This window comes from Phacochoerus africanus, chromosome 2 (assembly GCF_016906955.1).
Source record: "Phacochoerus africanus isolate WHEZ1 chromosome 2, ROS_Pafr_v1, whole genome shotgun sequence".
Classification (NCBI taxonomy): Eukaryota; Metazoa; Chordata; class Mammalia; order Artiodactyla; family Suidae; genus Phacochoerus; species Phacochoerus africanus.
Window position 1 is genome coordinate 98,808,367 of NC_062545.1, and position 72,089 is coordinate 98,880,455.

Genomic DNA, 72,089 nt, shown 5'->3' on the forward strand with positions numbered 1-72,089 from the left:
AAAGTTTCAGAAGTAACTTAGGTCATTGTATAACAGTTGCTCATGTGTCTTCTTGATGGATGTCAGCAATTCAGTTAATTCATTGAAGAAAAAAACGGAATGTGAATGTTTACTTTCATTAAATCTGTGCTCAGTGATTTTACATTAAAGAACATATATGTCTTACACACAAAATGAGATTGTTAACATTGACAGGTCTATACTAAGGTACAAAAACAAGTGCTTGACTTGGAAATTTAACTTTATTTACAAGTGTTCTCCTATAAACAAAGATGCCATTCCACCCCCCTTTAAAATATTATAACTGATAATTTCCAGAAAAAAACCATTTATATAGTTTTAATCTTTCTGCACAAAGCAGAATTATGGGATAAGAAAATACGGGATGGTCAAAGACATAAAAACAAAATAGTAACCAATTTATCCGCCATGAATGCTCTATTGACTGACAGAATGAAGAATTACAAATCACGTCCCTTAATGTGCTACTTCAAGAAACAGAAATGTAATTTGGGGAGGTAAATGCTTCACGATAAAGTCTTCTTATACAGTACAGTTTAAGGGTGATTATTTAGGACTGCTCCTGCAGGCTTTTATGCTGATTGTAAAAAATAACCCATCATTGTTTAAAAGGGCATAGACTTTTCTACACAGATATCTTTACCAATGGATATATGTAGATACTATTCTGGTCTCATCATTCAGGCCAATTAATAAAATAACAAATGCGTGAACAAACTTAAAAACACAATCATCCGTGTGACTATCTGACTTACAAAATTAGAATTCTCCCTGAAATCAGAGAGTATTACTCCTCAATAGTTAGCAAAAATTTGTTTTTTTATATGAGACAGTATACAGACAAAATATTTAACCAAAGAGCTCAAAATAAAATCACTTTATATGTAGTAATAACTTTTTAAAAAATGTTTAAATTTTGTCCAGAAGGATAATCATTCTCACATCATAACTAAGTCACAAGGAACTTCAAAACTTTGAAAAAAAAAATTCATCCCTGAGAAGTGAAAGAGAAAAATCTCCAATAACACATAAGTGACAGTCCTGTACCCATTAAACAATCTTTACCATAGCATGAACTTTTATTAAAAGTTAGCAATCAAATGTATTCCAATCCTGCATAGTTACTGCCTCTGATGATCTGACCTTTTTGTAATGAAACCATAAGTGCAATATTTTAAAAAATCAGATAAATAGGGACTCTGGTTTTACTCTCAGGTTTACACTTTGTCAAGTCCAAGGAGAGCCAGCTAAGATATGTATATTCCAATAAAGACTGAAGTAGTAACTTCTGCTGGCAGCTCTTCCTCTGAGTCTCCATTTCCTCTGTGGATCTTCACCCAAATAGTAAAAGCAATACAATTGCAATTGAGTTTACTATTATCAATGGCACTGCAAAGAAAAAAAAAAGTTTTTATTATAAAGAAAATATCAGGAAAAAGCTAAGTCATGGTTACTAGCATCCAGGAAGGATGGAAATATTTAACAATACGTCATCATGATCACATTGCAAATCCTTACAACGTTCAAACATGCACTGGATCATATAAAACTTATGTGAAAGAGGGCCATGTGACTGGGGATAAAGGGTCACACTGGTACAACGACATCAATACAAAATCATCTGTGCAAAGTGCTGGTGCAGCTCTGGGGACGCAGAAGCACACTGGACCCACATGGCTCCCAGTGACACTTGACATTAGACATACAATTCAAAGAATGGAGTTCCTGTCATGGTGCAGCCGAAACAAATCCAACTAGGAACCATGATATTGCAGTTTGATCCCTGGCCTCGATCAGTGGGTTAAGGATTTGGCGTTGCTGTGGCTGTGGCATACACCAGCAGCTGTAGCTCCGATTAGACCCCTAGTCTGGGAACCTCCATATGCCACAAGTGTGGCCTTAAAATGACAAAAGGCAAAAACAAACAAACAAAAAAGATCCTCTAGGGAGTCTCCATTGTGGAGTAGCAGAAACAAATCCAACTAGTATCCATCAGGATGCGGACTCGATCCCTGGCCTTGTTCAGTGGGTTAAGGATCCGGCATTGCCCTGAGCTGTAGCGCAGGATGGCAGCTGTAGCTCCGATTCAATCCCTAGTCTAGGAACATCAATATGCTCCAGGTGCAGCCCTAAAAAGGAAAGAAAAAAAAAAAAAAGATTCTCTAGCTTCATCACTAAATTAAGAATGAACTTATTGTCATTCTATCCAAAGATGTGATTAAAGCAATTTACAAAGAAGAAGAGAGACAGGGATAGAAAGAGACCTTAATTTTAATGATTTTAAATGAAAGGTTTTGAACTTTTCTTTCCTGAGTTGCTCTAAAATATTTTCTAGTAAAATAGCAGATATGGAACCTGTATTTTTCACCTAAAAGTCTTTCAGGACTCTAGCAACAGAGTTTCCAAAACCACCATGGTTTTTCAATTCTGAGAGGTAACATACAAGCAGATTACATCACTGAGTGTTCTGTTTGCATCAACCAGTTTAGACAGAAGAAATAAGAGGCAAGCTAGGAAAGAAACCAGTAACCTTTTTTTGTGTGTGTCTTTTTGCCATTTCTTGGGCCGCTCCCGTGGCATATGGAGGTTCCCAAGCTAGGGGTCAAATCAGAGCTATAGCTGCTGGCCTACACCAGAGCCGCAGCAACGCGGAATCCTAGCTGCATCTGCAACCTACACCACAGCTCACGGCAACGCCGGATCCGGATCCTTAACCCACTGAGCAAAGCCAGGGATCCAACCCGCAACCTCATGATTCCTAGTCGGATTCGTTAACCACTGAGCCATGACAGGAACTCCGAAACCAGTAACTTTTAAACAGTAAAGCCAAGTTGAGAAAAGTTCCCACTACAAAAATGGTATGTGATAGTATTCACACTTGCAAGCTTTGCTGCTTAAATCAAACCACAAAATTAAAACATAAGAGTGTTCCACTAGTTTTTCTTCTTACCTCTCATCACGGTTCTTACAGATCGAATCAGGTTCATTAGTTGAGATTTAATTCCTGGCTCTTCTCCGAATCCACCAATTCCCTGGTCTGTTCCCCAGCCAACTGTATAACATAAAGATGATTAGCTGTGTTAAAATGTATTATGCGCTCACCTTGCTCCCTCATTAGGTACCTTCTAAAAAATGATTTTTGAGCCTTTGTTAGAGATACAAAATATAAAGTCATATGACTTTAAAACCTTAGAGTGTATTTCTTACTTTTGATAAGCAACGCCAACTCATTTAATTTCCATTTTGAAGTTACGAAATCAACTACAGTCTAATAAATTATTTCATGGCATTGAATTTGGTAAAGATGAGTGTTGTGACACCCTGATTGTTTTCTTTCTCCTTTTTTTAAACTAACAAAACATTTTTCAGGTGAGAACTGAAAGCCAAAGCATACTGTCAAATTGAATAATTAACTCAATTCAGAAGTTATAAAACCCCACGTAAATTATCACTATAGAAGCGTTCCAGCTGAGCTTCACCACCTGTATCACCTGCGAAAATGTTTTTTTTTTTAATAATTTTTTTTATTTTCCAACTGTACAGCAAGGGGGTCAGGTTATCCTTACATGTATACATTACAATTACATTTTTTCCCCCACCCTTTCTTCTGTTGCAACATGAGTATCTAGACAAAGTTCTCAATGCTATTCAGCAGGATCTCCTTGTAAATCTATTCTAAGTTGTGTCTGATAAGCCCAAGCTCCCGATCCCTCCCACTCCCTCCCCCTCCCATCAGGCAGCTCTTCTCCAAGTCCATGATTTTCTTTTCTGAGGAGATGTTCATTTGTGCTGGATATTAGATTCCAGTTATAAGTGACATCATATGGTATTTGTCTTTGTCTTTCTGGCTCATTTCACTCAGTATGAGATTCTCTAGCTCCATCCATGTTGCTGCAAATGGCATTATGTCATTCTTTTTTATGGCTGAGTAGTATTCCATTGTGTATATATACCACCTCTTCCGAATCCAATCCTCTGTCGATGGACATTTGGGTTGTTTCCATGTCTTGGCTATTGTGAATAGTGCTGCAATGAACATGCGGGTGCACGTGTCTCTTTTAAGTAGAGTTTTGTCCGGACAGATGCCCAAGTGTGGGATTGCGGGGTCATATGGAAGTTCTATGTATAGATTTCTAAGGTATCTCCAAACGGTTCTCCATAGTGGCTGTACCAGTTTACATTCCCACCAAGAGTGTAGGAGGGTTCCCTTTTCTCCACAGCCCCTCCAGCACTTGTTATTTGTGGATTTATTAATGATGGCCATTCTGACTGGTGTGAGGTGATATCTCATGGTAGTTTTGATTTGCATTTCTCTTATAACCAGCGATGTTGAGCATTTTTTCATGTGTTTGTTGGCCATCTGTATATCTTCTTTGGAGAAATGTCTATTCAGGTCTTTTGCCCATTTTTCCATTGATTGATTGGCTTTTTTGCTGTTGGGTTGTATAAGTTGTTTATATATTCTAGAGATTAAGCCCTTGTCAGTTGCATCATTTGAAACTGTTTTCTCCCATTCTGTAAGTTGTCTTTTTGTTTTCTCTTGGGTTTCCTTTGCTGTGCAAAAGCTTTTCAGTTTGATGAGGTCCCATGGGTTTATTCACCTGGGAAAATGTTAACGTAAACCTGGTCACAGCTGGGTTAGGCCTTTACTGTCTGCTCTAACCTGCCAGCAGAGGCACATCCCTTTTTTTTTTTTTTTTAAATTTTAAGGCCAGGGGCGCACCTGAAGCACATGGAGATTCCCAGGCTAGGGGTCGAATCAGAGCTACAGCTGCCAGCCTATACCACAGCCACAGCTACCCCAGATCTGAACCTTGTCTGCGACCTACACCACAGCTCATGGCAACACCAGATCCCTAACCCACTGAGTGAGGCCAGGGATTGAACCTGCAACCTCATGATTCCTAGTTGTATTCTTTTCTGCAGAGCCACGATGGGAACTCCAAGGCACATCTTTTTAACTTGAACATTCCTCTCCATTTGTCAATGCTGATGTAAGGAATTTAGCTTATTATCCTACTCCACTTATTTTTTGTAAATGAGTCTTTTACCCTCTTCCATGTCATTTTCCTGACAGTATAAATCGTTACTTCTTCACTTTTATCTGCTAGTTCTTTTTTTATTGCCTTATACCTTCTTCTGGAGGCTCACATGTCCTCATTTCTGCAGTGTCCTTCTCTTGTCCTCATTTCAGGTCCACTTTTCTTATATCTATTTTTTTTTTAAATCTCATATGACTACAGGGCTTAATTAATTCCTGACATGCTAACTCTCAAAACTGCAGAGAAAAAGTCTTTATTTTATACATAAAAGAACCAAGAATCAGGTATCAGGATTTCTCTTTGCTTAACCAACTTCTACTTGGCTGCTTACTTTTTTTTTTTTTGTCACAGCAACACTGAGATATGTTGTGGTATAAAACCAATTTAAAATTCAACTTCATGGAGTTCCCGTCCTGGCGTAGTGGAAAAGAATCCGACTGGGAACCATGAGGTTGTGGTTCGATCCCTGGCCTCGCTCAGTGGGTTAAGGGTCTGGCGTTGCCATGAGCTGTGGCGTAGTCGCAGACACGGCTTGGATCTGGCGTTGCTGTGGCAGTGGTGTAGGCTGGTGGCTACAGCTCCGATTAGACCCCTAGGCTTGGGAACCTCCATATGCTGCTGGTGCGGCCCTATAAAGACAAAAAGACAAAAAAAAAAATTCAAGTTCACAACAGAGCTGATGTGCTTGACTCTTTTCATCCTTCAAGGCCCAGCTCACCTACGCTTTCAGCCTTCCCAGTCCACAGGGGTGTCACTCTTTTCTCAACTTCTGCAGCACAACCTCCATCACAGCGGTTACTATCACAGACTCTATTATCTCTTGCCAGACTCTTTGAACAGATGTCTGTGCAATCTCATCTTGACCTCTTTCTCCCTTACAGGGTAGATCTTTCTAGCTCACAACATGGGATGATTTCCACTCCCTACTGAGGGAAATTAAAAACTCCTTGAATGTTAGCCTTATAACACAACCCTCCAGGTATTCCTATTCATTCTCAATTACCCACTAATTGCTTGCATGTCATAGGCAGCTTCTGAATCTAGGTCTGACTTCAATGTCAAGGCCTTTTCTAATCCCCTCCCATGTCATAAGAAATCTTTCTCTTTGTTCCTCAAATAGTTAACTACTGAGTAAATTATATTATAAATTTATGGCATACAGGAACTGAATTTTAGTCTTGTCTTTACTTTTCCCCTCCCCTCCACCCCAGAGCAAGTACTCAGTAAATGTTTGTGGAATTAAACTGAATTTTAGCAGACCGAGTTAATCTTGGATAAGGACGATAAGGTAAATTCTAGGGTCACAGGTAAAATTTCCAAAGAATCATGTTTCTTCTATAATTTTTTTTTATTGCTTTGCTGTTTAGGGCTGCACCTGCAGCATATGGAAGTTCCCAGGCTAGGGGTCAAATAGGAGCTATAGCTGCCGGCCTACACCACAGCAATGCGGGATCCAAGCCTCGTCTGTGACCTACACCACAGCTCACAGCAACGCCAGATCCCCGACCCACTGTGTGAGGCTGGGGATTAAACCTGAAACCTTACGGATACCAGTCAGGTTTGTTTCCACTGCACCACAACAGGGAACTCCTTTAAGACATATGAATTATAACATGAACCAATCATTCAACAGTAGCTCTGGGGAAGGGGTGAAGAACTCCTTCAATATAAAATGTATACAGCTATCCAAGCTAAAAGCAATCTCAGGGGCTATTGCTGCCATTTGCTTCCTACTTCTGGATCTACCTCTCCCCCCAGCAAGAAAATACACTTATGCTGCTTCTCCAAAATTTAGTTCTACTATATTACAAGTTCTACTCTAATTTCTTCCTTTGTTCTTTTCTTTCTTCCTTTTGTCTTTTTAGGGTTGCATATGGAGGTTCTCAGGCTAGGGGTCCAATCAGAGCTGTAGCTGCTGGCCTACACCACAGCCAAAGCAATGCTGGATCCCAGCAGTCTGCAACTGACACCACAGCTTATGGCAATGTCAGATCCTTAATCCACTGAGTGAAGCCAGGGATCGAACCCGCATCCTCATGGATGCTAGTCGGGTTTGTTAACTGCTGAGCCACGACAGGAACTCCAATTCTACTCTAATTTCTTTTTTCCACATATCTGTCTCACTCTTCCAGGTAACTTGATCAGCATTCTCTACAACCTGGCAGTCTTTTTCTAATCTAAATTCAAAGGTGTAATGCCAACCTTAAACTACTTATAATGTGGTAAAAACAATTTCATAATGGCATCTCTAGACAGACATAAAACAGAAAATGACCTCCACCACCAGCTGTATCATTTTCCAAACCAGTTCATATAAACCTACTTAACAGCTCTGCATAATAAAAAAGAAACCTTGTTCTGGTTAAACATAATGATTAAGGATGGAAAAAGATTTCCCTCTTTTTGGAGTTCCTGACTAGGTTTGAAAATTGAATTGATAAAGGCAGGAAAAAGCAAATTTTATTAAGTCTTTACATGTACCTAGCAGACTTCACAAGAAAATGAAGGCCCTGGAGTGCCCGCTGTGGCACAGAGGAAAGAATCAAACTAGGAACCATGAGGTTGTGGGTTTAATCCCTGGCCTTGCTCAGTGGGTTGAGGATCCAGCGTTGCTGTGAGCTGTGGCATAGGCCGGGAGCTGTAGCTCTAATTGTACCCCTAGCCTGGGAACGTCCATATGCTGTGGGTGTACCCCTAAAAAGAAAAAGAAAAAAAAAAAAAGGAAAAACAAGAAAGAATTCTCCAGGCTCTTAGAGAAGTCAATCTGGATGATAAAAAAACACATGGATGAGTGACTTAGCGGAGAAAGCTGAAACCTAAACCCCTAAACAAAAAACTGAAGAGAATGATGCTGAGGACCCTGGAAAGTTAACTTAAAAATGCCAGTGAGGGTGACACAGTGGAAACACAGGAAGACTAACTGAAAGTCTCAGCTCTCAGTGCTCCTCTGGCCCCTCCCTACATAAAAATCATAGGCAAGTGTCCCTCTGTTATCCTTTCGTTAGACAGGAGGTCTACTCTCAGCAGAGACTGAACCATGGAAATGCTGGGCCTGGGGACAGGCTGGAGAGTGGACTGAAGGGAAAGTCTGCAAACCTAAGTGTCAGATTCTTGCCCACATTCCCTGCTTGTGAATACCTGGAGACACATATTAATCAAACTGGCCAAAATTAAACACAAAGAGAAAATATTGAAAGCAGGTAGGGAAAAGAAACAATAACATACAAGGGAACCCCGATAAGCAATAATGTTATCGGCAGATTTTTCAGCAGAAATGCTGCAGGCCAAAAGGGAGTGGCATGATATACTTAACGTGATGAAAAGAAAAAACCTCCAAAGATTACTTTACCCAGCAAGGCTCTCATTCAGATTTGAAGGAGAAATCAAAAGCTTCACAGATAAGCAAAAGCAAAGAAAATTCAGCAACACTAAACCAGCTTCACAACAAATACTAAAGGAAATTCTCCAGGAAAAAAAGAAAAGACAGCAACATGAAACAAAAGTACCGACAAATGACAAGGCTCACCAGTAAAGATATATATAACAGTAAAGATACGAAATCACCCCACACACAATTATGCCACCAAAATCAGAAATCGTGAAGAGAGGAGGGTACAAATGCAGGACAATGGAGATGCACTTGCAATTAAGAGACCAACAACATCAAACAATCTCATATATAATATATATATATATATATATATACCCTTACATCGAAACTTCAGAATAGCCACAAACCAAAAATCTACAATTGATACACAAACAAATAAGAAAAACCAACTCAAATACAACACTAAAGATAGTCATCAAACCAGACAGGAGAGAACAAGAGGAGAAGGAAGAAAAAAAGAGCAACAAAAACAAATCCAAAGCAATTAATAAAATGGCAATAAGAACATACATATCAATAATTACCTTAAATGCCAATGGAATAAATGCCCCAACCAAAAGACACAAACTGGCTGAATGGATACAAAAACAAGATCCGTATATATGCTGTCTTCAGGAGACCCACTTCACTTCTAGGGACACGTACAAATTGAAAGTGAGAGGATGGAAGAAAATATTCCATGCAAACGGGGATCAAAAGAAAGCTGAAGTAGCAATACTCATAACATACAAAATAGACTTTAAAATGAAGAATATTTTAAGGAACAAGGAAAGTCACTACATAATGATCAAAGGATCAATCCAAGAAGAAGATATAACAATTTTAAATACCTACCCACCAGCATAGGTTCACCACAATATGTAAGGCAACTGCTAACATCCTTAAAAGGACAAATCAACAATAACACAGTAATAATGGGGGACTTTTACACCCCACTTACAGCAATGGACAAATCATCCAGACAGAAATTCAATAAGGAAACACAGGCCCTGAATGAAGCATTAGACCAGATGGACTTAATAAATACTTACAGGACATTCCATCCCAAAGCAACAGAATACACATTCTTCTCAGGTGCACATGGAACATTCACTAAGATTGATCACATCTTGGGCTACAAATCAAACCTCGGTAACTTTAAGAAAATTGAAATCATATCAAGCATCTTCTCCAACCACAACACTATACAACTGGAAATCAACAACAAGAAAAAAACTGCAAAAAACACAAACACGTGGAGACAAAACAACATGCTACTAAACAACCAATGGATCACTGAAGAAATCAAAGAAGAAATTAAAAAATACCTAGAAGCAAATGACAACAAAGATACGACACTCCAAAACCTATGGGATGCAACAAAAGCTGTTCTAAGAGGAAAGTTTATAGCAATACAAGCCCACCTCAGGAAACAAGAAAAAGCTCAAATAAACTAGCCAACTTTACATCTAAAGCAGCTCGAGAGAGAACAGACAAGACCTAAAGTTAGTAGAAGGAAAGAAATCATAAAGATCAGAGCAGAAATCAACAAAATAGAAATGAAGAAAACCATAGAAAAGATCAACAAAATTGATAAACCCTTAGCCAGACTTATCAAAAAAAAAGAGAAGATCAAATCAATAAAATTAGAAATGAAAAAGGAGAAGTAACAACGAACATCACAGAAATACAAAGGATCATAAGAGACTACTATATGCAACTATATGCCAATAAAATGGAAAACCTAGAAGAAATGGACAAATTCTTAGACAAGCACAATCTTCCAAGACTAAACCAAGATGAAATAGAAAAGATGAATGGACCCATCACAAGAACTGAAATTGAATTGTGATTAAAAAACTTCCAACAGGGGAGTTCCTGTCATGGCGCAGTGGTTAACGAATCCGACTAGGAACCATGAGGTTACGGGTTCGGTCCCTGCCCTTGCTCAGTGGGTTAACGATCCGGCGTTGCCGTGAGCTGTGGTGTAGGTTGCAGACGCAGCTCGGATCCTGCGTTGCTGTGGCTCTGGCGTAGGCCGGTGGCTACACCTCCGATTCAACCCCTAGCCTGGGAACCTCCATATGCCGTGGGAGCGGCCCAAGAAATAGCAACAACAACAACAACAACAAAGACAAAAGACAAAAGACAAAAGACAAAAAAAAAAAAACTTCCAACAAACACAAGTCCAGGACCAGATGGCGAATTCTATCAAACATTTAGAGAAGAGCTAACATCTCTCCTTCTAAAACTATTTCAAAAAATTGCAGAGGAAGGGATACTCCCAAACTCATTCTATGAGGCCACCATCACCCTGATACCAAAACCAAGGATACCACAAAAAAGAAAACTACAGGCTAATCTCACTGATGAACATCGATGCAAAAATCCTCAACAAAATACTAGTAAACTGCATCCAAAAATACATTAAAAAGATTGTACATCATGAACGAGTGGGATTTATCCCATAGATGCAAGGGTTCTTCAATGACCTGCAAATCAATCAGTGTGATACACCACATTAACAAACTGAAGACTAAAAACCATATGATCCTCTCAATAGACTGGAAAAAGCCTTTGACGAAATCCAACACCCATTTATTTATTTTTCTTTTTATTGTCAATACTCTGATAGGTGGATCTGAGAAGATGTTGCTGTCGTTTATGTCAGAGAGTGTTTGGCCTATGTTTTCCTCTAGGAGTTTGATGGTGTCTGGTCTTATATCTAGGTCTTTAATCCATTTTGAGTTGATTTTTGTGTATGGTGTTAGGGAGTGTTCTAATTTCATTCCTTTCCATGTGGCTGTCCAGTTTTCCCAGCACCATTTATTGAACAAGCTGTCCTTTCTCCATTGTATATTCTTGCCTCCTTTGTCATAGATTAGTTGGCTGTAGGTGCGTGGGTTTAATTCTGGGCTTTCAATCCTGTTCCACTGATCTATATTTCTGTCTTTGTGCCAGTACCATGCGGTTTTGATGACTGTTGCTTTGCAGTATAGTCTAAAGTCCAGGAGCCTGATTCCTCCAGCTCCATTTTTCTTTTTCAGGATGTCTCTGGCTATTCTAGGTCTTTTGTGCTTCCAAACAAACTTTAAAATATTTTGTTCGAGTTCGGTGAAAAATGTCCTTGGTAATTTGATCGGGATTGCACTGAATCTATATTGCCTTAGGTAGTATAGTCATTTTGATAATATTAACTCCTCCAATCCAGGAGCATGGTATATCTTTCCATCTATTTGTGTCATCTTTGATTTCTTTCATCAGTGGCTTGTAGTTTTCAGAGTACAGGTCTTTTGTCTCTCTAGGTAGGTTTACTCCTAGGGATTTTATTCTTTTGGATGCGATGGTAAGCGGGATTGCTTCCCTAATTTCTCTTTCTGCTCTTTCATTGTTAGTGTATAGAAACACTGTCGATTTCTGTGTATTGATTTTGTATCCTGCGACTTTGCCAAATTCGTGGATGAGCTCTAACAGTTTTCTGGTAGAGTCTTTAGGATTCTCTAGGTATAGTATCATGTCATCTGCAAATAGGGATAGTTTTACTTCTTCCTTTCCCATTTGGATTCCTTTTATTTCTTTTACTTCTCTGATTGCTGTGGCTAGGACTTCCAGAACTATGTTGAAGAGCAGTGGCGAGAGCAGACATCCTTGTCTTTTTCCTCATCTCAGTGGGAATTCTTTGAGCTTTTCACCATTGAGAATGATGTTCGCTGTGGGTTTTTGTATATGGCCTTTATCGTGTTGAGGTAGGTTCCTGTTATGCCTACTTTCTGAAGGGTTTTTATCAGAAATGGGTGTTGGATTTTGTCAAAGGCTTTTTCCGTGTCTATTGAGAGGATCATATGGTTTGTATTCTTCAGTTTGTTAATGTGGTGTATCACACTGATGGATTTGTGGATACTGAAGAACCCTTGCATCCCTGGGATAAATCCCACTTGATCATGAAGTACAATCCTTTTACTGTATTGTTGGATGTGGTTTGCTAGTATTTTGTTGAGGATTTTTGCATCGATGTTCATCAGTGAAATTGGCCTATAGTTTTCTTTTTTTATGAGTCTTTGTCTGGTTTTGGTACCAGGGTGATGGTGGCCTCATAGAATAAGTTTGGGAGTATCCCCTCCTCTGTGATTTTTTGAAATAGTTTCAGAAGGAGAGGTGTTAGCTCTTCTCTAAATGTTTGATAGAATTCGCCTGTGAAGCCGTCTGGTCCTGGACTTGTGTTTGTTGGAAGTTTTTTAATCACAGTTTCAATTTCAGTTCTTGTGATGGGTCCATTCACCTTTTCTATTTCATCTTGGTTTAGTCTTGGAAGATTGTATTGTCTAAGAATTTGTCCATTTCTTCTAGGTTTTCCATTTTATTGGCATATAGTTGCATATAGTAGTCTCTTATGATCCTTTGTATTTCTGTGATGTCCGTTCCAACACCCATTTCTGATAAAAACGCTTCAGAACGTGGGCACAGAAGGAACCTACCTCAACATAATAAAGGCCGTATATGACAAACCCACAGCGAACATCATTCTCAATGGTGAAAAGCTCAAAGAATTCCCACTGAGATGAGGAAAAAGACAAGGATGCCGCTACTATTCAACATATTTTGGAAGTCCTAGCCACAGCAATAAAAGGAATCCAAATGGGAAAGGAAGAAGTAAAACTATCCCTATTTGCAGATGACATGATACTATACCTAGAGAATCCTAAAGACTCTACCAGAAAACTGTTAGAGCTCATCCACGAATTTGGCAAAGTCGCAGGATACAAAATCAATACACAGAAATCGACAGTGTTTCTATACACTAACAATGAAAGAGCAGAAAGAGAAATTAGGGAAGCAATCCCGCTTACCATCGCATCCAAAAGAATAAAATCCCTAGGAGTAAACCTACCTAGAGAGACAAAAGACCTGTACTCTGAAAACTACAAGCCACTGATGAAAGAAATCAAAGATGACACAAATAGATGGAAAGATATACCATGCTCCTGGATTGGAGGAGTTAATATTATCAAAATGACTATACTACCTAAGGCAATATAGATTCAGTGCAATCCCGATCAAATTACCAAGGACATTTTTCACCGAACTCGAACAAAGTATTTTTTTTTTGTCTTTTTGTCTTTTTAGGGCCACACCCACGGCATATGGAGGTTCCCAGGCTAGGGGTCTAATCAGAGCTGTAGCCGCTGGCCTACACCACAGCCACAGCAACGCAGGATCTGAGCCAAGTCTGCAACCTACACCACAGCTCATGGCAACGCCGGATCCTTAACCCACTGAGCAAGGCCAGGGATCGAACCCGCAACCTCATGGTTCCTAGTCAGATCCGTTAACCACAGCGCCATGATGGGAACTCCTCGAACAAAATATTTTAAAGTTTGTTTAGAAGCACAAAAGGCCTAGAATAGCCAAAGACATCCTGAAAAATAAATAAATAAATAAATAAATGGAGCTGGAGGAATCAGGCTCCTGGACTTCAGACTATACCACAAAGCAACAGTCATCAAAACCGCATGGTACTGGCACAAAGACAGAAATATAGATCAGTGGAACAGGATTGAAAGCCCAGAATTAAACCCACGCACCTACAGCCAACTAATCTATGACAAAGGAGGCAAGAATATACAATGGAGAAAGGACAGCTTGTTCAATAAATGGTGCTGGGAAAACTGGACAGCCACATGGAAAGGAATGAAATTAGAACACTCCCTAACACCATACACAAAAATCAACTCAAAATGGATTAAAGACCTAGATATAAGACCAGACACCATCAAACTCCTAGAGGAAAACATAGGCCAAACACTCTCTGACATAAACGACAGCAACATCTCAGATCCACCTCTTAGAGGAATGACAGTAAAAACAAAGATAAACAAATAGAACTTAATCAAACTTAAAAGTTTCTGCACAGCAAAGGAAACCCTAAACAAAATGAAAAGACTACTCACAGAATGGGAGAAAATCTTTGCAAGTGAATCGACTGACAAGGGATTAATCTCCAAAATTTATAAACACCTCCTACCGCTCAATACCAAAAAAAAAAAACCAAAAAACAAACAAACAACACATCAAAAAAATGGGCAGAAGATCTAAACAGAAAATTCTCCAAAGACATGCAGATGGCCAAAAAACACATGAAAAGATGTTCAACATCACTCATTATTAGAGAAATGCAAATTAAAACCACTATGAAGTACCACCTTACACCAGCCAGAATGGCCATCATCCAAAAGTCTACAAACAATAAGTGCTGGAGAGGGTGTGGAGAAAAAGGAACCTTAGTACACTGTTGGTGGGATTGTACATTGGTGCAACCACTGTGGAAAACAGTATGGAGATGCCTCAGAAAACTAAAAATAGAACTACCATTTGATCCAGCAATTCCAACTCCTGGGCATCTATCCAGAGAAAACCATGACTCATAAAAACGCATGTACTCCAATGTTCATTGCAGCACTACCTGCAATAGCCAAGATATGGAAACAACCTAAATGTCAATCGACAGAGGAGTGGATCAAGAAGATGTGGTACATATACACAATGGAATATTACTCAGCCATTCAAAGGAACGAAATACCGGCATTTTTAGCAACATGGATGGACCTAGAAATTATCATGCTAAGTGAAGTCAGTCAGACAATGAGACACTAACATCAAATGCTATCACTGACATGTGGAATCTGAAAAAAGAAGACAATGAACTTCTTTGCAGAACAGATAATGACTCACAGACTTTGAAAAACTTATGGTTTCCAAAGGAGACAGTTTGGGGGGGGGGGGTGGGAGGATGCACTGGGGGTGTGGGATGGAAATCCTATAAAATTGGATTGTGATGATCATTGTACAACTATTGTAATAAATTCATTGAGTAATAAAAAAAATGTTAAAAGGGAACTCTTGTTCTTGCTATATTAGCATAAAAAGAGCTCAAAAAAAAAAGGCTGACAGTAAGTTGAAGACACATATCAGACAAGGCAAAATTAAAGAAAAAATAAAGTTAGAGTATCCATCTATTAAAAGAACTATAGCTCCACGGAGTTCCTATTGTGGTTCCACAGGTTAAGAACCCAATATAGTATCTGTAAAGATGTGGATTCAATCCCTGGCTTCACTCAGTGGGTTAAAGATGCAGTGTCGCTACAAGCTGTGGTGTAGGTCCCAGATGCAGCTTGGATACAGTGTTGCTGTGGTGTAGGCCAGCAGCTGCAGCTCCCATTTGACCCCCAGCCTGGGAACTTCTATATGCCACAGATGCGGCTGTAAAAAGAAAAACAAAACAAAACTGTAGGTCCAGAAAAAGAGAAGAAAAAACAGAATTATCAAAAAAATGTTAAGACACTGGGAACTATATCTAGTTACTTATGATGAAGCATGATGGAGGATTATGTGAGAAAACGAATGTATACATATTATGTGTGACCCATATATACATATATATATGGGTCACTTTGCTGTACAGTAGAAAATGACAGAACACTGTAAACCAATTATAATGGAAAAAATAAAAATCATTAAAAAAAAAAAAAGAAAGGTTAAGAGATGATACGCCCAAACTGAGGGACATGAGCCTTCTGGCCAAAAGCACAGCCCAATGAATGAAAAGAAACCCACATATTGTTACCTTACTATAAAATTTCAGATCTCTAACAATAAAGAAAATACCCTAAAGGCTTTCAGAGAGACAACTTAGGTTACTTATAAAGAATCAGGAAACAGAATGGCATTAGACTTCTGAACATCAACAATGGACATGAGAAAATTAATATGATAAAATAAGGAATAATGCCTTCACAACTCTGAAGAAAAATTAGTTCCAATCTAGAATTCTATACCGGAACCACAAATCAACTGGAAGAATAAAATTATGTTTTTTGTTTTTAACTGTTCAGCTATAATACTCATAGTCCTAGTAATGGAAATATGGAATACAGATATCACCAATAACTGGTTGGAGTTGGGAGAGATGAAGAAGGGAAACAAGTGTATACTTGTGCTTACACAAGCATGAGTGTGCTGCTGATGGTATAATTGTGCAAAGCCCCTCCAGAGTAGTTACGTTAATGACTCCAAACTTGGAAGAGTTGAAAATCATTGCTTTTGAAGAATGGGGGAGGCTGAGGCTAGATGGAGCAGGAGGCTCCTATCTTTCTTTATAAACTGAAGAGGTTTGTGCCTTTAAGAACCACACACATACACGCTTTGATAAAAAGAAAAATGACATTTAAAAAGAAACCCCGTAGAGATGCTCTCCTGTTGGAGAAACCCCTCTGGAATGAGGCCTTCCTTTCCAGAGCGTGAATATCTTGAGAGCAGGGAGACGTTCCATAAGGGGAGGGGCTATTTTTTTTCTTTTTAAAGCCACACCCGCAGCATGTGGAGGTTCCCAGGCTAGGGGTCTAATTGGAGCTACAGCTGCCGGCCTACACCACAGCCAGAGCAACGCAGGATCTGAGCCAAGTCTGCAACCTACACCACAGGTCATGGCAATGCCGGATCCTTGACCCACTGAGAGAGGCCCGCATCCTCATGGATTCTAGTCAGATTTGTTTCCGCTGTACCATGATGGGAACTCCTTGGCCACAATTTCGTAAATGGTCAGAGGACGCAAGTACTTTGTGGACCCTGCACTCAATTTTTATTAGAAACCTTAATTTCCAACAATCTTTTTTTAGACCTGTTCCAAAAAGATGCTTAAATGTTTTCACATAATGAGAGGAGTGACTCCCAGGAAAAAAAAAAAATCTTCCAACTGCTCTTCAACAAAACAGGATAAAACTCCACAATATTGAGAGTACCATAATTTAAGCATCAGCATTGCAGTAGTCTTTTAAGAAAAGTAAGTTACTATCGGCTCTTTTAGCCTATTCTTATGCCACAAGAATGAAAAAGAAAACTGAATTTTGGGTAGAAAGAGTAAATCATTTGCCTAGATATTCCAGAGACAAATACAAAAGTGACAAGGAAAAGACCAGTTGCCAGGGATTATCTTTTACTCTAACAAATGGTTTTCTCTTCAACTGCTTAGGGAGTCTCAGTTGTTTTTTCTAATGAACCTGGCCAAAGCTGTAAAGAGCTTTTTTCTTTTTTAAAGGAGCAGCTTTCTTGTCCATAGGGGTCTAGCAGAGAACAAATGATAAAGACTAGTCAGCAGAAGTTGCTGCCATAATTGCAGGAATGAACTTAAATAGAAAAAGTTACTCACTGAAAATACCACACATATTCTTCTGCAGCCCAGACTTCAAAAAATCACATGAGGAGTTTCTATTATGGCTCAATGGGTTAAGAATCCAACATAGTGTCCATGAAGATGTGGGTTCAATCCCTGACCTCATTCAGTGGGTTAAGGATCTGTCGGTGCAAGAAGCTGCAGCGTAGGTTGAAGATGCAGCTCCAATACAGTGTGGCTGTGGTGCAGACCTCAGCTGTAGCTCTGATTCGATCCCTAGTCTGGGAACTTCCACATGCTCCAGGTGCAGGAGTAAAAAAGAGAAGAAGGAAGGAAAGAAGGAAAGAAGGAAGGAAGGAAGGAAGGAAGGAAGGAAGGAAGGAAGGAAGGAAGGAAGGAAGGAAAGGAAGGAAGGAAGGAAGGAAGGAAGGAAGGAAGGAAGAAAGAAAGAACTCTGCTAAGTAAGTTTTAAAAAAATTACCTTGATCAAAAAGATCAAGGCTGGGAGCTCCCATTGTGGCTCAGCCGAAACGAATCCGACTAGGAACCATGAGGTTGTGGGTTCAATCCCTGGCCTTGCTCAGTGGGTTAAGGATCTGGCATTGCTGTGAGCTGTGGTGCAGGTCGCAGACTTGGCTCAGATCCTGCATTGCTGTGGCTGTGGTGTAGGCCAGCAGCTGTAGCTCGATTGGATCCCTAGCCTGGGAACCTCCACATGCCTTGGGTTTGGCCCTAAAAAGCAAAAAAAGGGGGGGCAGACTGAAAGCAAGCAGGACCCCATGGGGCCCTCCCGGGTACAAAAGCCTTTCCAGGTACCCCTTTCCGTGTTTCATATTTGGAGGGAAGAGACTTTCAGCCTCCTAGGCCTTCCCTGGGTTCCAAAAGGCAGGTTCAGGTACTAATTAGGGAAGTGAGGGATTGCAGAAACAAGACAAAGGCAGCAGACAAAGTACAGAGATGGGGCAGGGTCTTGGTTCCTCCTCAAGGAAGTACGTGCCGATCTGATACAGATCTCTGAGTTCTTCTATAGGAACTAAGACTCCTACCTGGGTGGATGATGGTAACTTCAGGCTAAGCATAACGATGTGGACCCGAAACTGGTTGGAACCAGAAGGGTGCCTGGAACACCACCCTGTTACACAGTATTATAATGTCCATTATATCTCAAAGCTGGGGGGAGGGGGGGAAGAATGATGTCTCACATTTTAAAAAATTAATTTATTTTTGTCTTTTGTCTTTTTAGGGCCACACCTCCAGCATATAGAGGTTCCCAGGCTAGGTTCGAATCAGAGCTGTAGCTGCCATCCACAGCCACAGCAATAAGGGAAACCGAGCCGCATCTGCGACCTATACCACAGCTCGTGGCAATGCCGGATCCTAAACCCACTGAGCAAGGTCAGATTGGAACCCGCGTCCTCATGGATACTAGTCAGGTTCATTAACCACTGAGCCATGAAGGGAACTCCTTCACATTTATAAATACCCACATAAGAGACTCAATTTCACCCTCTGGCCCACAAAAACCCTTTCTGAAAAAGCTGACTTTCTTCCAGCTTTATTTTACCTTTCTCATTTAGATCTACATGCTCTTACAACTGACTTTTGGGCTTAGCATGAGGCAGAGGGTCAAGACTCATTTCTTTCTTTTTAGATACCCAGCTAACCCAGAATCATTTACTGAAGGACCATCATTTCCATCACACTCTGCTGTGTACCTTTAGCATAAATTGTGTATATAAATGTGTCTGTGTTTGGATTCTCCACTCTACACCATTGTTGTACTGTCCTACAATGTTTTAGTAAATTTCTTTCTGCTTAATCAGCTAGAATCAGACTCTGTTGCCTGCAACCAAGAACCCTGACAGGAATGAATAATTTCAGGACCTGATCCTTGAACCTCTGAGAAACAGCCTTCATTCCAATGGTTTCAAATTACCAGCCGACACGGAAAATCCCCATGTGTAAATCCCTCCCAGACCTCCCTCTGAGCACCAGACCCGTATATGCAAATACCCATACATCTCCACTTAGAAGTCTTAAATGTACCTAAAAATAGGCTAATTCCTATTCCTATTTCAGAATTTAGCTTTAAATGCTGTTTCCGGAGTTCCGGAACATCATGGAGCAGCAGAAAAGAATCTGTCTAGCAACCACGAGGTTGCAGGTTTGATCCCTAGCCCTGCTCAGTGGATTAAGGATCTGGTGTTGCCTTGAGCTGCAGTGTAGGTCGCAGATGCAGCTTGGATCTGATGTTGCTGTGGCTCTGGCAGAGGCTGGCGGCTGTAGCTCCAATTAGACCCCTGGCCTGGGAACCTCCATATGCTGCAGGTGCAGCCCTCAAAAAGAGAAAAGACCGAAAAAAAAAAAAATGCTGTTTCCTTAGGAACTGACACTATACTGATTTAACCAGGAGGGTATATATATATTCCCTTGGTTCTTATACAGTTCTCTTCTTTCGAAGCACTTATCTTAGACTCAACTATTTGTATAATTATTTATCTGTTCTGCCACTAGATTCTAAGATATGAAACAAAGATGCTGTGTCATGCTCATTGTTACATCTTTTCTCCCTAGCTCACAGTGACTGACCTATATAAGGAATGAAAAAAAACTTCCTGCCACCAAACCTAAGAACCTCCTGCTTCTCTAGCTACTCTTTCTCCTTTTTTTTTTAGGACCTCGCCTGCAGCATATGGAAGTTTCCAGGCTAGAGGTCGAATTGGAGCTGCAGCTACCAGCCTACACCAAAGCCACAGAAACACCAGATCTGAGCCACGTTTGTGACCTATACCACAGCTCACAGCAAGGCCGAATCCTTAACCCACTGAGCGAGGCCAGGGACCGAACTCGAAACCTCATGGATACTAGTTGGGTTTGTTACTGCTGAGCCATAAAAGGAACTCCCTTTCCTCCTTTTTCAATGAAGAAAGCATCCCACCTCCTACTTAAAGCCATATCTTCCATCTATGCCTTAGGACCAACCCACTCATCTTCTCAGAATCCTTGAGCTACTGATTATCTTACTTCTCTCCTGTAACTTGTACTTTTCTCTCATTACTACATCCTTTCCATTAGCAATTCTTTTTTTACGAAAGTTTTAAAACATAGCCATCACTCATAATAATTATTTTATTTTATTTTTTTGGTATTTTCTAGGGCCTCATTCGTGGCATAGGGAGGTTTCCAGGCTAGGGGTCGAATCAGAGCTGTAGCTGCTGGCCTACACCACAGCCACAGCAACGCTAGATCCAAGCTGAGTCTGCTGGCCTACACCACAGCTCATGGCAATGCCAGATCCTTAACCCACTGAGCAAGGCAAGGGAAGGAACCTGAAACCTCATGGTTCCTAGTCGGCTCTTTAACCACTAAGCCATGACAGGAACTCCCAATAATTGTTGATTTTTACCTTATGTTCTTCACCATTTTTTTCCTGCTTGACACTTTAAAAACAAATTATTGGCCTAGAATATTTCACTCCTAAATATTTCAGTATGCATCTTTATCACACTAACAAGATATACAGTGATTCCTTAATATCACCTAGTATCTAGTCCATATTCAAATTTATGCAAATGTTCTCCAAATGACTTTTACAGTTGACATGTTTGAATGAGAATTCAATCAAGGTCCTCATGCTACATATGACTATCTCCCTTACATCTCTCTCTTTTTTGTCTTTCTTATATTTTGTACATTTGCCTCAGCGATGACTTTCTCCTGGCACTAGTGTTACGTGTTCGTTATTATTGTGATTAGACCCACTCAACTTATACACCATCTCTATGTACCCTATTTGGAACAATGCTTTTCACATCCACTCTTCTATACTTCCAATCTGTTCTCCACACAGTAGTGGGAAGAATCTTGCAATTAATACAAATCTGGTCATATCACTGCCCTGTTTACCACCTTCCCACACCAGCTCTCACGCCTCACCTCCTGACCCTTCACCTAGTTAGCGTTTACTCATTTATCAGATTTTGGGTTAGACTCACTTCCTCCAAGCTTTCAAAGACTCACAAGTTGGTATCTCCCAGCACTTCTCTTTCGTAACATTCTGCATACTTGTTATTGGTACTTGTTCAGTTTTTACTTAGATGAATTTTATAAGGGCAGGGTAAGTGTTGCAACCTCAGCCCCTAAGATAAGGGCCTGGCACATAGTTTCTGCTCAATAAATCTCTGCCGAAGGAATAAATGAAATGAGTCCATCTTGCTCATGGGTTTTTCAGTGATCTACACTAACATATTTTGGTATGCTCTGACAAATGATGCACATCCTGCAGTATCCTGCCTTGACTGTGCCTCACAGAAAGAACCAGCCTGCTCAAGTGGCTCGGAGGTCGCTGGGTTGCAGTTGCGAGACCCATAACTTCTGTGGTCTTTGTATTCTTAGACGTGGCAATAAGCTGTGACGAATAAACTTTTCCTGGAATGTGGATGGCTAGATGTCGTGATAATCCCAACACTTTCCCTTTCCTCTGTCCCCAAAGCCCAGAAACCTCCAAGACCCTCCATAAATTCTTTCTTCTAATTGCCTATGCTCCATAATGAGCCACGCTCCTCCCTCTTTAACTCGCACCCCTGGTTTCTGACGATTAAAGGCAGCCACGGCGAAGTTTGCTAAGTTTCTAACCTAAACTAGTGGCAGGCAGGGGCGTCCCCGGCTCATTTCCGCATCCTCCCATCCCGACCCCCAGGGTGCGGCACACAGTGGGCGTCTGCGGAACAAGCTTCACCCCGCGGCTGAGTCCAAACCTGGCGAAACAGAAGTGGCTCGGGTTCCGCACCCAACGAAGGGCCCTAAGAGGCGAGCCCTCGGCCGGCCGCCTGTCCCGGCCTAGGTGGGTTCCTCACGCGGCCCGACCAGGGTCCGCGCCCCCGGAGCTCCGCCGCCGCCGCTCGGCCCGGCCCCGCGGCCCCACTCACTGTTCTTGAGGAAGCGCTCCTCGTGCAGCACGGCGATGGCATTGACGCAGAGCAGGGCTGCCTGCAGCAGCGAGTACAGCGTAAAGGCCATAGCCAACCGCCCCAAGGCCCAGCCGATCCCTCTCCCGCCGCAGCAGGGGACGTGGCGCCACCACCGCCGGCACTTCCTACGGCAGCCGGCGAGGCCCGAACCGCGCTCCTGAGAAGCTCCGCCCCCATCCGGCTGGGGCCCGCCCCGCGCTCCCACCCAGGGCCGCCTTGCGGTGCAGACCTGCGCGGTCCACTGCACCAGCTGGGGCAATCCCGAAGCACCGGCTTTGAGGCCAGTCAGCATCGAGGCGCTGAAAATGTAAAATACACAGGAAGAAACGGAGAACGTAAAATCTCCCAGTAATTTAAAACTGCCGATTACATGTTGAAATGATATTTTGACTATATTAGGTCAATAAAGTAAATTACTAACATTAATTTTCGGGGCTTGTTGATACACTTATTGTCTTTGTAAAATAATACACTCAATAAGTTGATATACTTATTGTCTTTGTAAAATCTTCACGGAAAATTGAAGTTTGGTTGAACTCAGCAGCCCGTTCGTGAGCTATAAGGAAGATTGCCCTCTGAGCTACTCGATCTTTTTTCCGGGCAGGCGACCTTTGGGAACAAACAATTCTACCTCTTCTTTTTCACTTCTTTCTTTCTTACTGCTCCTTATACGCTGGATTCTCTCGTATTGCCGCATGAGCTTTCGTAAACATTTTCTCCATGTCTGGAGTTACTTTTGTTCTTTATGTATTGAGAGAACAGTTTCTCCTAAGCATCCTCATCTTCTTCAGTCAGGTAAAGCATGTAATCTACAACGTTCTGCCCCATGATGTGCTTTCGGTGTATCTCAGCCTTGAATTCTTTGCTTTCTGAATCATAACAAGGTTATCATTTGGTACTGTGAAGGATAGACAAGCCTCCATCTATAGCTCAATTCAGGGCCCCAAAAACTTTGTTTCCAGTAGTAGTCCCGGCAAGCCCTGCATCCAAATAACAGGTGAAGTAACCAGGTTGACTATCAATGTTTTCCATATTGTATTCATCTCCAGTCACCTCAACCTGGCCTTCACATATGTGGTCCATACTAAATCTATTAAGAAGCTTGCAGGCCAGCAGCAAGTCAGTACAATATGCTGCAGCATGATTTGTCAGGCCAACCCTCGCACCATAGTTTGGGAGTTGGTGAGTATGAGCTGCACAAACTATCATATCTCCTATACAAGCATAAGCAATCTGACAAATGATATCTCTGTTGGTTACACAAACTAACTCCCGTATTTGGGTGTGTTGTACTTATTTTTTATCTTGGATGACCAATCATTTCCCAGCATAGTAGTCAGTTTTACCCTCTTGTCTTCTTCTAGATTTCACTTGATACCTCTTGATATAGCCCTTATTCTTGACAACTTTTACAAAGCCCATCCTGCAGAACAGAGCTCTGAATCCAAAGCATGCTGCAGAGCAGCAGGCTAGGCCTAGCACCAGTCTCAGGGTGGGGTGGAGTAGGGGGAGGCACTAACAATCATTTTTATGGTTTATTTCTACTTTTTAAAAATTTAATGTGGCTATGAAGACCTTGATCACAACATGTGAATCTTGTCCAATACTTCTTTTGTACAGTGCTGTGCAAGATGCTCCCAAGAGCTGTGTGAGCTATTAATATGTAATTCCTATTTTATAGATGAAGAAAATAAACCTTTTTTTTTTTTTTTTGGTCTTTTTAGGGCTGCACCTGAGGCATATGGAAGTTCCCAGGCTAGGGAATGAATTGGAACTCTATCTGCCAGCCTATACCACAGCCATAGCAACGCTGGATCCTAGCCTCATTTGTGATCTATACCATAGCTCAAGGCAACACCAGATCCTTAACCCAGTGAGTAGTGCCAGGGATTGAACCCACATCCTCATGGGTACTAGTCAGGTTCATTACCACTGAGCCACAACAGGAACTCCAAGAAAATAAATCTTTGATAAATCAATGTTTTAAAAAATTAAACTAAAATAACATGCCTTAAAATTACTCAGTGAGAAACATTCTCCTATTTTTTTTTAATTTAAAGTTTCCAGTCCAGGGATTGAAGCCAAGCCACAGCAATGCAGGGCTGGAGGTCAAACCTGCAGCTTCCCAGCTACAGACAGATTCTTTGCCTGCTGTGCCACAGTGGGAACTCTGCAACATTCTCCTTGATCAAACTCTAGAAGGTCCTCTGAGCTGTCTTCTCCACTAGACCTCAACTTTGGCCTAAAAAACTGAAGATTCTCAATACAAATTATTTCATCTAATCCTTTATCCCCATATTGAAAGACTTAAACACTAATATAATTTCTAACAGCTCAAGTCATACCTAGGATGACCATAGCCCTTCTTAAAGTGCCTGCCTGGCAAAGTTAAGACTCCCAAAAGAATGATGTACTATTTGTTCTAGCTAATACCTGAAAATAGGCCCCTCAACACCTTAAATCTTTAGAGCATTTTGGGGTTTTTTGGGGGGGTCTTTTTATGGCTGCACCTGCAGCATATGGAAGTTCCCAGGCTAGGGATTGAATTGGAGTTGCAGCTGCCAGCCTATGCCACAGCCACAGCAACATCAGATCCGAGCCACTTCTATGACCTACACCACAGCTCACAGCAATGCCAGATCCTTAACCCACTGAGCAAGGTCAGGAATCGAACCCACATCCTCATACTAGTCAGGTTTGTTTCTGCTGAGCCATAATGGGAACTCCAGCATTTACTAAAATGGATTTACAGTTGTGAATCCTTCCTCTGTCCCTTTGAATATCTCCTACAGTTTGGTAGTGTCTTTCTCAAGGACCTGAAATCCATTCCTTTAAAATGTAGTCTTCGGAAAGGCTGGGGCTCCAGTCTCTGTGGGAGGGAAGAATATTAATTTAGATCATTGCCAGCCAACAGACACAGCTGGCTTAATCACTGACCACCCCTTTATGATTTTTTATTTCCCTGATTCTACTGAGCCCCTGCTCAGCTCCCTTTCTATTCCCTCATTCTCCCTTTAAAATGCCCAGGCGCCTCTGTACAGGTCAAAGTTGCAATAGCATATTACTGATTAAAATATGTCTTTACCATACTAACTAATGTCCAGCTTTGTTTCTATTTGACAGCAGCAGTAGGAGACTGAGTCCAATCACGTTAAATTTCAGATTTTATTTTTTATTTTATTTTATTTGCTTTTTAGGGCTGCACCCGCAGTATGTGGAAGTTCCCAGGCTAGGGGATCGAATTGGAGCTACAGCTGCTGCCCACAGCGACAGCCACAGCAATGCTAGATCTGAGCTGTGTCTGTGAACTACACCATGGCTCACGGCAATGCTGGATTGCTGACCCACTAAGCGAGGGCAAGGGATCGAACCCACATCCTCATGGATACTAGTCAGACTCATTTCTGCCGTGATACAAGGGGAAATTCCAAATTTCAGATATTTTAAAAAATTTTATTGGAGTATAGTTGATTTACAATGTCATATTAGTTTCAGGTGTACAGAGAAATGAATCAGTTATTCATATACATATATCCATTCTTTTTTCTCATATAGGTTCTTACAGAACATTGAGTAGACCTCCCTGTGCTATACAGTAGGTTGTTAGTTATCTGCTGTATATACAGTAGTGTGTATGTGTTAATCCCATCCTTCCGTTTTGTCCCGCCCCTCCTCAGTTTCCCCTTTGTTAACTGTAAGTTTGATTTTGAAATCTGTGAGTTTGTTTCTTTTTTTTGTTTTGTTTCTTTTTTTTTCTTTTTAGGCTGCTCCTGTGGCATATGCAAGTTCTCAGGCCCTAGGTTGAATTGGAGCTGCAGCTGCTGCACAGCCATGGCAACGTGGGATCTGAGCCACATTTGCAAGCTGTGCAGCAGTTTGCAGGAATGCCTGATCCTTAATCCACTGAGTAAGGCCAGGGATCGAACCCAAATCCTCATGGATACTAGTTGAGTTCTTAACCCATTGAGTCGCAACGGGAACTGAGCCACAAAGGGAACTCCTATACCCATTTCATTTTTTTTTTTACTTTTTAGGGCGGCGCCCACAGCATATGGAGGTTCCCAGGCTAGGGGTCAAATTGGAGCTGAAGCCACCGGCCTACACCACAGCTCACAGCAACGCTGGATCCTTAACCTACTGAGCAAGGCCAGGGATCAAACCTTCATCCTCATGGATGCTAGTCAGATTCTTTAACCACCGAGCCACAACAGGAACTCCTGTATCTGTATTAGAAATCAGTTCTTTTGTATCATTTTTTTAGACTCCACCTATAAATGATATCTTATGATATTTGAAATTGTAGTTTTTTTGAGAGCAGTTATGAAAAGTAATCATATGCCGAACTTCTCAGGTTCTCCTAAAAAAAAAAAAAACAAAAAAAAAAACAGGGAAAAGAGCACATTAGACCCAGAAAGGACTTTGTTTTTTTTTTTTTGTCTTTTTTTTGTTGTTGTTGTTGCTATTTCTTGGGCCACTCCCGCGGCATATGGAGGTTCCCAGGCTAGGGGTTGAATCGGAGCTGTAGCCACCAGCCTACACCAGAGCCACAGCAACGCGGGATCCGAGCCGCGTCTGCAACCTACACCACAGCTCACGGCAACGCCGGATCGTTAACCCACTGAGCAAGGGCAGGGACCGAACCCGCAACCTCATGGTTCCTAGTCGGATTCGTTAACCACTGCGCCACGACGGGAACTCCCAGAAAGGACTTTGGAAGCCTATGTGTTGCTGCTGCTGGAAGAGCTATGAGCAAAAAAAAAAAAAAAAAAAAAAAAAAAAAAATCAAACTCCTAAGAAGAAATTAAGCTTAAATAGGATAGCTAGTTAGTGCCTACAGGGAAGAAGAGATGTATTTGTATTGTTTCCTACAGATATCCATAAATACTATTTCCAAAATCGGCCCTAAGTGCAAATCAGGCAGAGAGAAACACAGGAAGATAAAGCAAAGGGAATAAAACAAACAACAGGACGCCAACAAATCCTCCAGTTTTTCAGGGCCCACAGAACTGATGATAGAGAAGGAAGGTCATTCTTGTAAGTGGACAGTGACCATTCCAGGATTTCTATGCTAGACTGGGTTGGGGAGGGGGCACCTGGGGGCCTTGTCTGGAAACTTCAGTAGAGCAGTGAATCAATTTTTACCAGATTTATGCCTACAGAAGAGGGGGTCAAGAGGGATGATGGAGATCTTGGGGACAGAGGGAATGGAGGTAGGGGAAAAGCATCGCATAGTCACTCCTTTCTGTCACCCGCCACTGGCTTACAACTCACATGACCCCATTCTTTTTATTGTCGGAAGAATCGGGTTAACCTCTCTGGGCCTCTGTTACATCATCTATAAAATTAGCTGATTATGATCTCTAAGGCTCCTTCAGCCTCCAAATCTTTAGGTCTAGAAAAAGCAGCTTAAAATGTGAGAGTTTACAAGTACTAGTACTATGTTATCTGATTCATTACTTTTCAAAAATCTAGGCTTATGGCCTAAGCTGGTAACAGCAGATTATATCCTTAAAAAGAATTGTTCCTCTGTTCGCCTTACTCGCAAGAAAACTCAAATTCTGGAATTTTATTTTATTTTATTTTTTGTCTTTTTGCCTTTTCCAGGGCTGCTCCTGCAGCATGTGGAGGTTCCTAGGCTAGGGGTCTAATCAGAGCTGTAGACACCAGCCCACGCCAGAGCCACAGCAATGCGGGAACCAAGCTGTGTCTGCTGTGCTCACAGTAACACTGGATCCTTATCCCACTAAGCAAGGCCAGGGATCAAACCTGCAACCTCATGGTTCCTAGTCAGATTCGTTAACCACTGCACCACGACGGGAACTCCATGGAATTTTAAAATATAGTCATTGGATTTCCCATTGTGGTGCAGTGGAAACGAATCAGACTAGGAACCATGAGGTTGTGGGTTCAATCCCTGCCCTCACTCAGTGGGTTAAGGATCTGGCATTGCTATGAGCTGTGGTGTAGGTCTCAGACACAGCTCGGATCTGGCGTTGCTGTGGCTCTGGCATAGGCTGGCAGGAACAGCTCCGATTAGACCCCTAGCCTGGGAACCTCCATATGCTGCAGGTGCGGCCCTAAAAGGACAAAAGACAATAAATAAATAAATAAATAAATAAATAAATAAATAAATTAAATAAAATATAGTCACGAAATAGTTGTCTCAGTTAAAAAAAAAACCAAAACTCTGTCCCCAGGAGTTCCCGTGGTGGTTCAGCGGTAATGAACCCGACTGGTATCCACGAGGATGTGGTTTGATCCCTGACCTTGCACAGTGAGGTAAGGATCCAGTGTTGCTGTGAGCTGTGGTGTAGGTCACAAACGAGGCTCAGATCTGGCATTCTACCAGATCTGATTCTACCCCTAGCCTGGGAAACTCCACATGCTGCAGATGCAACCATAAAAAGAAAAAAAAATTAGGACTTGCTGCTTGGTGCTGCACTTCTAATGTCTGTATCACATGTTTTCATGCATTCATTTTAGATATCCTATTGGACAGTACTGTTGAAGATGAAACTTTAGATACAGATGTCTCCTTAGCATTTTCTTCTTCAAGTTTTGTTTTGCTTTTTTTCTTTTAAGACTGTTATATGGCACACTTTGGCGTCTTAGACCATCCTGCTACAGACTTTCTTTGTAACTAGTAATATGGAGTCTGTGTTCTTATTCCTTGACAAGAATCAAAGAGTGTGTGCCTTCAATAATGTTCCTTTAGGCAAGGGGTAGCAATGGTTAAGATTATGTCTTGGGTAATATGTTTGGCTCCTGATTAGATGTGGGGAGCAGGGTGGATATAGAATTCAAACTTTTGAAGTTAAAGTGACCCAGAATGGACTCAGTCCTTGCATGAATGAACTCAAACTTTGACCCTTCCTTGTATTGATGCCTTTCCTTTCCCATTTTGCTGGTCCTTGACCCTGGGTTCAGCTATGTGACCTGCTTTAGCAAATAGAATGAGAAAAACACTCATGCTGTGCCAGCTCTAAGCCTAGACCTCAAAAGGCCTTATTTATTTCTGCTTTCTCTCTTGTGCTTCTGACATTGCCATGAAACAAATAAATGAACAAACAAAAAAACCCCCATGTTTGATCTTGTCCACTAGTTCTAGGAGGATGAGAGCCCGTTTGGAGCAGAATCAAATTACCCCAGTCAAGCCCAGCCTAGATCAGCCCACCCTCATCCAACCACAGATCCATGAGAATAAATGATTGCTAAATTTGGGTGTTATTCATTCTAGAGTATTTTTGAAGGATCTCTACTCTACTTACTCCCTTGGTGATCTAGTTTATTCTCATTTGCTTTATATATTCTGAAGATGCCTAAATTCATATCTCCTACCCAGAACTCACCCATGAACTCTTGGCTGATATTTCCAGCTGACAACCATTTAGGTGTCTAATAAATACCTCAAACTTATCTTACTCCAAACTGAACTCCAAATTTCTCTCTGAAACTTACTTCTCCTGCATCCCATTTCAGTTAATGGCAACTCCATTCTTCTAGCTCTTTCTCTCACACTTAATATACAATGCATCAGCAAATTCTTTAGACTTGAACTCCAACATACATGCGGAATATCACAATCTGACTTCTTCTCATCTTCTCTACTACTAAACCCAATCAAGTTCACTATCATTTCTTATATAGAGTAGTGCCATATCTCCTAGCAGGCCTCTCTGTTTCCACCTTTGTCTCTCTATAGTTTATTCTCCCCAGAGAAGCCCAAGAACTTCTAAAGCCAGGAAAGGAGTTCCCATCGTGGCTCAGTATGTTAAGAACTTGTCTAGTATCCATGAGGATATGGGTTCAAACCTGACCTCCATCAGTGGTTTAAGGATCCTGCATTGCTGCGAGCTGTGGTATAGGTCACAGATGTGGCTCAGATGCTGCATTCTTTTGGCTGTGGTGTAGGCCAGCAGCTGCAGCTCTGATTTGACCCCTGGCCCGGGAGCTTTCATATGCTGCAGGTGTGGCCCACCAAAAAGAAAAAAAAAAGAAAAGAAAAGAAAAGAAAGCCAAGTAAGAAAAGCATCTTATTCATCGAGAGAATGGGATCATTTTTCCTGCAGAACTTTCCACATTCTGGATTTTGCTAATTGCATCCTCATTGTTCTGGATGACATAAATGCTACGCATAGTACCTGAATCATCTGTGAACAAGGGAAACTCTTGCTGATTGAAGAAAGAGTCATTGTCTAAACAGACTTAAAATCTTTTATTAACTCAATGAAAACTATCAGGTATGCGGTAAAGAAAAAAATGTCAAAGGTCGGATCTCAGAATAATTCCTCAATAAACATGTTGGCTGGGAGCTCCCGTTGTGCCTCAGTGGTTAACAAATCTGACTAGGAACCATGAAGTTGCATTTCGATCCCTGGCCTTGCTCAGTGGGTTGGGGATCCAGCATTGCCTTGAGCTGTGGTGTAGGTCACAGACACGGCTCAGATGCCATGTTGCTGTGGCTGAGGTGTAGGCTGGTGGCTACAGCTCCAATTTGACCCCTAGCCTGGGAACCTCCATATGCTGCAGGTGCGGCCCTAGAAAAAGACAAAAAGACCGAAAAAACAAAACAAAAACATGTTGGCTGCTCTCTTTCCATTCCTTCCCCCCACCCCACCCCCCTCGCCCCCCACTCACGGGATATGGAAGTTCCTGGGCTAGGGATCAAATCCAAGTTGTACTGATCCTTAACCCACTTCCCTAGGCTAGGGATCAACCCCATGCCTCAGCAGTGACTCAAGCCACTGGAGAGACAATGCCAGACCCCTAACCCACTGCGCCATAATGGAAGCTCCCATTCCTATTTTTAAATTTCAGCATATCTATTTCTGCATTCATTAAAAAATTGTTCACTAAGATAAGGATTAGGCAGGTTATTTATTAAATATTTAGACTCACCATCAAGGATAAAAGTGGATTATTGGTTTTTTACATTTTTATCCTAATATATTTTAATGGACATATTTATTTCATTGTCTGTGTCTGAGATATGAATCAATGATGACTGAGGTACATTTGCTTTTTAATCCTGTTATTTACAATGGCCACCTTGAGTTTAAATGGGTTTATGGCAGCATAATTCAACCCAAATGGATTCTATTTGAGGTAACCATTGGACTAAAATAGGAAAATCCCACAAGATCAGCCTCATTCATGTTTATGGATTCATACAAGCTCTTCTTGGTCTGAAACTGAAATGAATCTGTTTGCAAGCTGAAAGCTTGTGCATTATGAAGTGTTTCTGGAAATAGGGCTCTTCGAAATGGAAAGTTTCTTCAAAAAATAAAAATAAGTCACTGTGTCTATTTTTAAAGGGAATTATTCCTGAAATACTACATATAGTTGACTAGTTCTATTTTATTTTGTTTTTTTGACTAGTTCTATTTTAAAAAAACCAAAAAAAAAAAAATCTGAGTAAATTAAAGCAGGAAAAAAAACCTAGAAAAACTACTTGCTCAAATGCCTATCATTCCTTCACTCATTCATTTATTTGTTCCTTCTTTTGCTCAAGGAGAATTTGTTGAACCTCTTTTTTTTTTGTCTTTTTGTCTTTTCTAGGGCTGTACCCGCAGCATATGGAGGTTGCCAGGCTAGAGGTCTAATTGGAGCTGTAGCCGTCGGCCTACACCACAGCCACAGCAATGCTGGATCCCAGCTGCATCTGCGACCTACACTACAGCTCACAGCAACGCTGGATCCTTAACTCACTGAGCAAGGCCAGGGATCAAACCCGCAACCTCATGGTTCCTACTCAGATTCATTAACCACTGCGCCAGGATGGGAACTTCAAATTTACTGAACTTCTAAGATGTGCCTTGCATTGTGCATGGAGTTGGGTAAGATGCAGGAGGCTAAGCACAAATAATAATCAGACATCCTGCTTGGATAAGAATGATCAACTAATGGGAAAAATGAGCCACAGAATACAAGGAGTTACAAAGCAGTAAATGCTCAGTGCTTAAAAAAAGAGAAAATGAGAACAAAAGGTAGTTTGGAACAGTGTTTCCCCAAATTGGCAGATCAGCAGAATCATCTGGGAGCTTTTAAATATATATGCTTTCTTCTAATTCAAGAAGGCATATCAAGCACAGGTATTTCTCTACACTATTTTCTAAGACTCCATTAAATTATAAAGGAATAGGAGTTCCTGGTGGCTCAGTGGCTAATGAACCCTACTAGCATCCATGAGGACTCATGTTTGATCCCTGGCCTCAATCACTCAGTTAAGGATCCCCCATTGCTGGGAGCTGTGGTATAGTTCGCAGACTGCAGCTCAGATCCCACATTGCTGTGGCTGTGGCTTAGGTCAGCAGCTACAGCTCCGTTTGGACCCCTAGACTGGAAACCTCCATATGCCTCAGGTGTGGCCCTAAAAAGACAAAAAAAAAAAAAAAAAAAAAAGTCAAAAGAAATAGGGAGTTCCTGCTGTGACATCTGTAGCCCTAAAAAAAAAAAGCAAAAAAAATTATAAAGGAATACAAAGGTGAAATACATTTCTGCTAGTAAAGATATAGAGGAATATAAGAAATTTCAGCCGTCTCTGGAAGACAAAAAGATAGAAGGAAACATATCAATGAATGACACTCAGCAGATAAAGCTGTAGCACAGGATGAACCATGAAGGGGTTGCATGGAAGTGAAAGTCATTGTCCTGAAGAATTTCACAAAAGCTCCTGATTCAGAGGTTCAACAGATCCAGAAGGAATATCAGGGCCAAAGTAGGTGGATTGATTGATTATGGAATAGTCAACTTTCCCAGACCTGACTCCCAAACTACTTGGACAAGATAGTGAACAGTCTGCATTTGCCCCTGGGCAGGACTGAAAGGACTTTCTTCCTAGGAAATTAAACTATCCGAGGAAAGCTAAGGCTTCTATTGTGGGTATTACTGCTCTAGGGAAGGGCCGTTCTTATTCTGACTTGAGGAGGCTGTTAATTTGATGGCTGATTCCCTGTTAGTTTGGTGTACAGCTAAGCTGCTGATTACATAGTTTTCCAAGTACATAGGGCTTCCAGTTAGATATTTCTCCCCACACCGTTATATAGTCACTCAAGTCCATTGCTACTAATATAAACAGGCAATCAGGACACATGAAGAAAACCAGCAACATGTAAATGAAAGATGAAGATGAAAAATCAGTAAAACTGACTTTAGAATAGGATGGAGATAAATCAGGGGGAAAAAGGCCACTTAGTGATAATGCTTGAAAGGCATTTAAACATAGTTCCCCCTCCTCCAGAAATTTATATGCAAAAGGAACAATCAGAGAGAAAGAATGAAAGTTAAAACATGACAGCCTTCCAAAAAGGTTCATTGGAAGATCACGTTGAAGGAATATTCAAGAATATAGAAAAAAACAGAGACAGAAAATATGAGACAGAAAGATAGAAAACACAGGACAAGTGAGAGTTTCATAAGGACAGAAATACAGGCTAAGAAATAATAGTGAAAATTGAAATTTTCGGAGATGGAAAATTGTATGTGTTCCAACTGAGAAGACTTGCTGGATACTGAGTAGTTTAAATGCTTAAGAAAAAATCTGGGAGTTCCTGTTGTGGCTCAGTGGCAAAGAAACTGACTAGTATCCATGAGGAGGCAGGTTAGATCCCTGGCCTCGCTCAGTGGGTTAAGGATCCGGCGTTGCTGTGAGCTGCTGTGTGGATTGCAGACATAGCTTGGATCTCCTGTTGCTGTGGCTCTGGTGTAGGCTGACAGCTGCAGCTCTAGTTCGACCCCTAGGCTGGAAGCTTCCATATGCTGCAGGTGTGGCCCTAAAAAATAAATAAATAAATAGAAATTAAAAAAAAAATCCATTACCTGGACCCATCATCATGAAATTTCCAAGCTTCTTAAAACCATAAATCTTTTTTTTTTTTGTCTTTTTGCTACTTCTTGGGCCACTCCCGTGGCATATGGAGGTTCCCAGGCTAGGGATTCAATCGGAGCTGCAGCCACTGGCCTACGCCAGAGCCACAGCAACGCGGGATCCGAGCCACGTCTGCAACCCACACCACAGCTCACGGCAACACCGGATCCTTAACCCACTGAGCAAGGGCAGGGACCGAACCCGCAACCTCACGGTTCCTAGTCGGATTCGTTAACCACTGCGCCATGACGGGAACTCCTAAAACTATAAATCTTAAATTTCAAATCCTATTAGAAGGAAGATTCTAAAAGATTCAAGGGAGAGATAATATTATCTGTAAAAAAATAAATGACTAGCACTAAATGTAGGTGACAACCATATGCTTCTTTTAGGTTTTGAAATAAAACAATTTGGGGCCTACTATTCTATAGCCAAACTGTATGTCAATGGTGAGAACAAGATAAATTTTATCAAACTACAATGAGGTATCACCTCACACCGGTCAGAATGGCCATCATCAAAAAGTCTACAAACAATACATGCTGGAAAGGGTGTGGGAAAAAGGCAACCTTTCTACACTGTTGGTACAACCACTATGAAGAACAGTATGGAGTTTCCTTAGATCTTCAGTCTCTTTCCCAACTGAGCTATTGCAGTGATGATTGGAGGTTCCTTAAAAAAACTAAAATCAGAACTACCACACGATACAGCAATCCCACTCCTGGGCATATATCCAGAGAAAACCGTACTTTGAAAAGATACATGTACCCCAATATACATAGAAGCAACCTGAATCTCCATCGGTAGATGAATGGATAAAGAAAATGTGGTACAAACACACACACACACACACACACACACACACACACACACACACACACACACGAATATTACCATTTGCAGCAACATGGATTGACCTAGAGATTATCATACTAAGTGAAGTAAGTCACACAGAGAAGGACAAATATCATATGATATTTCTTATATATGGAATCTATTTTTTAAATGGTATGAATGACCTTATTCACAGAACAGAAACAAACTCACAAATTTCAAAAACAATCTCATGGTTACCAAAGGGAAATGTGGAGGGGAGGGACAAATTAGGAGTTTGGGATTAAAAATACACACACACACACACACACACACACACTCATATATGCTACTATATCTAAAATAACCAACAAGGAGCTATTGTACAGCACAGGGAACTCTACTCAATATTCTGTAATAACCTATATGGGAAAAGAATCTGAAAAAAATGGACATAGGTATATGTAAAATTGAATCATTTTGCTGTATACCTGAAACTAGCACAACATTCTTAAGTCAACTATACTTCAATAAAATTAAAAACATTTTATTTTTATTTTTTGCCTTTTAGGGTCCTACCTGCAGCATATGGAGGTTCCCAGACTAGGGGTCGAATTGGAGCTGTAGCCATTGGACCACATCCACAGCAATGTCAGATCTGAGCTGTTTCTGCAACCTACACCACACCTCACAACACCACCAGATCCTTAACCCACTGAGCGAGGCCAGGGATTGAATCCGCAACTTCATGGTTCCTATTCAGATTCGTTTCCACTGTGCCACGACAGGAACTCCAAAAACATTTTAAAATGATGGCAAAACTAACATTTTTTAAACAAAAATTGTCTTATTTGTTTATTTATTTATCTATTTATTTATTTATTGTCTTTTTAGGGCTGCACACATGGCATGTGGAGGTTCCCAGGCTAGGGGTCCAATCAGATCTATAGCTATGCCATAGCCACAGCAATGCCAGATCTGAGCCACATCTGCAAACTACACCATAGCTCATGGCAAAGTCGAATTCTTAAACCACTGAGCCAGGCCAGGAAATCAAATCCTCATCCTCATGGATGCTAGACATCCACTGAGCCACGATGGGAATTCCACAAAAATTACTTTAAAAGAGATTTTTAAATGTATTAAAGTCTCAGAAGGTTTTTATCTGGTCAGTCAACAAATATGTATTAAGTACCTATTTTTTGGCATTATTTTATTGCATTTTTTTATTAAAAAAAATTTTTTTTGGCCACTCTGTGGCACATGGAGTTCCCGGGCCACGAATCAGAGCTAAGATGCAGTTGTAACCTGAGCTGCAGCTTCGGCAATGCCAGATCCTTAACCCATTATGCCAGGCTGGGGATTGAACCGACGTCCCAGTGCCAGCAAGATGCTGCTGATCCCATTGCACCACAGTGGGAAATCCTGCCATTATTTTAGGCAAGAGACAAACAACATTATAAACATGACAGAGGCCCTGTTCTCCAGAAACTTACATACAGATAAGTTTCTAGAATCAAGTTATTTATTAAGATGTACTCCAGCAATAGGCTAGTAAAAAAAAAAAAAAAAAAAAAAAAGTTGTAATAAATGACCAAGAGAAGTTTCCTTGTGGTCTAGTGGTTAGATTTTGTGCTTTCCCCACTGCAGCTTGCATTCAATTTCTGGTCCAGGAACTGTGATTCTGCATCAAGCTGCTGCATGCTGTGGCCAAAAAGAAAAAAAGAAAGAGGGAAAAGAAAGCAATGACCAGAGTAAACAAAGCAGTCAATGAAAAAAAAAATCTATGATGAGAAGTATGCCATAGTCCTAAAAAGCATTGATTTAAATTAGAACGGGAAGTCAGTGTGCTCCATGAAGAATTTCTTAGAGAAAAGAAAAATTAAAAAATTCCCATGTAGGATTTCCCACTATGGCTCAGCAGGTTAAGGACCCATTGTGGTCTCTGTGAGGCCTTGCTCAGTGGGTTAAGGATCTGGTGTTGCCATAAGCTGCAGCATACATCATAGATGTGGCTCGGATCTGGTGTTGCTATGGTTGTGGGGTAGGCTTCAGCTACAGCTCAGTAAGAAATATAATCAGGACTCAATGAAATAAAATGCAGGCCAATAAACTCAGACACAATAGAAAGTTAAGTTGAATGTGGCCACCTGTGAGGGCAGAAGCTGGGTTCCAACGAGCAAATAAATCTTACAAAGAATTAAGGAAAAGGAATTGGTAGTGACAGGAAGGAAAAAGAGGGCAGCAGCTTGAGGAAAAGGCAGAGTTCATGAACCATGCTAAGGGAGTCCCAATTGTGGCTCAGCAGAAACAAACCTGATTAGTATCCCTGAGAACGTGGGTTTGATCTCTACCCTTGCCCAGTGGGTTAAGGATTGGGCATTGCTGTGAGCTGCGGTGTAGGCTGCAGACTTGGCTTGGATCCCGTGTTGCTGTGGCTGTAGGCCAGCAGCTATAGCTCCTCTTCAACCCCTAGCCTGGGAACTTCCATATACTTTGGTGTGGCCCTAAAAAAAACCAAAACCAACCAAACAAACAAAAAACCCAAACCTGGTTGGTCCATTACTTATTTTTAAATACATGGCACTATACAGACTACCTCCCAAGTCATCTGCCAGTGTTGGTGGAGTCAACCTACTCTGGATCTGGAGCAAAGCTACATAATAGATGGAAGTTTGAGAGTCAAGAAGCATCTGTATGTATAAGCAGAGGACAGAGACTCTGAAGGGAATAAATGAGGGAGAGAGGAGTGGTAATAATGAATGGATCATGGCTTAGGAAGATTAGCTTGGTTGGCCACCTATCAGTATATTGAGTCTTCCCAAGTTATGATCGTTCTCTGCAAACCTGTATGCAAGTTTAGATTGTTTAAAGCATCCAAGTCATCTGCATTAGAAAACACTTAATGGAACAGCTGCATTTATCCAGCCAAGTACAGTGTATTGTAGGATGGGAATAATTTTTTCCTGCCCTAAAGGAGTTTACAGTCTCACTGGGCACACAGAAGATAAAAGAAGTACTAAGAATCCAAAGGCAGTATGTAGGAAAGGCCAAATGATTGGTGCAGAAAACCAACTACCTTTACAGGGGTTAGAGGAAAAAAATCTGAAGGTTTAGAGCCAGAGTCAGGGGTGGGCTTAAGCTGTGGAATCTTGAAGACTGGACAGAGTTTAGACAAGAAGAGAAGAAGGAAGAAAGGCCTTCCAAGTGGAGAAATGGTGAAGGTAAGAAGGTGGGAAATGAGGGCCAAAGTAGGAAAAGAGTCTTGCTATGAGATGGCAAAGGTAGGTTGGCTCCAAATTAAAGGCATACCTCAGAGGTATTGTGCGTTTGGTTCCAGATGACTGCAGTAAAGTGAGTCACAAGGATTTTTTTTTTTTTTTGGTTTCCCAGTGCTCATAAAAGTTATATTTACAGTTTACTATAGTCTATTAAGTATGCAACAGCATTATGTTTAAAAAAATAACATATATTCCTTAATTTCAAAAGGCCTTTTTGGGAGTTCCCATTGTGGAACAGCAGGTTAAAAACCCAATATAGTATCAGTGAGGATGCAGGTTCAATCCTTGGCCTCGCTCAGTTGGTTAAGTATTCGGTGTTGCTGTGGCTGTGGCTGGCAGCTGCAGCTCCAATTTGACCCCTAGCCTGGGAACCTCCATATGCTCCTGGTGCAGCCCTAAAAAAGACAAAAAAAATTTTTTAAGATAAAAAGTGTTGGTATGAAATCTTAGACCATATTTATTTTTCTTAAAAATTTTTTTTTTCCATTTTTGGTGGCCCCATGGCATACGTAGGTCCTAGGCCAGGAATCATATCTCATATGAACGGCAGTTGCCACCTAAGCTGCAGCTGCAGCAATGCAGGATCCATAACCCACTGCGCCTGGCCGGGGGTTGAACCTGTGTCCCCATGCTCTCAAGATGCCTCCAATGCTGTGGTGCCACAGGGGGAACGCCCATATTTATTTTTCTAGTATTAGTTTTTAAGTCTTCATGTATCTGAGAAGAAGAATACCAATTCATTTTGGTTCTGGAGTAGGTACAAGGGTCAATTAGCCTTGACTTACTGAGAGTTAAGAATAAAAATTTCTGTTCCAGAAGATGGAACACCCACCTGTTGTTGCCAAGATTTTTTCTTCTTTGTTACTTCATGTCGAAGGAAAGTTCTTAGGAGTTCTGAGAATTAATTAGTATCTCCCAAGGGATTTTCCAATGTCTATTGTTATTTATGTGGCTTATTAAAGAAAAGAACTAACTTTACAAACACCTTGTTAATCTTTGTTGCATCAACCTCATACACTCAGGAAAGATAGGGAAGTAGGGATAGGGAGTAGGGGAACCAAAGTATACCAGGAAGGATTCCTCCAGATGGTAGAAAGGATTTGGGGACCACGAGGGCTCTGAAAACCTGTTAGAGTGTGGAATATCCTTCCTTTTTCTAAGTAATAGGAAAACCACATGGTTTTCTTCCAACATACTTTCCCTTGAGCAGTGAACACAGAAAACATATTTTCTCTTATGTCTTTACACATAGAGGTAAGTAAAAGTAAGGCTACAATAAAGCAACACAGTGGGTTAAGCACTTGTTTATATGTTTCACTTGTACAGGCTTATTCAAGTCACTTCAAGCAGTGAGAGTACCTGAAGGAAACATATGTATGACTATAATGAGAACGTGTCTGTGCGTCCAGGGGTCACAAGGATGCAGCAGCACAAAATTGCGTTCACAAAGACAGGAATGGTGCTTGGGAAATGACCTATGTATTGGGTTTCCAGCTCAGGAGTGGGTCTGTAAGCTCCCCCCCACCTTTTTTTAACCTTTTTGGACACTCCATGGCATATGGAGTTTCTGGGCCAAGGATCAGATCTGAGCCACAGTTTCGACACAAGCCGCAGCTTGGCAAATGACGGGTCCTTAACCCACTGTGTTGGGCTGGGGCTCAAACCCACGTCCCAGTGCTCCCAAGACACTACAGATCCCGTTGCACCACAGTAAGGAACTTCTACAGCTCCTTTTTGTGCTTAGCTATTATGTTGTGTTAAACGGTAAACTGAGGCACTTTAGGAATATTCTTTTCAAGAGTTTATTTGACCAGACATCGGTTTGAATAGGGCAGTGCCAAACCAAGGTGATTAGAAGCACCTCAGACTGGGGCCAAAGTTTTTACAGAGATGCTGAAGCAGAGCAAAGCAATTAGTTGATTGGCTATAGCTTCAGCAGTGCCTTATTTGGGGAAGCCTAGTGGGCTGTTTTTTGTTTGTTTTTATGGCCGCACCAGTGGCATATGGATGTTCCCTGGCTAGGGGTCAAATGGGAACTATAGCTGCCAGCCTACACCACAGCCACAGCAATGCCAGATCGGAGCTTTGTCTGCAACTTACACCACAGGTCAGGACAACCCTGGATCCTTAACCCAGTGAGTGAGGTCACTGATCGAACCTGAATCCTCATGGATCCTAGTTGGGTTCGTTAACCACTTTGCCATGACTGGAACTCCAAGTGGGCTGTTTGTGATTGGTTGTTTTTAAGTTTCACTCTCTTGGATTCAAATGCACTGACTCTAGCTCAGGTTTGGTTTCCTTACTTAGGCTGCGGCAGGCTGCGGAAGTATCAGAGCCACACCAGTCTATTGGCCTCGTCATTTGATTACCTTGTTGATCTTGGTTTTGGCTGCCTCTGCTTCTACTGCTCCTGTCTCTGACAATCATCTTCTCTCAACTGTTTTTCTTTGCCTTATTGCCTCCAATACCTCACAGCCTTTGCTTCCTCTCAGCTGCTGACTTATTAATTACTCTTACTGCCCCATGACTACTGCTTACTGCCATTTTTCTCACTGTATTTTGGCTTCCGCCTCTTGCCACTAGCCACTCAATATGTCTTCAATTCAGTTTCCCTGAATCCACATGCAGGGCTAGGGTCAAGGGCACAGGTAGAAGTTGAGAGTTGAATTGGAAAAGTCATTCTTTGAAACTGAAGGAGAAAAGGTCAGGGAGATACTTCTGTAGTTGGAGAGCGGAAAGTTGAGAGAGGCCACGTCCAATGACTTACTTAGTGGACTCCTTAATGGAGTTAAGAGCCCTGTCTGCTGAGAGTGAAGGAGTGGGTTTGCATAAGGAGATTATAGAGCAGTGAGGGCTGGACTAACGTTAGAGAGCTGTGGGAGAGGAACTCATCAGAAACAAGTGGAAACCCACTGAGAGGTGGAGTTGAGAGCTGAGATGCTGAGACTAGGCAGGGCAAATCAGCCAAGCCCTGTGGGTTTTGTGATTTCTTCCTGACTGGGTGATTTCTGCCTTGCCCAACTCTTCTAACCCCCCTCCCCCAAATAAGTATGAGGAAGGCAGGTGGGGAGAGCGATCAGGAGATCAACTGCTTGGACTGAGAGAGAAGAAAGCTTAGGAAGAGGCTGAGAACATTGAGAAGTCATTATTATTTTTTATTTATTTATTTTTGTTTTTTTTTTTTGGCTTCCCGATGGCATATGGAGTTCCTGGGCCATGATCTGAGCTGTAGTTGAGACTTAAGCCACAGCTATGGCAACACTGGATACTTAACCCACCATCCCAGGCATGGGATCAAACCTTTGTCCCAGCGCTTGCAAGATGTTGCCGATCCATTGAGCCACAGCGGGAACTCCTGATTTTATTACATTTACTAAGCCATTTTATCTCCCTCACACTCAGCACAAAGAAAACAATATGAAGAAAAATACATTCTCATTATTTACAATGAAAAGAGTCTACTTCATTCTGCAGGCCTGGCATATTGTACAATAGGGAGCACTTTATGGCTCAGGTGGATGAAAGTAGCATTTGTTTTTGACCCACCAGATAGAATCTCATGCATATCTGGTGACTGGACTAACCCCACGGGAGCTGTGATGGATTGAACCATTTCTGTGGTATCCCCAATTGTTACTAAATAAGAAGAGACCCTACACAAGAAAAGGTAACAATCAGTCTGTCTATAAATTCTATCGATAGGCTCTTTCTTTAGTGTAAGATAGAAAAGGGGGCAGTTTCTTGAGCACATGGATAAAAGTATTGCTGTGGTCTAAAAATTGCTGGGTTGATGACTAGTATCCATGAAGATTTGGTTCAATCCCTGGCCTTGTTCAATGGGTTAAGGATCCAGCGTTGCTCTGAGCTGTGGTGTAGACTGCAGACTCAGCTCAGATCCCACATTGCTGTAGCTGTGGTGTAGACCAGCTGCTACAGCTTTGATTCAACCCCTAGCCTGGGAACTTCCATATGCCACATCTGCGGCCCTAAAAAGCAAAATAATAATAATAATAATAATAATTTTTCTGGGTTGAGAGTGTGTCTCTTGTAATGAAGGTAAGATATTCATTGAAACCACTGCCAGATTAAGAAAATTCCACAGCTTGTCTCAATTCTTCAAATAATGGAGAAAATTCCTTTTCTAGGCAATTAGTCCTCTACTGGCATTGTTGCTGCCTATCAAACTCACCAGCCAAAGGTAAATGATTGCATTAAACCACCTGGTGGGTGTTATAGTAACAGATGATACTTTTATTTGTTGAAAGTCCAAGTTTGCTCCCTTTGTCTTTTGCAAGGGCAAAAATAGATAAGAAACCAGATCTCAAAGGATGCTTGGAGCATTATCCTTGGCTACTTGAATGACAGGCACTTCATCTCTATCTGACACAACAATAGTTCTAGCTGCACCAGAGAAACAACTCTGATGCCCAGGTTGTACTCCAGACCAATCAAGTCAGCCTCTGGTGGTAAAACCTTCCCAGGTGATTTCAATGTTCAGTTCCCAGTGGGAACTATTGGGCCAGACATACAACTAGAATGGTTATCATAAGGCTATGAATAAATGTAACCCAAATAAGATATGGTTAAGGTGTGGATTCTTACCATCATCCCAGAAAATTCTCTCTTTTCCTTTCCCAGTTAACTTCTGCCTCCACTCTCCCAAAGGTGATAACTGTTGTGATTTTTTACCCTGTGTGGATGAGTTGAAACTATTCTAAATTGTCAAGTAGTTATAATCAAATTACAGCATATACTCTTATGTAGGACTTTGACTCAGCAAAATGCTTTTGAGATTCATTCATGTTTTTGCACATATCATTAACTAATTTATTTTTCTTTTCTTTCTTTCTTTTTTTCCTTCCTTCCTTCCTTTCTTTCTTTCTTTGTCTTTTTAGGGCTGTACCCGAGGCATATGGAGGTTCCAGATTAGGGATTGAATCAGAGCTACAGCTGTCAGCCTACACCACAGCCACAGCAACTTGGGATCTGAGCCACATCTTTGACCTACACTACAGCTCATGACAACGCTGGATCCTTAACCCACTGAATGAGGCCAGGGATTGAATCTGCATCCTCATGGATACTAGTTGGGTTCATTACCACTGAGCCACAATGGGAACTCCTAATTCATTTCTTTATGTTGCTGGTATTTCATCACATGAGTATACCACAATTTAAAAATCTCTTCTGCTCTGGATGGACACCTGGGCTGTTTCCAGTTCTTGGTTTTTATGAATAAAGCTGCTATGAACACTCTTGTACAAGTCTTTGTGTATGTATATTTTCATTTCTTTTGAATAAATGCCTAAGTGTGGAAAGGCGTGTCATGGGGGTAAATGTATGTTTAGTTTTGTAAGAATTGCCAGACTATTTCCTAAAGAGTTTATACCATTTTATGTTCACATCAACAGTTTATGAGAGTTCCAGTTGCTCCACAGCCTTATCAACATTTGGTGTGGTCGGTGTTTTAAAATTTTAGTCATTCTGGTGGATATGCCATTATACCTCATGATTTTAATTTGAATTTCTTGATGATTAATGGTGTTGATCATCTTTTCATATGTTTATTGATAATTTGTATATCTTCTGTTGTGAAATAGCTGCCCAATTTTTTGCTCATTTAAAAAAAATTGGGTTGCTAATTTTTATGAAGTTGAAGAAGTTCTTTATATAGCCTGGATACAAGTTCTTTGCCAGATACATGTTTATAAATATCTTCTCCCAGTCTGTGACTTGCACATTCATTTTCTTATTAGTGTCATGATGAAAAGTTTTAAATTTTGATGAGGCCCAATTTTTTTGTTGTTTGTTTTTTGATCTTTTGAGTGGTTATTGCTTCATATGTCTAAGAAATCTTTGCCTAGTAGTAATAAAGATATACTCCTATATTTTGCTCCAAAATGTTCATTATTTCAAGTTTTAAATTTAGGTCTATTTGTCTCATATTGAATTTTGTATATGGTGTTTTGTAAATAGGGGTTGAAGTTCATTCTTCTCATATGGATACAGAATTATTCCAGCACAATTTTGCTGAAAAGATTTTTTTCCCATTGTGTTGGCACTTTTGTCAAAAATCAAATGACCATATAAATGTGTTGTATTTCTGCTCTCTATTCAGTTATGCTGATATTTTTGCCAATTCTACCACACATTGTTATGATTTGTATAGCTTTATAGTAAGTTTCGAAATTGGGCAATGTAAATTCCTGAAATCTTGCTCTTTTTCAAAATTGCTTAGGCGTTGTATGTCTTTTGCCTTCGTGTTTAATTATAGGATTATCTCCCAAAAGTTGTTCTTGGAATTGGGTTGACATTGTGTTGAATGTATAAATACTTTTGGGGAGAAATGATATCTTAACAATAATGCATTCTCCAATCCATGTACATAGTATATTTCCAAAGTGTTTTAAGTTTTTAAAATTTCTCTCTGCAATATTTTAAGGTTTTCAGTGTAAAGATTTTACATATCTTTTGATAAGTGTATTCTTATGGTTTTTTAAAATATGAAGTGAAATTTACTTCACATAAAATTGGCCATTTTAAAGTGACATTTTGTGTTGTAAAGAAGTTGAGGAGTTCCCGTCGTGGCGCAGTGGTTAACGAATCCGACTAGAAACCATGAGGTTGCGGGTTCAGTCCCTGCCCTTGCTCAGTGGGTTAACGATCCGGCGTTGCCGTGAGCTGTGGTGTAGGTTGCAGACGCGGCTCGGATCCCGCGTTGCTGTGGCTCTGGCGTAGGCCGGTGGCTACAGCTCCGATTCAACCCCTAGCCTGGGAACCTCCATATGCCGTGGGAGCGGCCCAAGAAATAGCAACAACAACAACAACAACAACAAAAAAGACAAAAGACAAAAAAAAAGAAGTTGACAGAAGACTGTAAACCAACTATAATGGAAAAAAATCATTTAAAAATTTAAAAAATAAAGTGACTTTTGGTAGTATTTAATTCACTCACAATTTCGTGAAACAAACATTTTCTATTTAGCTCCTGAATGCTTTCATCACTCAAAAGAAAATCCTGTACTTATCAAGCAGTTTCTATCAATTTTCCCTTCCCCCTCACTTCTGCAAACTATCAATCCGATTGATTTCTGTCCATAGACAGAATCTATTCTATAGAATGGATTTGCCTATTCTAGGTATTTCATATAAATGGAATCATACATTATGTGACTTTTTATGTCTGGCTTCTTTCACTTTGCAAATCTTTTCAAAGCTCATCTATGTTGTAGCTGTATCAGTGCTTTATTTCTTCTTACAGCCAAATACGATTCCATTGTATGCATATATCATACTTTGTCTATTCATTTGTCTGTCAGTGGACATTTGGGTTGTTTCTGCCTTTGACTATTGTGAATAGTGCTACTATGAATATTCATATGCAAATATTTAAATTCCTGTTTTCAATACCTTTGGGTTTACACTTAAAAGTGGAATTGCTGAGTGAGATGGTAATTCTATGTTTGATTTTTTGAGGAACCACCAAACTGTTTTCCACAGTGACTGCACCATTTTACATCCCCACCAGCAATGGATAAGGGTTCCAACTTCCTCCACGTCTCCACCAACACTGTTATTGTCTTTTTGATAATAGTCATCCAAGTGGGTGTGAAGTGGATTTTGAAGTGAAGTGGGGTCATTGTGGTTTTGATTTGCATTTCGCTAGTGACTCATGATGTCGTGCATCTTTTTGTGTATATATTTGTGTATCTTCTCTGGAGAAATATCTAGTCAAGTTGTTTTCCCATTTCTTTTATTGGATTATTTGAGTTGTAAGAGTGCTTTATATAGTTTGGATAATCCCTTATCAGGTATACGATTTGCAAATATTTTCTCCTGTTCTGTATACTGTCTTTTTACTTTTTTTTTTTTTTTAATGGCCACACCTGCAGCATTTGGAAGTTCCTAGGCTAGGGGTCAAATCAAAGCTGCAGCTGCTGGCTATGTCATAGCCATAGCAAAACCAGAGCCAAGCCATGGCAACACCAGAGCCAAACCACATCTGTGACCTATGCCACAGCTTGTGGCAACGCTGGATCCTTAACGCACTGAGTGAGGCCAGGGATCATACACACATCCTCATGGACGCTATGTTGGGTTCTTAACCTGCTGAGCCGCAATGGGAACTCCTCTTTCTACTTTTTGGATGATATCATCTGTAACACAAAAGTTTGTACTTTTGGTGTAATTTATTTTTTCCTTTTGTCTCTTGTGCTTTTGTTGTTGTATCTAAGGAACCATTCATTGCCTTGCCCAAGATTATAAAAATCTACTTCTGTTTTCATCTATGAATTTTATTGTTTTAGCTCTTTGACAGACCACACTTTAAGCAGTACTGTCTTAGAGTACTTATCTTTCCAGGAATGTATAATACCTTAGTCAAAAGAATCATGCTAATGGTGAAATTTCGGCTTCAAGTGAGGTGGTGAGGAGAAATATTTTTAAGAGAGGGGCTCCTCAAATTATGCGCATTGGAGAACTTCCAGTTCACCCATGTGTACAAGGGGTCTTGACTGGCTCACCTGGCAATGGTGTTTAGTGGTTAAAAGCAGAGGTTCTAGGGGAGTTCCTGTTGTGGCTCAGCGGAAGCAAATCTGACTAGTGTCCATGAGGACTTGGGTTCTATCCCTGGCCTTGCTCAGTGGGTTAAGGATCAGGTGTTGTCATGAGCTGTGGTGTTGCATACTTGGCTTGGATCTGGCATTGCTATGGCTGTGGCATAGGCTGGTCACTACAGCTCCAATTTGACCCCTAGCCTGGGAACCTCCATATGCCTTGGGTGCAGCCCTAAAAAAGGACAAAAAAAAAAAAAAAAGAGTCTCTAAAGTCCTAGTGGCGTAAGTTTCAAATTGATGACTTTCCACTTATTTGCTACATGACTTAACTCCTTCCACTTTCAATTAAATAGTTAAATACTGTAGTCCTTGCCTCATAGGGTTGCTGAGAGAATTAAATGAAATAATGCATTAAGACACTTAGCACAGTGTTTGGCTTATTGTCATCACTCACTGAAAGTTGGCTGCTGTTATTATTATTGGCTGCCAAGTAATTGGGTAATAGTGCCATCTAAGTAGAGATATGAGAAAGCAAATACATATAAAATCACAGTTTCACCAATGACGGTTTAGGACTGAATTCAAACAGTATTTAACCATGGTTTAAAACACACAATTTGGGGGAAATGTTGATTCTTTATAAAGTCAATCTCTAGAGGGCCATAAAAGCTATTTTAATCACTACAACTAATTACAAGGAAGTATAAATCAATAAACTTTGCTAAATGGTTTAAAATATAATAAAGAAAGCCATCATTAACAATCAACCAGGAAGCCACTGTCCTTAAAAGTGCGATGATATAAACATTGGATGAGAAGAACGAATTTTATTACTTGAAAACTCCAGACGTTACCGAAGCTTTCGGGGAAGTTCTTAATTTAGTATAGAGTTGAGAATTTTCAGAATGATGATTTCCTTTAGGTAACTTGAATTTATTACTTTGAAATTTTGTGAAAATTTGTGGAAAGGTAGTCCCAGCTCTTAGTGGTCTTCCAATTCCTACTCAGCTCAAAACCCTCTTTCCATTATACCCCCAAAACTGCAACACTGTTCCAGAACTCTCATCAAGACTGGAGTTAAAATGCACTTAGAAAGCTTTAGCTCTCTTCTAGTCTTCTTTCTTTTTAGGGCTGCATCTGCAGCATATGGAAGTTTCCAGGCTAGGGATTGAATGGGAGCTGCAGCTGCCAGTCTGCACCACAGCCACAGCAACGCTGGATCCAAGCTGCATCTGTGACCTGCATCATAGTTTGCAGCAACACCAGATCCTTAAAACACTGAGTGAGGCCAGGGATCGAACCTGCATCCTCCTGGACATTGTGTCGTTCTTAACCTGCGGAGCCATAATGGGAACTCCAGCTCTTCTAGTTTTATATGGTGGTTTCTGACCCAAGTCTGGGAGTCCCAGGGCTACCACCTGAGCTCCCAAGCTTACCTTTCTGCCCTCTGATTAGGAGAGCCAATGCCCACATGGGGGCCCAAGACAAGTTCCTATCTACCTGTCACATCCTTGAGTTAAGGATTGAGCTTGCTTCTTGCTACACTATTTATTCTCAGTGGTGTGTTTCTTGAGGCTGGAACCTGCCCATGAACACAAAGGGAGCTGGAGGCGCCTGTTATTACAGATGATGACTGACAGCCACTTGCTCCTGCAAGCCTGTGCTGCTGAGCTCTATTCCCTTGTGGGGTCCTGGTTACACACCTGGTCTCAGCTTTGCTTGCCTCTTGGACAGTGAACCTTTCCAACCTAGTTTCTGTTCTACTCTGGGGAACAGATCAAGTTCAGGTCCAGCCCCTTCCCCTATCTTTATCTGTCTATATTGCAATGGAGGGTATCAGAATGGTTATAGACCTGCTCAGTTGTGATGATGGGGCAAAGAAGTTGGGTAGAAAAGAACATGGCAGTAAGAACTGGGTTTGAGGTTTGACTCAGCAACTAAATAGACTTCCTAACCACTGACCTCCTTTAGCTAAATCAAAAGCTAATGAGGACATAAAATGATGTAACCAGTATAAACATGCATTGGAAAGCTGTCACATAAATAGGAAGTTGTGTTTCTGCTGGTCAGTCAGAGCCCCCCAAGAAAGAAAAGAGTTTTGTAGTCAGAGTTAATAGAACATTTAAAATAACAGATATAATCAGCAAGATAGAGCCTTATTTCCTTCCAATATAAAAGAAGTTTGAAAGTGGGCAGTCCAGAGCTGGAATTGTGGCTCTGTTGTTGTTAGGGACCAGGCTTCTATTATCTTCCTGTGCCATGCTAGCATATGGCTTCTATCTTACAAGTCACCAAGGTGACTTCTGAGGCTCCATCCACATTACAGAGATGAGAGAAGAGGGAAAGGGATGGAAAAAGAGAAATACTGCCTAAGTCAAACTCTTTTTTTTTTGTCTTTTGTTGTTGCTGCTATTTCTTGGGCCGCTCCCACGGCATATGGAGGTTCCCAGGCTAGGGGTTGAATCGGAGCTGTAGCCACCGGCCTACGCCAGAGCCACAGCAACGCGGGATCCGAGCCGCGTCTGCAACCTACACCACAGCTCACGGCAATGCCGGATCGTTAACCCACTGAGCAAGGGCAGGGACCGAACCCGCAACCTCATGGTTTCTAGTTGGATTTGTTAACCACTGCGCCACGATGGGAACTCCCCAAACTCTTTTGAAGTGAAGTGACTGTCTTGAAATTTCACCATATTTCTATCTCCATCTTACTGGCCAGAACATAGTCACACCACCGCATCTAAGAGCACGTAAGCCTGGGAAATGTAGTCTTTTATCCAGTCTTCTTAAATGTTGCCACCTAAGAACAGATACTGTTGGAGGGCAACCAGCAATTTGCCACACATAGTCGTTTGAAACCAAAAGAAGTGTCATCATTCTTTGAAAGAGAGTTTCAAGTGGTAACAGTGCAGTAAACTGCTCTTGTGATTGGCTTAAATAAAATAAATGAGGATTTCTTATTGTGGCACAGCGGAAATGAATCCAACTAGGAACCATGAGTGTGCCGGTTCGATCCCTGGCCTCCCTCAGTGGGTTGAGGATCTGGTGTTGCTGTGGCTGTGGCATAGGTTGGCAGCTGTAGCTCCAATTAGACCCCTAGCCTGGGAGTCTCCATATGCCACAGGTGTGGCCCTAAAACAAGCAAAAAAAAAAAAAAAAAAAAAAAAAAGAGAGAGTTTCAAGCGGTTACAGTGCAATGAGCTGCTCTAATGATGGGCTCAAATGAAATAAATGACATTCACTCACTCATTCAGCAAAAAATGTTCTGTCTAGCTACTGCATGCCAGGGACAATCCTTAGCTCCAGGGAGAGAGTAGCGAGTTGAAACAGACACCCCCTGCCCTCATAGAGTTTAGTATATACCATCCACAAAACAGTGTGTAATGGCAAATTGTGGTGTAGTTTGTATGTGGGGAATCTTGTAAGATGCTCACACTTGAACTTTGGGCACTCAATTCAGTAGAGGGAGGCAAAGGAGCTCTCCTCATTGGGCCTGGAACTGGCTGGGAGTATCCGGTTAATGATGTGGTTACACATCCTTAGCATGAGGATGGTGATTCTCTTCCCTGACCTTCCTCATTGCTAACCAAGGTGCTTTAAACTCTTACCCTTAATGGAAGTGATCCTCTCTGCTTGATTATATCTCTTGCCGCTAGGAGAGAATTTTCTATTTTCCAAAAAGCTGAGGCTACACTTGCTGCACAATCTAAGGAAATTGGGATAAGAAGTCCTACTCTCCTTGCCTGTGGCAAATAGATGAGCAATTACTCAGGCATTCGGAGGCTCAAAGGCATCATTCTGAAATGTCTGGTCTATCACAATAGGAGGGGCCTGGATTTCTGCTTTGATTTGCTACTGCCATTTCTGATCTTATAATTTCATATGGAATTAAAATAAAGCATTTTCAAACAAAAATGTTTACGCTTTTGAGCTTGGGATTTGATGAAATCTCCAAATAACCAGAGCAAATTTAAGGATTACAAGCTATAACAAGCACGCATATGAAAGCATGACAAATTAGTGCTAAATATCCAGTATTGATCCCCCCAATATAAAATAGAGCATTTTATTTGCATTGCTCATAGTCTTCATTAGCTAATGTTTGAATTGACCTTGGAATGATAAAATAGCGAAGAAAAGAACGTAGCACTTTTTTTTGCTGTCATTTCATGGAGCCAAGAATGTTATTTGTCCTTCTGAAGAGTGGCTTTATTTTTAGCTCCATGTAGCACTCTAGATGGATGTCCTGTCTGTTTCTACAATGCAGCCCAGATAACCCAATCACATCCAGTTTTAGGAACAAGTTTTTTTTTTTTTTTTTGGTTTTTAGTACATGCAGCATATGAAGTTCCCAGGCTAGGGGTCGAATCGGAGCCACAGCTACAGGCCTACACCATAGCCACAGCAACACCAGTTCTGAGCCGCATCTGTGACCTGCACCAAAGCTCATGGCAACGCCAGATCCTTTAACTTACTTATTGAGGCCAGGGATGGAACTTGCATCCTCATGGATCCTAGTCGGGTTTGTTACCACTGAGCCACAATGGGAACTCCTAGGGACAAATTACTTTTGTTCCAGCTGGGAAGCATCAAGCATTGCTAGACTAGAGAGGAGGTATTCACTTTCCTCAATGAGAAAATATATGAGTTAATGACATTTCCATATTACATGTCAGTTTTCTTTCTGAGGTTTTGGGTTTTGGTGTGTAATTTCATGGGTGTATAGAAGATTGATAGGCTCTACCGCTTGTAAAGAATAGACTCAGTCAGATAAAATACTAAGAGATGGGGAGACTCTAAGGCCATGAGAATAAGGACAATAGGAGCCTCCTCGACCCAGTGAAAAATGCATAGCTGGGCTTCCACAGGGCCTGAAATTTAGGTGGGAAACCAGAAGGCACTCATGTAGTTTCAGCATCCTAGCAGCAGAGGTCAGTGGTCTTCCACACTGAGTTCTGCCATTGACCCAATTCAGAGCTATGTCAGGGCTAACTCCTTTAGGCTCTCAGAGGTACTTGTTAAATTATCTGATTCTAATTTTCCTTTTGTTACAAGATCATTCACAAGACCATTCGCTGATACTTTAGCACTAATAATGCTGAGACATTCAAACTTGCAATTGGAAGGAAAGGAAGGACATTTCAAGCTTGTTTACATGGCCAGCTGGCATAGCTGCAAGACAAAGACCTTAAATTCATCTGCAATTCTTTAGCTATTTTTCCCTCTGGAGATGCTGCTCTTTCTCTAAGAAGCTAGCTGGTCCTTGCGTTTGCATTGGGTTCTGCAGAAAATGACCTCTGCTGTCCTCTGGTGGCCTGTCACAAAGCCAGATTTGCATCCTCCCTAGTAATTTTCCATCACTTCTGGTACTGTTGTCTTAGAGTACAAAGCTAAGGGTGCTGGGCTTCCACACCTACGTGTGATTTAAAGCTTACATAGGAGAAAATGCTCCACTAACTTGACTGACCAGCAACTTCCCCTTTGCCAAGCACAGCTGTCAGTACCAGAAACCTGGGTCTAAAGGGCTGTGTGAGCCCCATGCTCAAGCTCTGTAAAGATCATCTTGAAGAACATTCTTCTCTCTGTGGTCAGTTGTAGCATCTTCACATTATTTTTTGCTAGTGATCACTGGGCACCTGTCCACAGGCTCCAGGACTTGGTTTATACCCCTTCTCTAGCCCAGCTTCCCATCCTTCATGGGCTGAGAAGAAAATCACTAATGAGAGGAGTTCCTGTTGTGGTGCAGCAGAAATGAATCTAAGAACCATGGGGTTTAGGGTTCGATCCTTGGCCTCGCTCAGTGAGTTAAGGATCCAACATTGCCGTGAGCTGTGGTGTAGGTTGCAGATGCGGCTCGGATCCAGTGTTGTTGTGGCTGTGGTGGAGGCCAGCAGCTACAGCTCCAATTGGACCCCTAGCCTGAGAACCTCCATGTGCCATGGGTGCAGTCCTAAGAAGACAAAAGACAAAAAAAAAAAATCACTAATGAGTATCCCTACTTTGATTTCTTTTTTGGGTTTTGTGTGTGTGCGTGTGTGTGTGTGTGCGCGTGCGCGCATGCCCTTTTTAGGGCCACACCGTGGCATGTGGAAGTTCCCAGGCTAGGGGTCTAATAAGAGTTGTGGCCGCCAGCCTACACCACAGTTTGTGGCAATGCCGGATCCTTAGCCCACTGAGCAAGACGAAGGATCAAACCCTCGGTTTCACTACCTCTGAGCCTCAACGGGAACTCCCCTTTATTTTCTTAAGGTGGTGGATAAGGATAAAAAAAAAATCTCAAAGATGAATTGTAAAGCTTTTTTTTTTGGATAGTTCAAGATCATGAAGATAGTGGGGGAAATGTACCAAATACCATGGCAATGCATTTTAAACTTCTTTTGAAATCTGTCGAGGGATACCAGTTAGGATTGGAAACTCCAGGGCAAGAGATCATCCACATGAGTCTTCTGCTTAATGCAGCATTACTTTAGAAATCCTGGCTCCAAAGGATTACCATTTTGACTCTTCTCTCTCGTCTGAAAGGCAGAACTTTTGGCATAAAATGATCTCATGGGCTTCGATTCAACATCACAGTAAGAAGGAAGGCATACTATCCACTCTATCCCCAGTACTGTTAGGAAAGCTTACAGAATTTAGAGCCTTCTCTCACTCATCCAAAGATCCTAACCTAGAAGTTCCCATTGTTGCTCAGCAGGTTAAAAACCTGACTAGTTTCTGGCCTCGCTCAGTGGGTTAAAGATCTGGCATTGCCACGAGCTGTGGTGTAGGTCACAGATGTGGCTCAGATCTGGCATTGCTGAGGCTGCAGCTCTGATTTGACCCTTAGCCTGGGAACTTCCATATGCTATGGGTGCAACCCTGAAAAAGAAAATCAAAAATCCTAGCCTAAAGGGGAGGACTCCAGCTGCTGACAATGGCCATAGGCTAACTTAAGAATCATTTTTGAAGGAATTCCTTTTTCGAAAAATAATTTATTTAAATACTTGAGGCCAAAATAATTCTAAAAGGTATTCATTTCTTTAAGTTGCCTCCCAAGCAAATGTGCATTTAACTCCATGAACACACTATGACTTCATAGTTTTTTTTTTATTATAGACTTTTTTATCCACATGAATGTTAAAGAAACTACAACAGAGTTAAATACCATTTCTGGATAACATGATTATATTCTTAATTACACTCAATAGTAAACTGTAAAATATTTCCAGAGGAATACAATCTTCATTCATACAGCAGGCAAAGTCGCAGAGAGGAAGGGACCACATGTAAGTCTGTCCAGTTTGCTGTGAAAAGCAGGTGTGTTACAGCTAATGCCATCCTCACGGTCGAAGTGTGATCCCCACTCCTAGGACAGGGCTTGTGTTGTCTTTTCTCCAGGAGTCACATCTTCAGATGTAAAACACAGTCTCGGAGAGTGGCTCTCTCCCTGCGGGGGATCCCCTGGAACTGTCTGTGGCTTTCCCACCCCGGTTGGCTAACGGCACTCCCACGCTCTGGGTTCAGTTGGCCTTGAAAAACACAAAGACTCAAACTTTGGTTCCACCAAAAGATGCGACAAGCATTGACTGCTCGGGTTGGCTCCCCCCTCCCCCCACTAATGAATGGCCGCTACAGTCTATTGTACATGGTTGTCCATGCTGCCTTGAGGTCACTTGTCCTTGGGTTCTCCTGAACCTGATTTTTGTATTCGATTCCCCAGCCCTTTCAATTTGCAGTCTCTGTGCGGGTCAGAAGTGCTTAGGCTCTGTCTTACAAGAAAACGAGAGTAAGTGGTTCTGGGCACCTGGGATAAGACCAAAAAAAAAAGCACAGAATGACAACCTTGGTATGATAGAATCAGATAATTGAAAAGCAATTTTTTTTTTAAGGGTCACACCCATGGCATATGGAGGTTCCCAGGCTAGGGGTCAAATTGGAGCTGTAGCTGCCGGCCTACACCACAGCCACAGCCACACCAGATCTTTAACCCACTGATCAAGGCCAGGAATCGAACTCGCAACCTCATGGTTACTAGTTGGGTTTGTTAGCCACTGAGCCACAATGGGAACTCCTTGAAAAGCATTTAAAGTAATATTTAGCATATCCTTAAGATATTTTTAGTATAGTTTGGATAAAATGTTTAAACAGTAAACATGAAAGTATCTTCCTTTTCACATATTGCTCTCTTATTTCCTATTTCACATATTATATATAAATATAACATATTTCACATATTGCTCTCTTAGTTCTTAATATACTTCACATATTATTTTTTAATATATTTCACATATTGCCTGCTCTCTTAGATTGTGCATCTCAGCTGACCTTGACCCAGACTAGAATTATTACATTAGAGTGCACTGGTGTGCTATGCTTTCTTTACAGTAAAGTCATTTTGATGGGTTCCAGAAGCTCCAATTATTGTTGGGCAAACATCAAGCAGCCTGTGGTAAAACGGACAAACAGAATTTCATGTGCTGGTGCCCCGTGGGCTTTGGCTGGATGGTCCAAGTTACAGCTATTTTTCTTGTCTTGGTGTGGGGGCAGCTATAGAAATACGAAGGAAGGTTGGCAACTCAATATCAGTGAAACCACTGGATTGGTTATTAACTGCGCATTTATAACTGATAATAGAAGATGTGAATTAGGCCACCATTTTAGGTCACAAGTCAGAGGAAAGCAGGTGAAGTGTGGGTTGCAGAGCCAGATGGCCTGGTTCAAATCCTGCTATTTGGGTAGTGAGAGCCCAGACAACTTACTCATCTCTGTATTTTTCTTTGCTCAGCTGTAGAATGGTGAGAGGAGCAGTACTCTTCTCAATGGGTTGTTCTGAAGATTAAATAAGATAATTGACATATAGCACTTCACTGTCAATGGACACTCTTGAAAGAAACTGTCCTCTTTTGTCTGATGACAGATGCGAGAAATGGACAATGCCACCCCCCTCTTAATCTTTGATGCTTACAAAAGGAAGACACAGAGTGTTCAATGACAATCCCTGCACACCCTTTTAAGGTCTTTTTCTTGCTATTATTTTCATAGCAATTATCTTAGAAGGGAAATAAAAATAACGGGAGTTTACCAAAGGGCTAGATATTAGCATAGGGAAAAAAAATCATATTATCAGGCTCTCCAGAAGGAAGCAAATTAGCAATTAGTGATGAAGAAAATGCAGGCATAAGGCAAAAAGTAGGTGGGTCACACCTTTGGGGGTTATATATGATTCTGAGCAGATTTTAATAAATTAGCACCTTTATGGGAAAGGAAAGAGAATCTGGCAGAAGAGTGGCATGCAAAAGTGATAGTCAAAATTTTAGAGTTGGCAGAGACTTTGGTCAGGTTTGGCCAGCTGCATTTTATAGACAAGCATGAACCTCATGAAATGATATTCCTTAAGATAACATATGGAGGTAGTGTCAGATTTAAAAGTCAGACTCTCTCAAAGCCAGTCCACTGAACCTAGGAAGATGGAGAAGGGGCTTAGACCTGTATTGAAAATCCTGGCTCTGTCACTTGCCAGCCAAGTGACCTCACTGAACCTCAGTGTTCTTATGTAGCAAATGGGGATAACAGGAGTTCCTGTGGTGCAGTGGAAACGAATCTGACTAGGAAGCATGAGGTTGTGGGTTCAATCCCTGGCCTCGCTCAGTGGGTTAAGGATCCAGTGTTGCTGTGAGCTGTAGCGTAGGTCGAAGACGTGGCTCGGATCTGGGGTTGCTGTGGCTCTCGTGCAGGCTGGCGGTTGTAGCTCCAATTGGACCCCTAGCCTGGGAGGCTCCATGTGCCCCGGGTGCGGCCCTAAAAAGACAAAAGGCAAAAAAAAAAAAAAAGAAAAAAGAAAATGGGGATAACAAAAGAGTTGTAAGGATCAAAAGGGAGAATGTGGCAAAGACCTTAACCTAGTATCTAGCATAGTTAGTGCTCAAGGAATGGTCATTATTGTTATTTACAGCTTGTTCATCAAGTTTCTGTAGGACTATGAAGGCACCATATCTCATGATTTACTTCCCAAAATGATCGAGTTCTTGGTGAAAGACAGGCATTTCAACCAGTTACAGGGATGACATTTGCATAATGTTAAAAGACGCTTGGGAAAAAGAGAATGTAAATAGGCGTTAACATCATAATTTTTTTTTTGGTCTTTTGTCTTTTTAGGGCCGAATCTTCCGCATATGGAGGTTTCCAGGCTAGGGGTCGAATTACAGCTACAGCTGCTGGCCTATACCACAGCCACAGCAACTTGGGATCCAAGCCGCATCTGCGACTTACACCACAGCTCACCGCAAAGCCAGATCCTTAACCCACTAAGCGAGGCCAAGGATTGAACCCGTAACCTCATGATTACTAGTTGGGTTCATTAACCACTGAGCCACAATGGGAACTCCAATGATATTTGGGGTGCAGATTTCACAAAGATTATATTGGAGGGTCTGTGTAGGAACTGGAGTGCAGAAACAACCAAAGGTAAAGAAGACTTTCCGGAGTAATTCTGGTGTTCAAAAGAGTTCCAGATGAGAGAATAATACACACAAGATTTTGAGAGATTTTTCAAATCACTTCCATTGCACTTGTGAGCTCATGATAAAGCGAATGTGCAGAGCAGTACAATGTCTAATCTACAAGGGATTGCTTTAGGAGGTAGTCTGAAAATAAATAAAATAAACTACAGTTTACACAGCTGGTAGCTAAACAAATAGAATTCATTGCCCCAAAGGGGACTATGCCTATGAAAGATTTAGATAAATCCATGGAGGGAGTTCCCATCGTGGCTCAGTGGCTAATGAATCCGACTAGATGAGGTGGCGGGTTCAATTCCTGGCCTTGCCTCAGTGAGTTAAGGATCTGGCATTGCCGTGAGCTGTGGTGTAGGTTGCAGACTCGGCTCAGATCCTGAGCTGCTGTGGCTTTGGTGTAGGCCGGGGACTACAGCTCGGATTAGACCCCCAGCCTGGGAACCTCCATATGCTGCAGGAGCGGCCCAAGAAAAGGCAAAAAGACAAAAAAAATTAAATCCATGGAGAATAGTTTTTTTTTTTTTTTGGTCTTTTTAGTGCTGTACCTGTGGCATGTGGAGATTCCAGGGCTAGGGGTCAAATCAGAGGTGTAGCTGCTGGCCTACACCACAGCCACAGCAACGCAGCATCCAAGCCGCATCTGCAACCTACACCACAGCTCATGGCAACTCCAGATCCTTAACCCACTGAGCGAGGCCAGGGCTGGAACCTGTATCCTCATGGTTACTAGTCAGATTGGCTTCCACTGAGCCATAACAGGAACTCCAAGATCTTGAAGGAGTTATCAAGGGAAAGTTAAGAATATTCAGCATATATGCCTAAATTTTGAGGTTGGTATTGCGAAGAACGACAACTTGGCCCTTCTAATGGAATTGCACAATTAGCGTCCTGGTATGGGTGGACTTTTGATTCAACATGGAATTTCTTGTATCCTAATGTAGGGCAAAAAAGATTCGCAGAGCAGTGATATGTGGCAGTACTTGCTCAGCTTATTAAGTGGATTGCCTGCGGTTTTGAAAAGCTTCCTCCTCTTAATAGTCATATTGGAATCCACTGGGTAGCAAGCACACAGCACACTACCATAAGGGTCACTCTTGCATAAGACATGAATGCATCAGCCCCTAATTTGGAAACCTGTGGTCACTCAGCAAGATAGAATTTGTCTCTCTCCCTTGGCGTAATGATTTTTATTTTGTAATCTCTCTCGGGGTAATTCCTTGCAGGCTTGGCATGTTGAGAATCAAATACTGCCTCTAACAATATGGTTGTGATTCTCTGCTTGGCTGATTTAGCTCAGCATTTAAGTAACCACTAATCTTCTGAAAGCACCAGGGTCTACTTAGAGAAATCCCTGTTGTCTGCAAGGATGGAAACAAAATCAGCATGGAGGAAGCATTAGTTACTAAACACAAATCAATCTTTTTTTTTTTTTTTCCACCTTGCTGTACACTATGTCACCATCAAAGGCGTGGTTTCTGGGCAGTAAGTCTTCATTGCGTTGGTGTAGGAGCAGCTCGTGTCTGACAAGCAGAGATGAGCTGGGGAAGTGGGAGGAGTAAAAAGAGAGTTGATTGAAGCTCCTAAGTATGAATCAAACTATGTTCTAACAGATGAATGACAAACTCGGAGTAAAAGAAGCCAGACCCTTTGAACTAAAGTTCAAAAACGGGCAAACCCAATCTTTTGGGGGGCAGGGGAGGAACTGGGCAGGGGCATAAGGTAGCTATCTGGGTGCTAGAAACCTTAGTTCACTGAGTTTTGATTTGTAGACTTTATACTTATTTAACTTGAAAGATTTATAGGCCTTAATGAATGTGGTGGTTTTTTTTTTTTTTGTCTTTTTAGAGCTGCACCTGCAGCATATGGAGGTTTCTAGGCTAGGGGTATAATCGGAGCTTCACCTGCCGGCCTGCAACCACAGCCACAGAAACACAGGGATCCAAGCGGCATCTGCAACCTATACCACAGTGCCCAGCAACGCCAGATCCTTAACCCACTGAGCAAGGCCAGGGATTGAACCCACAACCTTATGGTTCCTAGTCAGATTCATTTCCACTGCACAATGACAGGAACTCCATGAATATGTGTTATACTTCAATAAAAATGTTATTTAAAAAACCACATTCCATATATACTCTTTGACTTGAAAGAAAATTAGTAGGACACTTTCAAACTTTTATACACATGTATGGGTTTAGCAGCATTCATTTGGATGATTCTTTTTTACATTTTTATTTAATTAAAAAATAATTTTGTTTGGCTGCCCTGTGGCATATGGAGTTCCCAGGCCAGGGATCAGATCCGAACCAAACTTTCAACCTATACCATAGCTCCGGCAATGCTGCCAGATCCTTTAACCCATTGTGCCGGCAGGGGATCCTGGCACTCCAGAGATGCCGTGGATGCTGTTGATCCACAGTGGGAACTCCATGGATGCTTCTTGCTTTGATTACTTTGAGTTAAATTATTAGAGTCTGAATGTTCTAAAAGTATCCATTTCACGATGCTGGTACAAACCTGATCTATAATAATGAGGAGGAAATAGCCCAAAGTCAGCTTCAGACTTAAGAAAAAATACTTGACTTTATAGTATGAAGCCAAACTCACAGGTCCATTTGTGTATGATTTCATGGAGATGAAAAGAGAATGACATTCTCTTGAGCATCTCAAAGCAAAAGGACCTATTATCTGAGCAACTCTGTTGTGAAACTTCTGCTCACAAAAGACCAGAAGTTCATGTACAAGGAGCAAGCAGGCACTGCATTTAAAGCCTGGAGCCCTCGAGTCTCTCCCTGGTTTTGCAACAGAGACATAAAATATCACATTTCTCTTTATTGTACTGTTCCCTCTGGGTAAAATTAAAGAAAAGCATATGAATGAGAGACTGTCTTGGAAAGAGTTTTGAGCTCCTAGTGAAATGCGACATACATGTAATTATATAAGACAAATACTGAAGATTATCACCAATAAAGATGATGGCAAGAAGTAGGACTGTCACATGCACAGCGTAGAAGAGGCTGGTGATACGTAGAAGAGAGGCACAAAGGAAAGAAAAGGAACCATGAACCTGCTTTGTACAGAATTTCTTTTTTGTCAATACATTCGATTGAGTTGGAAAATATGTTCCAGAGGGAGGGAGAAGAATCATTCTGATGGGAACGAATAAAACTGACAAATGACCACAGTCCTAGTTGACCACAAGCACTTAGAAATGGCACTTCTGACACTGGAGCTCTTCCCTGATTTAGCACCTCCAATTTCTAGGTCAACCTAATGCATTGTTACAGACACGACAATGTCCTAGTTTTTCCATTGCTTCAGTTCTAATAGTTATATCTATCTTTTTCCATATAATCAAAACATTGCTTTTGAGATGTTTAGGTTTATTCTGAATATAGTCATTGAATGTTTACTGTCTTCTTTTCCTTAGGAGTCAAGAATGTATCTGTCTTTTAAATTGCTGCCAGGTATGTGACATTGGATCTGGTTTTGGCTATAGAGAAACAAGCATTGTTTTAGAGAAAGAATGAATGACTGCTCCTGCTGCAGAAATTCTCAAACGTCTATATTGCTTGCAATTATTCACAGCACCATCTGTCAGTAACTCTCTGAATGCTGGATTGCAGGAAGACGTTTTGGAAGTAGAGAAGAGACAGAGAAGAGATAGAAGAAGCAGGGCTCCTGAGACTCCAATTTCCTTCAAGGAGGTCAGGAATCAGAGTGCCCAGAGGAGCAAGAAAGCAGAAAACCTCAAAACAAGGAAGATCACATCTGCAAGATGGAATGGAGAAGTTCCTTAGCTTTAGGAATTTTCCACAGAATTTATAAGACACACTTAGCTATTCATTTAGGAAGTCCTATGCCCTCAATGAAGTTCAAAGTATATTGGCTTAAACACAGGATGGAACATCACCAATCCCTTGGGCTATTTAAAGTACATCAGTATGCATCTATTAACTCCAAATTCCCAGTCAAACTATAGCCTTTGGAATGGATAAGCAATGGGATCCTGCTGTGTAGCATTGAGAACTATGTATGGTCACTTGTGATGGAGCATAATAATGTGAGAAAAAAGAATGTATACATGTATGTGTGACTGGGTCACATTGCTGTGCAGCAGAAAATTGACAGAACATTGTAAATCAGCTATAATGGGAAAAATAAAAATCATTATTTAAAAAAATAAGGTACATCAGTAAAGAACACAGCCAAGTAACAATTCAGAGAGTGAAGGCTAATCTCTTTCCTCTGGTGAGCTCACCTTTTAGCTTTTGCTGAGATGGGCACCAAGCTTTTCTTTCCTGATCAAGCTTGCAGCATAGGGGATCTGTAAGACAAAAACAAGCAAAACTATCCAGGTAAGCAGCTACATTTGGAGAGAGATGTGTAATGGAGACTCTTCATCGTGCCTAACAATTTGAATGCCAATGGGTCCGCCCTAAGAGAAAAGTTCTCTATGTGCCAGGCACTATGGGGCTTCTGGGGTATAGCATTTCTAAGGCTTGTTAAAAAGCATATCAGGAGTTCCCACTGTGGTTCAGTGGAAATGAATCTGACTAGTAACCATGAATTGCGGGTTCCATCCCTGGCCTTGTTTAGCAGGTTAAGGATCCAGTGTTGCTGTGAGCTGTGGTGTAGGTTGCAGACATGGCTTGGATCCCGCATTGCTGTGGATGTGGTGTAGGCTGGCAGCTGCAGCTCTGATTAGACCCCTAGCCTGGGAACTTCCATATGCCCTGGATGCAGCCCTAAAAAACAAAACAAAACAAAACAAAAAAGGCATATCAAAAGCAGAACAGGTAATCACCCTAGCTTGCTGCTACAGTTAGCCTCTGAGGTTCCTATGTGATATATCATTTAAGAAATTTAAAAAAAATTGTGTTTAGTAATGTGGTATTCTTATTTTTAATTAGGTATGAAAACTAAGTTATAATATTATAATGTATCTCCAAGGTCACAAAACAAGAATATTATTACAAACTAGTTCAATGTAATTTCTCATTCAATTAGAGAGATAAAATAAGCGATCGTTATAAAATGCAAATTTTTCTCTTCATGACTCAGTGGTTAACAAACCCAACTAGGATCCATGAGGATGTGGGCTCGATCCCTGGCCTTGCTCAGTGGTTTGGGGATCTGGCATTGCTGTGAGCTGTGGTGTAGGACAGCGGCTGCAGCTCTGATTCGACCCCTAGCCTGGGAACTTCCATTTGCCACAGGTGCAAGCCTTAAAAAACAAACAAACAAAAAAAACCAAAAACAAACCCCAAAAAAACACAAATAAGATTAACTAAACACAAACTATTACTCTGGGTAATTTCCTGATAACTACTAAGAAGCATCAGAAATCATTGCAAAGAATGGAAAATATGACCCTTGATAATTCTACCTGGATAAGCTGGAAAAGCACTTTTCAAGACTGGGGCTTTGAATGAAAACCTATCTCATTTGATAGGCTGCTTTTCATTAGAAAATTCAAATGGTTGAAATTGGACTACATATATTATTTAGATTTGCCTCGCCATTAACCCCAGTTATGTTTCTTACCTGCATCATTACAAGGCTACATTTAGGACTCTAATGATATGAATTTATCTTACACTGAAAGAAATATTCAGACTTCTAGAATGCAACATGAACTGTGGCTGATATTACGTAAAAGCAAGGAAGGAAATAAAATTATAATTATTCAATTAGGCAAGATTTTGAACATGGTTATATGTATTCCCCACATTCCCAGCATATTTATGTTTTGCTCTCTTGATCTACCAGTCCATATATACGAACCTTTATTAATGGGAAAGAGCTACAAATCTACAATGATGCTAGTGACTCGGATTAGCTGGCCTATTTTGCCATAATAATTGGTCAGCTGAATCAGTTTTTTTTTTTTTTTTTAAGGGTAGCACCTGTGGCATATGGAAGTTCCCAGGCTAGGGGTTGAATCCGAGCTGCAGCTACTGGCTTATTCCATAGCCACAGCAACGCCAGGTCCAAGCTGCATCTGCGACCTACACCACAGCTCACAGCAATGCTGGATCCTTAACCCACTGAGCGAGGCCAAAGATTGAACCTGCATCCTCACAGGTACTAGTCAGATTCTTAACTGAGCCACAATGGGAACCTGGGACACACAATTTTTTTGATGAAAAAAAGAGAGAAGACTAAAATTGCCACCTGACTATTTTTATATACAATCACAGCACAGATATATATGATAGGGATATATATGATAAAGGCCATAAAAGCAGCATTGAAATTAATGATTCATATAGGACCTTAAAAAGTTCATGGTTTAGGATAAGAGCTGAGATCGGCTAGATAACTATGACAAGAACAGTTGCTCAGGGACCTACTCTAGCTACCTCTTCTTTCCACTCTGGGTTATGCTATACCTGCTGTTAACACAGACATACTTGAATCTTGTTTTCCATGATGGTGTGTGAAAAAATATGCCAAAGCACATGGATCACCTCTTTCTTTGGATGCATGATAAAAGAGAGCCTTGAATAGAATTCTATTATTTAGGCTAACAAGTAGAAACAATGTAGAAACCTTGGGGTATGAGGAATTACCTAATAAAATGTATTTATGCCACTGTCACATTTAGAAAGAGCTCTCAACATCAAGATTCAATGTCACAAAGATTTAGTAAGTGTCTGCTCTGTGTCAAGGTGCTAGAGGAGAAAAGTCCATATTACCACGAGCCATCTCATCAAAGCCAGTAAACTACTCATATAACCCAAACAAAACTGCCCAAAGGGCACTACATTCAGATCTAAGGCTGAATTCCTTTTTCCTTCTCTTTTCTTTTTTTTTCTCAGAAACAACAATGGAGCATTTCATTAAGATAGGAAGCTGGTAAGGAAGATAAAAAAGGACTCTGAAAAAAGGGGACATTTCTGGAGTTCCCATTGTGGCTCAATGGTAATGAACACGACTAGTATTTATGAGGATGAAGGTTCAATCCCTGGCCTTGCTTAGTGGGTTAAGGATCCAGCATTGCCATGAGTTGCAGGGTAGGTCACAGATGTGGCTTGGATCTGGCGTTGCTGTGGCTGTGGTGTAGGCCGGCAACTATAGCTCCAATTTGACTCCTAGCCTGGGAATGGCCATATGCTATGGGTGCAGCCCTAAAAAGACCAAAAAGAAAAAAAAAAAAGGGACATTTCCAAATAAGCACATTTGATCCCCAAGTCTCCAGGCTGAAATTTAAATCTGGGTGAAGAATTATCCCCAATCAAAACATTGATAATAACTCAACAGAGTTTATTCGATTAAAACAAAATTAAACAAAAGCTGAACAACAAAGACAGAAAAAGCAAAAGATTCTGAGCTGAGAATCATTAATTCTCAGTCCTAAATCATGAATGATAAATAAAGAATATGTTAGCGCACACAGCCCAGTTGTTCACGGAGCAGCTATTTCACTGATTAACTATCAGTCTATTTCATTGATTCTAAGATGCACTTTTTTCTCCCCTCACACTTAAACAGTTCTGAAATTGAGTGTACTATAATTGGGATATTTTAGAATAAAAAATTTTTTATTTTTTATTTTTATTTTATTCTAAAATTAAAAAAATCTTTTCTTTCTTTCTTTCTTTTTCTTTCTTTCTTTCTTTTCTTTCTCTCTCTTTCTCTCTCTCTCTATTCCTTTCCCATAGCTACAGCATGAGGAAATTTCCAGGCCCCCATTAAACCAGAGCCACAAAACTGAATCCTTAACCACTAAGCCACCAGGGAACTCCCAGAAGCTTTTATTTTTATGGTATATCAGGGAAAGGGGCCTCTTACAACTGATGGTGCTTTAGGTTCTATACACCCCAACCTGGGGAGCTCAAGATCTTAGAGGCTCCATTTAAGGTAATTATTCCATGTAAACCTCCTACAATAAAACTTATAAAAGCTTTCTTTTCATTTTTACTAGCTTGGAAATCACCAAGATTGACATGGACAAAAACCACTCAGTGTTACTAGATACTTTCTAAATTACCTGTTGTCTCTAGTCTATCCAAAGTATTGAGATTTTACCAAAAAAGATACCTTCAGATTTGTGCCAAGAGAGATTTAGCCTGGGCTCAGACATTAAGGCAGGTCTACATCTCAAAAGGAGAAACAAGTGATGGCATTACCAAGATGCAAGATCAATAACTGGCAAAGGACCACAGTAGTCAAAGTTTGTCTCTTGGAGAATCTTAAGGCTGCTTCCATGGAAGTCTGGACTTACATCAAGTCCTCTGATCTGCAGGGCCCTCTTTTTGTTACACATTTAGACACAAAACCCAGGTCCTCTAGGGGCTCATGGATATTTTTCTAAAAATAAAGTGCTCCACGTTTTTATTTATTTATTTATTTATTTATTTTATTTTTTTAAAAAGATTTTTATGTTTTCTATTATAGTTGATTTACAATGTTCTATCAATTTCTGCTGTACAGCAAAGTGACCCAGTCATACACACATATATATTTTTTCTCACATTATCCTCTATCATGTTCCATCACAAGTAACTATAATTCCCTGTGCTATACAGCAGGTTCTCTATTTATTTATTTTTAAATTATTTTTAAAATGATAATTTATTACTTTATTTTTGGCTGCCCCATGGCATGTGGAGTTACCAGGCCAGGGATCAGATCTGAGCCGCAGTTGTGGCCGAAACTGCAACTGTGGCAATGCCAGATTCTTAACCTACTGTGCCAGGCTGGGGATCAAACCTGCATCCCAGAGCTCCAGTGATGGTGCCAATCCCATTGTGCCACAGCAGGAACTCCTCTCTACCATATAAAAAATATGTAAAACATATTTTAAAAACTCTGGGTTCAGATGAGAGAAATTTGGGCAAGTTCTGATCCTAATGAATACTGGAGAACCTCCAAGAAAAGACCATATATCACCGAAGAGCTATGCCCTTGCCACAGAGGGTGCATTCCTTGAGCAATGATAAAGACCCATCACAGCCCCTTTCCCTGCAAGGAAGTACAACGCTCACACCATCAGAAAGTTACTAACTGCTTTTTTACAAGTCCACAAACAAAACATTAGTACTCAATCTATTGATTGAACATTATTTTAATTGAGGCTTTTAATGAAGAACTTTTGAGACTGATTTCGTGTGACTGCAGTGTTCTGGGAAACCAGCAGAGGGCACTTCAAGACTAGTCCTTTTTTTTTTTTTTTTTTCCAAAGCACATTTTTCTCAATCTTCCTGCCCTTTGGTAGCGGTCCGGCAAGTTTAAAGGATGTGAATCTGGGTCTAACCATTTACTCTGTGTTTTCTATTATAGCTTCATAATGTCCTTCAAGAACTAAGGCTAATGTCTTCAAGAACTATATCTTCAACTATGACATGCTTTCAACAAACCTGGGGATGGTAGCTTATGTACACATGCACTTGCTTAAAAAATTTGTTGCCAAATTAGCAATGAAAAAAAGGTTATCAAGGCATCATTAATAGTCTCAGCTTATGCCATGATTTATATTATATTCCAGTCCTTGTACAAGTTTAACCAAAGGTTATATACTTAGTAAAATACCTTTACTTTCTTCTTTTAAATTTTTAAAAATTGAGATATTATTTACATATAATTTTGTAACGGTTTCTTCACATTCTTCTTAATCTTCAGGGATGATGGATTTTTGTTTTAAAATTGAACACATTTTTCAAAAATTAAAAAAATTAAAAAATAATTTTAAAATAAAAATTGAACATTTTCCCTAGCATCACAACTCACTCATGAATGAGAAATCTTTTGCTCTTTATTGTTATTAAGCACTAACATCTTCATGAACTTAACTAAATTCTTTTTTTTTTTTTTTTTTGCTTTTTAGGGCCGTACTTGCGGCATATGGAGCTTCCCAGGCTGGGGGTCAAATTGGAGCTACAGCTGCCAGCCTACACCACAGCCACAGCAATGCAGGATCCGAGATACATCTGCGACCTACATCACAGCTCATGGCAACACCGGATCCCCAACCCACTGAGCGAGGCCAGGGATGGAAACCACAACTTTATAGTTCCTAGTCGGATTCGTTTCCCCTGAGCCATGATGGGAACTCCAAATTCTAAAACTTTTGTATTTGGTTCGTAGTGAGAGGAATATATTTCTATAAATAAATCTGGTTTGGTAATGAAAACATTTTAAGCATTTGAAAACCTGGAAGAGGGGGGACCTTAGCACAAACTGTTAAGGACTGTAAAACTCTAATTTTAAGCTCTTTGTAAAAAAGATCAGCTTGTAGCCCATGTATAACTGTTGAATTGCATATGCTTTAAATCTCACATTGAGATAAATGCACACTCATTTATAAATTCACAAAGAGAGTTAATCATTTGAAAATCATTTGAATCCATAGTTGCCACAATGTTGCATTTAACAAACTGGAAAAAGAGGCAATGGTGTAGAAGTTGCAGTCAGTGGAGAATCTAAAAACACGGAAGCCAAAAAAATTCATGTTTTCTTTCTATGGCGATGATACCCAAGATGCTTTTGATGTAATCTTTTGAATAAGAACACTGTGTAACAGCATAGGATAAATGCATTGTGGGTCTATGGGAATTGTTACAAAACATGATGGTTTTAATATATTTGAATTCTCCATGATTGCAGGAGAGTGTGGGTTTTTATGTCTATCTAAAGGGGGAAAAAAAGCCTATTCTGGAGGCAAATGACTTTTCTGTAATATATACTCTGTAAACTTTAAATATAAAATAATTTAAACATAAAAGAATAAAATAATTTTGAGTGAATTGATCTGTTCTCAAGGAGCAAAGCATATAACCATATTTACTGATAAATTAGAACATTCAACTAAAAACATTGAGAAGTCAGTAACTGTGATACCTAGCAACTTCTTGGTAATCTGTAGATATCATTTTCTAAAGACATTTCGCCCCAGGTACTTTAGCAAATACAACAAGCTGGAAAAGGGGTAGGATAGGTTTCTGCTCAATTAACCTTGAGTCTGCTGCCTCAAGTCTATTTTGTTTGGCTGTGCCCGTGGCATGCAGAAAGTTCCAAAGGCCAGGAATCAAACCCGCACCACGGAAGTGACAACACCAGATCCTTAACTGCTAGGCCATCAGGGAACTCCTGCTGCCTCAGTTCTAAAGCCAGATGTATAGTGTGAACACAGTTCACAAATGTATCTTGAGCCACCAGGACTTAAATAGTTCCATTATTAGCAGTACTACTTTGAGAAAGGACACACCATTAAATTGATTACTCATATTGGCATAGCATTTTATAATTTACATGTGCAATTCATATTCACGACCCACCTGTGCCTTTTTATCATATCAGGTACTAGGTGGGACCTTACAACAGAGCCCCTTGGTTTAGGAACTGGTACTCATGGGATGAGTCTTGAACGTAAGTCTGTAGACCTTAAAGCTTGTATGTAATAGTCTCAAGAACAGTGCAGTAATACCCATAAGCTCCTGGTAATTCACCAGCATGTCTTTCTTTAGTAGTTTTGGTAGTAGTTATTTAGTATAAAAAGAACATTTGAGGGATTCCCGTTGTGGCTTAGGGGTTAATGAATCCGACTAGGAACCATGAGGTTGCGGGTTCGATCCCTGGTCTTGCTCAGTGGGTTAAGGATCCGGCGTTGCCATGAGCTGTGGTGTAGGTTGCAGACGTGGCTCCGATCCTGTTGCTGTGGCTCTGGCGTAGGCCGGCAGCTACAGCTCTGACTAGACCTCTAGTCTGGGAACCTCCACCTGCCGTAGGAGCAGCTATAGAAAAGCCATAAAGACAAAAAAAAAAAAAAAAAAGAACATTTGAGGAAGTCAGGACCACATCAAGGAAATCTGGAAATGAATTAAGAGGATTGCTATGTGAGAGTATCAGAATTGGGTCAAGGGGCATTGGTGGACAGTGTTTAAACCAATAAATATTTCCTGATGGCTATCTGATGTTACATATCACACCAGGTGTTATAGGTAGCATGAAGACGTGGGCATCTTATGACAGGGGGCACAAAAGAAAGGGAAGAAGCAGAAGGGACAAACCATATCTATTTCATTGATTTTCATGTTGGTAGCCTGGATGTGATTTTGTGGATTTCAGGAATTATGTGGTACCTATAAGACTAGGGGAAATAATTCCCTAAGAATTTAATTTGCAACCAAGTAAATTCTAGAGGACTGTGAATTAATGTCACTTGTCTAGATAAAGGAATACATGATGATAATGCATGATTTTTCAATGCAGCATAATAAAGATATTTTGTAATATTAATTTGTATCTTCCAAGTATCAAATATCTCAAAATACATGAGACTTTTTTCTTTTATTAATACTGTCTCCTTATTGTATGGATGTAATATCATTTCCTCTTCTATTAAAGAAACCAAATGTCAAAGTAAATTAAGATATTAAAGTTACATAACTGGCCATAAATAACTGGCGCTGAAATATTTTCCTTTCCTAATGCCCATGCTGCTACACTCATCACCAGCCGAAATCACACATTTTTTGGTTGCACAGGTAGCATTTTTGCTTTAAGAGTCTGAGAGTGATATCCTATATAAAATAAGTAAGGTCTTCAAATTTTATATCCTTCTACCCTGATTCTATATTTACATTCTTCCTTTGGACAAATAAAGCAATAAGTAAATTCACAGGAAGTAATCCAGGTATCAAAAGCTAAGAATAGCAGATACTGAAGTTCCTGCTGTGGTTAAGTGGGTTAAGAATCTGACTACAGTGGCTTGGGTTGCTGCAAAGGTAAGGGTTTGATCCCTGGTCTGGCACAGTGGGTTAAAAGATCCAGTGTTGCAGCAGCTGTGGCATAGTTGCAGCTGTGGCTTGGATTCAATCCCTGGCCCAGGAACTTCCTTATGCTGAAGGTGTGGCCATAAAAGGAAAAAAAAAAAAAAAAAAAAAGAATAGCAGATATTTTAACCCCTGTGGGGGATTACTTGTCAATGATTAAATAAATATTTCTGCTCCCCATTGAATTTATGTGCAAATAAAACTAACACAAACAAAACCAAAACAAGAAGGAAGATCCTGTTTAAGAGGGTCTTATGTTTAGGTGGCTTTCAGAAGTGAGAGTAAACCAGCCCTGGAAATCCTGGAAAGCCTCATTAGGAGGGCAAGAGTTAGAAGCAGCACTTGCAGTAGAGACCCCAGAATGAGGGAAAACATCATAAAATACAGGGATGCTTTCAAAATGACTTTCAGCAATCTCCATTAATGCAAGCATGATTTCTTCCATGCAGAAAGGAAGCATCAACAACCAACTCTCTTGGAGTTTCTGTTGTGCCTCAGCAGATTAAGAACCTGACTGGTATCCATGAGGATGCAGGTTCGATCTCTGGCCTCTCTCAGTGGGTTAAAGAATCTGGCATTGCCACAAGCAGCGATGTAGGTTGCAGAAGAGGCTTGGATCCGGTGTTGATGTGGGTATGGCATAAGCCAGCAGCTGTAGCTCGGATTCGACCCCTAGCCTGGGAACTTCCATATGCTGCAACTGCAGCCTTAAAAAACCAACAAGGAGTTCCCGTCGTGGCGCAGTGGTTAACGAATCCGACTAGGAACCATGAGGTTGCGGGTTCGATCCCTGCCCTTGCTCAGTGGGTTAACGATCCGGCGTTGCCGTGAGCTGTGGTGTAGGTTGCAGACGCGGCTTGGATCCCGTGTTGCTGTGGCTCTGGCGTAGGCCGGTGGCTATGGCTCTGATTCAACCCCTAGCCTGCGAAACCTCCATATGCCGCAGGGGCGGCCCAAGAAATAGCAAAAAAAAAAAAAAAAAAAAGACAAAAAAAAAGACAAAAAAACACCCAACAACTACCATCTTTCTTAAATAATTCTGACAGAGAGCTAGATGCCTGGCTTTCTAGACAAGACAGGTGGGTCTGCAAAGACACAGGCTCCATGGCATAAGCATAGCAGAAACGCCAAGTAACCTAAATTATAATAATCAGACTGCATGTCTTTACCCAGGTGATTAAAAATATCTTAAACGCTGAGCAGAAATTATTTCCCCATTGTGCTCATGAAAATGAGAAAGCTTGAGAGACTGTTTTCAAAGCACTAACACTACTACATGGATCCGCATGGGGACATGAGGGCAAGGAATTCAGGGGAAAAAACAAATCTCAAAAAAGGTAAAACAGGAGTTCCATGGTGGCGCAGCAGAAACGAATCCAACTAGGAACCATGAGGTTTTGGGTTTGATCCCCAGTGGGTTAAGGATCTGGTGTTGCCGTGAGCTGTGGCATAGGCTGGGAGCTGTAGCTGTAATTGTACCCCTAGCCTGGGAACCTCCATATGCCGTGCGTGTGGCCCTAAAAGGACAAAAAAAAAGGTAAAACGAAAAACCTCACAACAGTTATTTATCAGACTGTTTCCCTATTTCTTGTATAAATAGATCTTAGTGTTCACTTTCAGACCTGATTAGGATGGAGTAACACACTTCATTTGGAAATAATTTGTTTCTTTTCATCGTCCTTCAAGTGAATTTAATTGATTAATGGTGTTTATACAAAGTTCTATTGACAGTA

General features: G+C 40.9%; 2 protein-coding genes and 1 pseudogene across 2 annotated transcripts in view; all 3 read right to left on the reverse strand.

Moving 5' to 3' along the window:
* Positions 1-223: 223 nt before the first annotated feature.
* IER3IP1 (immediate early response 3 interacting protein 1) lies at positions 224-22,719 on the reverse strand. The gene is made up of 3 exons (XM_047764267.1): positions 22,528-22,719; positions 2,972-3,073; positions 224-1,410 (listed from the first exon to the last, which is right to left on the reverse strand). The coding sequence occupies exons 1-3, from the start codon at positions 22,616-22,618 to the stop codon at positions 1,355-1,357; spliced, it is 249 nt and encodes an 82-aa protein (XP_047620223.1). The 5' UTR covers positions 22,619-22,719; the 3' UTR covers positions 224-1,354.
* Positions 22,720-23,106: 387 nt separating this feature from the next.
* On the reverse strand, positions 23,107-23,991 carry LOC125120742 (60S ribosomal protein L5-like; annotated as a pseudogene).
* A 30,162-nt stretch (positions 23,992-54,153) lies between these two features.
* SKOR2 (SKI family transcriptional corepressor 2) overlaps positions 54,154-72,089 on the reverse strand; it is a 49,008-nt gene continuing 31,072 nt past the window's right edge. The window contains exons 8-9 of the mRNA XM_047769426.1: positions 61,839-61,904; positions 54,154-54,867 (exon numbers count right to left, since the gene is read on the reverse strand). Coding sequence (XP_047625382.1) covers positions 61,842-61,904 — 63 coding nt within the window. The 3' untranslated portion in view covers positions 54,154-54,867; positions 61,839-61,841. The remainder of the gene's footprint in view (positions 54,868-61,838; positions 61,905-72,089) is intronic.

What these genes read in the sequence shown, in the direction of transcription:
- IER3IP1 (XM_047764267.1), bottom strand. Translation starts at nt 22,618, where the DNA reads ATGGCCTTTACGCTGTACTCGCTGCTGCAGGCAGCCCTGCTCTGCGTC. An exon ending in GGAGCGCTTCCTCAAGAACA is followed by an intron (nt 3,074 to 22,527) that starts GTGAGTGGGGCC and finishes TATGTTATACAG; the next exon opens with TTGGCTGGGGAACAGACCAG. An exon ending in TGTAAGAACCGTGATGAGAG is followed by an intron (nt 1,411 to 2,971) that starts GTAAGAAGAAAA and finishes TTTTCTTTGCAG; the next exon opens with TGCCATTGATAATAGTAAAC.